The sequence below is a fragment of the Limanda limanda genome, chromosome 3 (assembly GCF_963576545.1).
Source record: "Limanda limanda chromosome 3, fLimLim1.1, whole genome shotgun sequence".
NCBI lineage: Eukaryota > Metazoa > Chordata > Actinopteri > Pleuronectiformes > Pleuronectidae > Limanda > Limanda limanda.
The window spans coordinates 16,050,247-16,122,335 of NC_083638.1; the positions used below are offsets into that span (position 1 = coordinate 16,050,247).

The 72,089-nt window shown below is 42.7% G+C and overlaps 1 protein-coding gene across 1 annotated transcript; it reads right to left on the reverse strand.

Moving 5' to 3' along the window:
* Positions 1-8,348: 8,348 nt before the first annotated feature.
* LOC132998496 (semaphorin-4B-like) lies at positions 8,349-56,639 on the reverse strand. Its single transcript, XM_061068176.1, has 15 exons — positions 56,348-56,639; positions 43,114-43,560; positions 28,786-28,946; positions 28,126-28,188; positions 27,441-27,539; positions 24,362-24,473; positions 23,810-23,926; positions 22,720-22,877; positions 18,188-18,369; positions 17,540-17,690; positions 16,868-17,078; positions 16,541-16,656; positions 15,535-15,692; positions 14,377-14,468; positions 8,349-13,563 (listed from the first exon to the last, which is right to left on the reverse strand). The coding sequence occupies exons 2-15, from the start codon at positions 43,232-43,234 to the stop codon at positions 12,791-12,793; spliced, it is 2,514 nt and encodes an 837-aa protein (XP_060924159.1). The 5' UTR covers positions 43,235-43,560; positions 56,348-56,639; the 3' UTR covers positions 8,349-12,790.
* Between the last annotated feature and the right edge of the window lie 15,450 nt (positions 56,640-72,089).

Sequence of the window (72,089 nt, forward strand, 5' to 3'; positions counted from 1 at the left end):
ACAATAATTACATCTAAAAACATTGCATTATTTTATAGTGTTTGCCAGACAGACAGCCTGCATACCACAAAACCTGTATAGATGTATTAACTCATCCACTCAAACTGTTCTTGCTAGAATTGGATCAGTGAAACTGTCCCATGAACAAAGAGGATGTTTCTGTGAATTTAGTCAAATGATCACTAGATCCATTAAACAATCAACTGACAAATACACAATTTAACTGTGTTCTGTTTTAAACAAGCCAGTGGAGTTAGACAAATTAAACGTTTTGTAAATCTAAAGAAATAGGGGTAACTGCCTCTCCTGCTCAACCTCCATCAACATGATGCAGTCACAAGATAAATGATTATTTCTGTCAAGCCAAACTTCTCAAGTAACAAACCATTTGTACTTTTTAGAATGTTGTTGATATGTTAACATCTTCTCATCTATCATGCAGGACTCTGAAAGACATTTATTATAAGGGAATCCCTCAGTGTTTTAATTTAGCAGAATATCTGTAAATGCAAGATCTTCCTTCCATTAATAACATAATATATCATCCTGCCAACACAACTTGTTGATACGTCTGTGTTGCATAACACTGGAGTCTGGCGGATTCACAGTAAATAAAACAACCATGCCAGCAACAATAAAAGGCTGCAGTAACGTAGTGACCACTAGGTGGAAGCACAACTCCATCTATTTTAAATTCTGAACGTTGGGTCCATTTAGAAGGATAATGAGTAGAAATTGTGTTTGCTGATGGTTATGTTGTATTGTGTGCTCTCTCTCTAGTCTTGAGTCAATAGCACACAGTGTGAGGGATTAGGATTCAGTCTGAAGGCTTTGGACGAACGTTTGATTCTGCTGAAATGAAGCTAGAACACACAGACACACATGTACCCTGCAGCAGACCATTTTGTATTATGACTGTCATCTGCCAGCGTGAGCCCAAATGCATACTGCTGATGTTTCACTGAGCCAGTAGGCCACACCTCAGCCTATTTATAGTCAATAAGCTGTGTGTCTACTTACTGAGATCCAGTGGGTTTGTGTCCTCCGATTTACAGAGCGTATAATTAAGTCACCAGTTTAGCTTTCTTCCATCTCAGATATCGGGAGTGTGGCCGAGGAGCTGAATAGTGATGAGGGGCAAATGCAGAATCAGCAGGTTTCTAAAAGCTGAGAAAATTCAGACCTTATCCGCCATCATTTTTCTTGAAACAGAACCCAGAGAAGAGCTAAGTGGTGATGAGTGATCAGCATTTAGAGAAAAGGAATTTGTTAACCTTGTTAAATTCACACCAGCTCCATCTCTTTATGCCTTCTTTCCTGAATTTGTTGAGAAATGGGAGCCCCGAAAAAACAGAGTGTAGTAGCAGAGATTAGAAACAACTCACAAATCGAATGGTTACATGCATACCTCATCCGAGGCGCAACAAGCTGCTTCCTGAAGGTGCCTGATTTTCTCTCATCGAGATCCAACACTGATCCCCAAGGAAATCAGTGAAAATGTAAAACAAAAAATAAAGCCATATCTTGTAATGTTAAAGCAAGTGAAAAAAAGAGTACATATTTTTCTCACAAAAATTGAATGGACTCTGTAACACCCTACATTTAACTGACTTCATGGAGCATACAACTCTTAAAACCCCTTACCACCACTGAGCACAATCAACGACAGAAATCTTTAAACAACTCAAACCATGGGATACATGTTAATTAACATTAAAAGACAACATAAGCAATGTTAATATCCCAGGCAGGAGCTTCTCAGGGCCTCAGACCCCAGAGCACATGCACCTCATTGATGACTGATTGGCAGAATCAGGGTGGGACCACATCGGAGATAAGAGAGGAAGCAGGGACAAAGCAGAAACACAGTAATCTGTCCAGGAGTTTTTGCTTAATCCTGCTAACTAACAGATAAACAAACCATCAAACAAACAAACACACACAGATGAAAATATAATCTCCTTGGCGGAGGTAATGATGGGGCAGGAGGAGCAGACATCGACCAATACGTTCTCAGCATCAGGCAGCATGACAGAATTTTAATATGTCTGTAAATATTTGTTAATACAATTATAATTTTTATCACAGCACCATAACATTTACCAACCTACAACACAGAATTTACTCTTCCTGTTCTGCTTCAGTGATTTTTAATGGTCTTGCACATGACTGCTTGTTATGATGGAGATTCAGATGCTGAAGATCATTATATTTTAAAACTGTTGCCTTTTCTCTGATCCAGAGACACCTGAGCTCCAGGAAAACATGTGTGTGAGGGAATTTGTCCACATGCAAAGTGTCGTTGGCGCTCGATGTTTGGAGAGAAATGATTGGCCTCTGGTTGCCTGTGAGATGGTTGGAAATACAGTCCATATACAGTCCGTAGCATATTCAACTCAACATTTTCAGGAGTTTTGGGTGAAAAAAAGCCCTCATCAGTATAACAAGTATTTTAAAGGAACCGTCTGACATTTTGTGGAAATGTGCCATGTAATTTATTGGCCTCCTGAGAGCCTGAATACTGCAGGCAGTTAATCCAGCTCATAATCCCTCTGTGAGTTTATAGGGTGCTGGTTGGTCTTGTTACCTCTGGACAGAGCAGGGGCCGCTGCCGCTGTTTCCAGTTTCCAGTCTTTGTGCTAAGCTAACCGTCTGATGGCTGCAGCTTCAAGTTTGTTTCCCAAAATATCAAACTGAGTCTAATCTGCTGTACAAGGAGCACGGAAGGACGAGGAATTTGAACCACAGTTGATATACAAGCATGGACTTGTGTCTAATTGCTTGTGCTTAAAACACAAGATTGTGCCTGTTTTGAAAAGAACCCCCCCCCCCTCTAAAGAGTGTCAGTCTATTTACTGTAATCAACACTAAACCAAACTTAATGGAACAAAACTGGCAGATTCTACTCTTTGTGGATCACTTCATGTTTCAGGTTTTTACCAGATGGGTTACAATCATCATCTATTCAACATGTAAACATTGAGGTTTGAAAAGCGACGAGACGGCGTGTGACCTGAAAAGTCGGGGCTGGACTAATTTCCGTTCGTCGACTGTGAAAAGTAAATCTGCTTTTCAATTTCACCATCAACGAAGCATCACCATGAAATATGCAACGCAATCACCGCTGAAAGGCAAGGTGACTGTAATCGTTATCGAGGCTGCGGCAAACAAAAGGCACTTTTCACAGTGCACTGATTTGTTAATAATGAATGGCAAATTGCCGTCTTTGCTCCTCATCAAATGTTCGGTGACAGCAGACGAGCGGCTGGTGTTGAAAGCAAATGGGATCTGTCACAGGGTGTCAGAGGAGGGAGAGTACACTGAGATTCAGAACAAGAGACAGGAAGACAGACAAGGGCAGATAGCGTGAGAACAAATGGTTTGAGAACGGTCAGGCTTCTTTCTGTTGTTGTCAACCCTGAGTCACTCTTGACGAATGGCTCTGGTTACTGATCCACTCCATCGCTTTCACCTGCATGTGCAGTCTGTGAGGGAACCGGCCTCTGATTCCTGCCGAGAGTCAGGACTTCAATAAGCTGAGCTTTATTCACAGCCCACTGTCCAGTATGAGCAGAATTCCCTGCAGAATATTTTGCACACGTTGGGGCAGACTTTGGGACCGAGGCTCAGCAGCAAACTGACTGGGGTCAGTTTATGCATGTCCATGAAAACACACTCCCATATTAGTACGTTTAGTGAATTGATCTGTAATTTCATATCGTGATGCAGGCACTGACTCGGGCCCTGACTGTTCCATGGAGCAGCCTCAGTGGACCTAATCTCTGCGGTTGTCTCATTATTTCTCAGGCTTGGCAATAGATTTAAGGTTACGATTGCATCCTTACTTTATTGATGCTATACTTGATGTGATCAGGTCGACTTTATTTTAGAAAACAAGGGTCCTCAAATAAATCTTTGTGGTGCACCACATAAAACGACCTACTAGAAGCCCAACCATTTGTTATTACAAACTGTATTGCCTCCTCTCACTCACATAGCTAATATTCATGTGTTTTCCGTTGTTCTATTTGATATTCACACAATTTCAAACCCTCTCATATGTAATTTAAGTTGGTGGTGGGATGTAACAATGTACATATACTCCATTAATATAGTTATATATATAGTTTGTATGTACTGGTACTTTACTTCAGTATATTTATTTTCAGCAACTTGTCACTTTTACTGTTATATATTAGCAAATATCTGTACTACATTTTAACCATGGACCGTGTTAAATGTTCACATTGCTTTTATGTATATTGAAAAGTAATCAGTATTGAGTTGGGAATTAATCCACTGATTAGATATTAATTCATATGACAATGCAAGCGTGTTTTCAGTAGCATCATCCGCAGCATTTGTTATATGACAGTCTGTATTATTCTTGTATTAGACAGAATATACACTAGGCACAATGAAAGAAAACCCCTTGCAGTAGGGAATAGGCTACAATGTGCATGCACTTGGTACATTTTATATTTATAACTTTACTTTATTAGAAATGGTAATGTGCTTTTACTTTTACTTCAGTACATTTATTTCAATAAAATGTTTGACTACTTCTGCCATCACGGGTATTAGGTCGAGCTCTGTTATACTCATATTGCAAAAGAGTCTAATGAGTTGCATTTGACAGACATGTAAATATATGTGACTTAGTAATGAAGCTGGTTTTGATATTCTCATAAATTAAAATAAATCATGTTCCACTGAGTCTGCTTGTTGTTTATGAGGCCAGATGGTCAAAATCTACATTCACAGCCTGCACGCACTCGGATTTCTTTTAAGCACTTAACCATCGGCTGCAGATGATCGAATGGTCAGATAACATCTGTCATAACACAGCAATGACAGACGATGCATTTTTCTCTCTCTCTCACATCTGTCACGTGGTCTTAATATAATAAATTGTGAGCCATCCCAACAGGCTGGATGTTTGCAGATGTGTTATGCAAAAGATGGTCAGAGATATGCTGTGCACAGTTGTCAGAGGAGGTGGGGTGTTGCCTAATGTTTGCAACAGCTGTGGTCGGGAATAGAAATGCGAAAAACTGAATACATAAAAACCCCCAGAAAATCCAGGTGAAGATTCTCATATTTGTTGATGACTGCCAAAGCCGAGTGAATCACAGGAAGACGAGCATCTGCAGGGGCGTCAGAGTGCAACAGTAAAACGGCAGAGGAATAATAACAGAGACAGATCTCATGCATTTGATGAGCCTGTGCTGAGGGCAAAGTCCACATCTGACTGACAAACTGGAGAGAAAACAGAACCCAGTCTTTACCTGAGCTGTAACCCGATCAGACAGAAGAGCAGTGTGTCATCATCCGTCAGTCCAGGGCCTCGGCTACACACATGCAGCACAAAAATAACTTTGTATTGATTCAGGGCCGGCCCTGGCAATGTTGGTGCCCTAGGCGAGATTTCAAATTGGCGAAACCCCAACATACACACGCAAACTGTCATGCATCCACTATAACTTTTGGACAGTATACAGATGCACACACAGGCAGACAAAATTGTAAGCTATAAAAAACATTAAAAATATATAACAAAAAATATAAAGTCTGAAATAGAGTCTGAAATCAGCTGTACTGATAGCATATCATGTCATGTCGATAAAAATAAACATTAATGATGTCCACAATCGAGGTGATTCTTACCTCTATATTGTTCTTTCTTCTCCTCCTTTACTTTGCGGTGCTTTCTGAATTGTGCACCTGATAATTTAATCTTTTTTTGATACATCTTTGACTCTAACCGCAGTCTGTCACCGCAGCGTGTCTGTTCACACAGGGAGCCCATCCAGGATGCCTGTCCACGGAGCCACGGATGGTGACATCAGCAAATGTCCCCACTATGCTGCCAAAATGAGTAGGTTTTTATACCTATCTTTGTATGCATCATGCTGCTATGAGGAACTGTTGTGAGGTTGTTGTTGTCAAGGTTTGTTTTTCTCTTTTTGTGCATCCAGCGGCGTCGAGTGGAACGGCATATGCCAGTCAACTCTCCATGGCCGACCTCTGACACCCAACGGGACAGGTTCTGTTTGCGACTTGGATTGCTGCTCTGGCTGGATTCGCTGCATGGTATCTGATGTGATCCCGCCTCCAGCCTGTCATTTTGCTGCTGAGAGAGGGAGAGGGAGAGAGGGAGAGGGAGGAGAAACATTGAAGGAAGGCGAATAAGGAGATTGAGACCATTTCATAGTTTAATACAAACATTCTTTAGGGATCCAAGCTTATTCAATATTGCACCTAAAAACTGTAACTGGCTATACAGCTGACAATGATGCACCTATATACAATACACTGTTACACAAGTACAGTTCTTTTTTTAAAATCCATTCTCACATTTCGTAATTCATACTTGGCCTCCAGAAAGTTGGCAAGTGATAGGAATCCGAAGCTGTTTTTCAAGACATAGCACACCTACACTTTGACAAGTGCATGTTTTATTAAAACTATTTCAGATAATTGAATGTCTACTGATGCATATTGAAATGATTTAATTCTTTGCTTTGGGTTTTTAAGCTATATTATGATTAAGGTGTAAACAGAGAAGTCTGAGAAGGAAATTTTCTTATTCTAATATTAATGGTTTATCAGCAGGCGGTTTGGCCTAGTGGGTAGAGTGGTCGTTCTTCAACACGAACGTCGCAGGTTATTCCCACTCTTTCTTATCTTCATGCCGGCAATACACTGAACTCTTAAAATTGGCAGGATTTCAATCACCTATTAATTGCAAAATATATGACACTATGTAAATTTAAATTAATTAAATATAAAAAAATAAAAAATAAAAAATAAAAATTAAATAAAATAAATAAAAAATAAAAAAAAACCTGCGCGCGCAATTCGTGCGCAATGGGCTTCTGCGCAGGATGTGCGCGCGCAGTTTTTTTTTTCAAAATTTTATTTTATTTAATTTTTTTATTTAATTTTATTTAATTTTTTTTTTCATATTTAATTTGAAATTGTTATGGTTCATTTTTGTTTTTAAATTTACATATTATTAGATATTGTGCAATGAATAGGTGGTTGAGGTCCTGCCAACAGACAGTCTGCCAAACTTACCCATGAGTTCAGACCCAGCTCCTGTGTCCACTGGTGTCCTGGTTCCACCCATGGCAGCGTAGTAGAGTTGGGCTGGCTCATCTCTGAGGCCCAGGGAGCGCATTTCTCCGCACTGGTTCAGGGGTAAATGATGCTGGTCTTCACAGGTGACTGACCTACGCAAGCCTGTAGCCGTCCCCCACCCCCCACAGGAGATTATGTGCTTGTGTGTGGCCGCGGCGCTTCCTGGTTCTTCCCGACATTACGCTGCCGGTGCGAACATGGGTGAGGAAATGAGGCGGACCACTTTTCGCGGCGCTTCTACCTCCGGTGCGTCCCAGGGTTAGAGGATGATGGTGTGACGTTAATATATTGTTTTACATTGCATGTGTCACATCATGATATTTCAGTCTCTTGTGCCGCCCTCTCGGCATTTTTCATGTCTGGGAGTCCATGACTAGGTGGGTTGGAGACGCTCAGACATCTTCCTCAGAGTGGACAATCAGAGCCTCAATTTTCAGTGTGGTGCTAAAATAGAATGTGGATATTTCTAAGGAGATAAGATTGACTGGTCAGTTGTACTACAGCAGACAAATACACTAGTAAAGTGACAAAATCCTAAATGCTTTAATGGACTAGTGGGACAGCTATTTGCCACATTTACTGATTTAGGAATGCATGAATTAACTTCGAGGATTGCAGGGGGAGCTGGAGTCAAACCCAGCTGACATTAGGCGATGGACAGATGGACAGATGGAATTAGCTTTTTGAGTATTATTAAGTAAATGTAAATTATCAATAAAGATAATTTATTAAATTAACCTGTATTTAAAAGTGGTGACACTCCAGACACACTTATCAACAAGTTACATTGAGTGTCAAAAATCAGTTTAGTACGGTGTCTCAGATGAATGTCTTCATTAATTTAACGACACATGCGCTGCAAAGTCACAACACATATAAATACAGAAAAATAAAATACTTCTTAATCTATTTGTACACTCTTCTTATATATTCCGATGTAAAAAGCAGGAAGTTGATTTGATCATCATAATAATCAGTAATTCAAGTTTTCTTTAAAATCTATTGAACTTTGACCACCAGATTTAACATGTTTGTTTTTTATGGCCTGAGTCCGTTTTAACACCTACATGCAAATGCAAATTTGCTATTAAAGTCTTTCTCTCAAAAAACTGTTTTTTGCAATAGCCCCAGACTGAACACAGAAATTTACAACATAAAGTAGACTAAGACGTGCATGTGACAAAACATGTATTTTATTCATTTATCTTAAAAAATTAAAATAAAGTGCTTTTTATGTACAATATAATAAAAACAACAGTCACAAATCTCAATGATACAAAAAATACAGTTGACAATGTTATTTGTACACAACAGATAAAAAAAAAAAAAAAAAAATCATGCAGGCAAGACCACATTTGTCTAATAGTAATTCAGTCAACTAAGCTTATGTTGTTCAGTATGCTGAGGCCAAGCTGTGGCTGTGTCTCACGGCTGAGCCCATGTGGAGAGTTTGGAGCTGCAGTACAACATGGAGCAGCACAAACAGTTACTACTTCTCTTGTGCTGTGTTTCTGTTGTACGGCCGTTTCTACTAAACCCTAAACAGATGTCACAATGGATGGCCTACTTACGCCAGTTTAGGAAAATAGATTGCTGAAAATAAAATATACTTGGCTACATTCATGTCCAGTACAGTATGTTGCATTACAGAGGAGCCACTCAAAATGAAGCATCAGTCACCGGTGGATGATCTGCTTTTTGAAATTAATAAATATGCACAACCTTTACCACACAGTATTTACCCTTTGGGCATTATTGACTATGACGGTAAAATTATTTTATTACAATTACAATACAAGACCAAAAGTTTGATTATTGTTAAATACTGAACTGTTCAGATAAGTTTTATTAATATGTGCATTCACATGACTTTTGACGCAAGCAAAGACAGGGTGGTACAAGATTTTGAGCAGCTCCCAGGTAAAGTTAATGATGGCTTGAGTGAAACTGTAAATCTATAGTAGACCCGCGTTGTGGAGTTAAGAGCGCCCACGGAGGATTACAATCACGCCATTCACCACATTTCAGTTGGTGAGGTCACTGCTGGGTAGTACACAGTGTAGCACATGGCTAAAGGCAGAACTACGTGACGTCTAAAGGCATTTTATTCAAATCTTTGTGAGGTTATCCATCAAGCATATCAAAGCAGGTTCTCAGAGACTTTCCATACATCTATTATCCATTCCACTCATCCTTTAAGGGTCGTCGGGTGGGCTAGAGACAATCCCAGCTGACATTGGGCGAGAGGCAGGGTATTACTGGACAGGTCACTGGTTTCCAGAGACGTATACAATTTATTAGTCTTATCAGTTTTGATGAACAATGCTTTTAGAATCTGATTATTCGTTATACATCCATTGGCGTATGACACTCATTTTTAGCCATACCATGTTTCAGTGGTGAAACTTTGCCCCCCGGTTCACGCCGAATTAAAAATTTGCTTCCTGTGGTGCGGCAAATCAGAGCGTGCCTTCACGTGAAGTTCAACTTTGGTGAACTTTCACCCGTGATATTCGTGCCACATTTGGGTGTGTGTGACCAGGTCTTAATGTTAAAATAAATAATGTAGCTGGAGCCAGCAACTGGTTAGCTTAGCATAGAGATTGAAATCCGGAAGAAACAGCTGAGTTCACTAGGTTATGTCCTTTTTTTTTACTATGTACAAAAGCCTACTGCTGTTTTACACGCAGCCCTGTGCCAAACCATTTTTGGCTGAGGACACTGACTTCGATGTTTTTGAGTTTCAACTTGAACGTGACACAACTCCAGGAAGGCACAGTGAAAATTCTGTTCAACTGTTACATTCAGACCAGTTGTTTCTCTCGGTTTCCTGTCTTTGTGCTAAGCTAAACTAAGCTAAGCTAACCAAAGTAGCTTCTAGCGCTAGCTTTATATTATGCATATGTGAGTGGTATCTATCTTCTCATCTAACTCCCAACAATATGGTGATTAAACCAATTTCCAACAGAATCATACTACTTTAATTCAGTATGACATAAAAATCTAAACAGACATTACGGTAGTAGGCCACCAACTGATGAGCCGAGCACAAATACTTGAAATGGAGGAAATAGCTAACCTGGCTCTGTCCAATGCTAACAATAATAAATAATACAAATGCTGTATTTTGTTTTTAAAACCCCAAATTTTCACAACCTTTTTTTTATATGACTTTTTAAGATTTTTAATCTGCTTTGATGTACTGGATGAAAATCCGTCCAGGTGCTGAACAGACAGCGTGGTCAGACATGTGCTGCGTTCTGTGCAAGAGTTGAAATGTTCGCTGGAGTAGGCAGTAAAGCATCATTATGAGAAAAAGAAATATCAGCAGTGTTCACTCTCTGTTTTCAAGACTATCTCTACAACACATCTTGCACAAGTCCCTTAAAAACACACAATATTACGCACATACACTTTATATACACAACAGAAACTAAAGAAAAAAGAAACACTGACCACTGTTGCACAGTTTACTGTGCGATTACTTTGTCAATTTGTAGCACTTGAAGCATTACATAGTGTCTCGTCGTCTGCTCAGTGTGGAAATAGTAAAAATGCTGACTCTGCGTGATACTGGAGTATATACTGTAGGATTATTGACCGCGAACCTGGTGATGTGTTCTAAGACATGTGGGGCCATAATGTCCCTATGGCCACGCTAATGTTTTTCATTCAAATTTACACAACACTAACCGCCGTCTAGATCTTTGGAAAATTCTGCTTGATAAGTCTCAGAAGTCTAAGCGATGTGGGAGTAAGAGTGTTTGCAATGGCTGCACTGGTCCCTGCGATAACTGATTTCTACGAAAAACCTTTTCCTTAGCAGCCGCTGTGTCTTTCGGTCTTTCAGTAGTTGCATTTATTAGAACGTGGTCTGAATTTTTACTGAAATGTGCAAACCTGTAAGAATTCAACACCCTGATTACTTGTGCTTTCACATTTATAACGTATTGACACTGGACTGTCGTGGATGGCGTGTGTATGAAATGTAAGCTGCTGCGGTGGAGGTTATACTGCGTCAACTCTGTGCATCTACATCACTACACAGCGCAGCTACAGTTTGTATAAGCAACCTCTTGATGTTGTCTCTGCACTACAGCAACTCTTAGTGGGTTTAACTACATGGATTTCATTGTTAGTGCTCATCAAGCTCAGTCTAGTCTGAAACTAGTTTCACCTGTTTGTTTCAGTGTGAACACTAAGAAGGCAGATAAATCCTCTACGTACTAGCTGAAGGAAAAGTGGCCACCACACGGCAGGTAATCTCCACGCCATAGTCCTTATGCCCCAGTCCTGATATTACATGAAGGCCAATTATTATTCCCCAACACAGTTCAAAAATGAGCTAACAGTCTTAGATTTCAACTTGCACTTCACATTTCACACAGTCTTGGTGCCTTTTAACCTTCGTGAAACCCAACTTCGGTTCCATCGTCTCTCCGACAGTGATCAACGCTAACACATGAGATGGGAGTGGTCATAACAGAATGGCACTATTGTGTCGAGATAAGACAATCAAGTTATTTTTGTTGTTTTTTTTGGCACAGTGCACATGATGATTTTGGTGCTGCCCTGAACATGGTAGAGGTCTGGATGCCCCCTCCCGGCTTTTTTTTAGTTTTTTTTAACTTGGCTCTTTGTGTTTGAAATGTCAAGTCTCTTTTCCATATTCACCTCAAGAACAGGATATCTGTGTCTCTTATTTACTCATCGTTGGTACCTGCAGGTCAATACTGAAGAACAGGGCTGTCTCGCATGAGCAGAGATGGTCCATGGGGCAGTTTTGTGGAGGCGAGACAGGCAGCGTACATCCAGGAGGCACACGTCCCTATTTAGGCCTCGGAGCATCACATCTGCTCACATTTGTTTGATGATCTTTCTGAAAAGTCCTCGTTTTTTTCAAGGTGCTGTAGTTTTCTCCTCGTCCGCCTCATCTTCATCGCCTCGTACAGTCGTGACATTTATTCAAGGGGAACAAATGTATGTCTGACTTGCTTCCATAGGGTTTGGATCAGAACGAGTATGCTCTCCTCTCCTGAACCTGACCTCTCGGACTCCGTGTAGCTGTAGCGTGGTTCGATTGTGTATAATAACAGTGTGTTAGGCAGCTGTGTGCAGTTATACATACTTGTAAAGAGCTGGACAACATATCGATAGTTATAATTTATTGTCTGTTGTTTTTATTACAGCATAGTGATGGACGTTAACTAGATAATGTATTGATGGATCTTGCATATCTAAAGAGATACTATGATAAATATTGATGTGGAGAGAAGTTTGTTTCATTATGTCTTCCCTAATATTGCCCAGCCCTACACTCGCACACACGCTCTTAGTGGCCATGACATGGACTAAAAATAAAGCCTGTTATTTGAACTATTCTTAGCAGCTGCCATGTTTCTTGATCCTGGTTGAAACCAGATTGTTGCGCTGCTTCCTTCGCCGGCTTGTGCAGCAAACCCTCTCTGGTTTCAAGAGTGGAAATGATGAAATGAAATGACCTCCGCGCATTATCACAGAACAAAGATGGCTAAAATAAAAAGATGTGCTGTGATGGGGGAGGGTGTCAGCATCTCCTATCCTTCGCTCAGTGGCCCGCATCCTTCACGGAGATACAGGGCGGCCTCTTTCAGCTGGTTCTGTGCTCTCATACGATCGAGTCTTTAATCTCTGAGCCGAGCCTCACTCTGGGCCGGGGGCAGGTCGGGGAGTATTCCACGTGGCTCTCCTTCAGGTTGAGCGGCCGCCGGTCGGAGGATTCAGAGAAGCTCTTGCTGTTGTCTGGTGAGGACTCGTGTGTGGGCGTGCTGCAGATGTAGTTGTCATTTAACGTCTGGTAGCCCTTGTGATCTGAGGTGGAAACGGGGATGGGGTTACCGTTGAGCGGTAAGCTCTCCGCAGGCTTCCCCACTATCCTCGGCTTCTTCTGCTGCATGTTGGGACACTCCCCTTGCTTCAGCATGGACTTCATGTGATCGCGGTTCCGGTAGATGATGAACAAGGAAAAGACCACCAGGGAGAACGCCAGCAGGGCGCACACCACAATCAGCTCGTTCCAGTACGTCTTCATGTGGACTTGCTCAGAGCGAGACTCTCCAGGCAGGATCATGGGCTCCTCCGGCCTAATGTGCGGTGTGCGAGAGTGACCAATCAGAGTGGTGCTCTCCAGACGGGGCTCGGCCCTCACACAGTAGTTAGCCAGCAGCTGACGGAATCCCTCCTCCTCTGACCAGCACTCGTAGGTCTCTATCCTGTCGCCCTGAGCCACCACGACCAGGTTTCCCTCGGGAGTGGCATAGACGAACTGGCTGGCGCTGTCACTGTAGCTCCACCTCCTCTGTGCCAGGTTGGAGCGCAGCTTACAGGGGAGGACTCTGAACGTGTTGGTTGGGATCGTAATGAGCTGGCAATGGGAGCCACCTATAAATAAATATCAATAAAAAGAGAAAAATTTAGCTCAAAAACACATTGAACGAATATTATACACTGAGCCTAACTTAGAGGAATAGTTCAAAATTATGTGAGGACGTATCCTGGCTGTAACTTAGTTAAGTAAAGCCGTTTTATGACATGAACTCAAGACAATGTCTGCACAGTGGGATCTGGTCTTTCCCCGGTGTTTGTCTCCCAATATGCACAATGCAGCAGGAGATTTTCCACCAAGACACATACACGACAATGTCTTAATTCTGCTGACGAGATTCCAGGGTCCGCCCTAATCACCAAAAGCTCGAGACTCGTTTGATTTCATTCTGAGAAATTTGTATTCCTTTTTATTGTTTTCAGTTTCATATCCGTTGCGCATTAGGGATGTGATCAATAATGTAAATCAGTAATAGAATCTCCTGCTGTGTTCTCCCTCTGACACACTGGAGTTTTTACTAAGCTGCTGGCAGGAGAAACTCCCGATATTGCCAGACTATGCAGTCCAGGTCTGAAAACAGCTATATACAGTGAGGAGTATGATGAGTGGTGTTGACCTTCTCATCCACTGGAACTCTTTAAATCTTCTGTAAATTTTCCCAAAATGCTGAACTATTCCTTTAAAAGTTTTGTTCAATAAGTCACTTGTGATGGATGAATGTATAATTCACATTGAATGGTAACAGCACTGAGCAGCTCAACATTATTTTCCAGAGAATCTGGTGCATCAGACAAATCAGCTGTGGCGTTGATGGGGTGACAAACAGCATGTGATTAAATGACGGCTTCACACAGAGAACACACACTCACGTGTGGCTGATGGTCGGGCATTTCTGGGGCTGGGGAAGGTCTTGTTACAAATGGCTGAGGTGTCGGCCTCCTCCACATCCTGCTGCCAGTGGCTGAGGTGACCGGAAAGGAAAACAACAGGGTGAGGGTTAGCAGCTGTAATGAGAGGAGCGGTGTGTGGATGCTCTCGTTGAACTCTCTCTCAGTGTGTGACTATGAGTCCAACTTCATCGCTATGACAAAGAAAACAGTCTACTTGTTGAAGCACATGACTATGAGCACCGCATGTTTACTGTTTGTGTTTGTTTGTGGGCTTGTTCACAGAAAAACACATTTCATAAAAAATGCTCAACATATTTTTCTTTTATTTTCATTGTGTTTGTTCTTATATATTTCCCTCTAATTGTCGTGTTTTCGAGTTTGTTCTGTTTTTAGCCATGTTAGCAGGTTTGCTCTTTTATTGTCGGTTGGTTGGTTAACCGCTTTCCTCCAGAATGAAATATCTCAATATCCATTGGATGGATTTCCTTAAGATTTGCTGCTCATTTTCATTTATAATGTTTTGAATTTTAATCTAGTGCCAGAGGTTGACTCTAAACTTTAGGACCCGTGTTTATGTGCATTTCAAAAATGTCTTTCTGTATTTAAAGATATTTGTGCTACTCAGAATTCGGAGTTAAGTATGGTCAGATTTCTTTTTTTGACTTACCAAGTGGTTTTAAAATGCAGTATTTTGTGAGGGAAAATGAAGCTAAAAAAGATTTAATAAAAATGTAAAGACTTGACCATGGCCTTTGTTAGATTTTAAATAAAGTGCACAAGAAAAAATCTCCTGCCAGCCGCTTTTTCTTCTTCTATTGTTTATTACCATCTTAAGTTCCTACAATTTGTCCAAAGGTCCAAATATTAAAAAAAACAGCAAACAATCATAATGATAGTTTGTTTCATCCTCTTTATGTCTGACTACATTTTGGTCTCAAGGTCTGAGGCACCTGTCACACCTGTTATTTTGGTTCAGACTCTCTGATAGTCCAGACCAAACAAGGCACCGTAAAAAGTGCCGTAAAGGAACAAATACAGATGTAAGAACAGAGCTGTTTCAGACGAACAAATCATAAGTGGTCCTTTTAAAATTAGGGTTTCAAACGTTTTTCAGGTTATTTGAATGTGAGCTTGTACCTGTCAGGTGGAGCCATCCTGACGTCCCGACACAGCCGCCCAGTCCAGGCGCAGTACGGGTCTCTGGACAGCACGCACTCTCCACAGCTCACGTAGTTGGAGCAGTTGGCCACAGGAACCTCCACCAGCCCAGAATAGGAGGAAACAAACAACAGACCCTGCGGATGAGAAAACACCACGTGTGAGACGATGAGCGAGTCAAACTTATCTTCAGAAAGGTGAAAGCAGCACGGAAGAGATGCTCTGTTTTCAGTTTGGGGTTTTTGTTTCCAAGAAGAGAGGCCATGCTTAAACAATTACTGAAGATGAACAGAGCAATATAACCCAAACAAAGGACTAACTCTTACCAGCTGAGTAATTGGACTGTGGGATTGTGGTCAGAACACATGGCAACCATGATAGTGGCTGCAAAGCTCAGTCCTAAATATATTGAATTTAGTTTTTGTTGTTTTTAACACTTTTTAGATCTTCCTGCATCACATCCATACACTTACAGCATGACTGTAACGTTATTATAACCGACACGCTGTGTGCACCCACAAGTTCCCACAAGCGCAGTCTATTTTTAGCCCGTCTTATTTTCCCAGTATTAGATGGACATGATGTGGATTCTGTCTCAGTCCTCCACATCCCTATTTGGAGCGAGGAATATACTCACAGAAAGTATCTTGGACTTTATTAGAATTACATAATCTTAGATAAGATTGTAGTTTGGCCCGGGGAGTGGCTATTATGTAATAAAGAGTGAAAAGGTAATGAAATTTAGCTCTGTGTAAAATGCCAGGGACGACAATAAACCCAGTTCCAGGCGGTGCTGTAACTCACGGGGAAAACTCGGTGGAACGACCCCAGAGGAAAGAAAATGTGTGGAGCCACTTTGTGCTCTGGTTTTTTAAACTTGAATTTGATCACAAACACAAACTAGTAGGACATTCATTATAGATGTGTGTTTAGTTGTATTTGACCTAGATTGTATTCATGAAGTGGTGATAAAATGGTAATTCACCCTCTGAGGATCGAGTTCGATGTGTTGCACCGGCTGAGGCTCAGGAAACAGAATCAGCTCCTCGATGATGTGCATCTTATCGTTGGCGTTGATGGCCTTATGGAGCTTTCCATCATCTGGAAGGCAGAGAAAATAAGAGTAAGTGACTTAAATTGAAGCCAGGGGACAGTTTATAAAGGAAAGAAGCAACGTGTGCTGTTTTTACATCGCAACTCAAACCCACAAAGTGTCGTAGAAGGAAAATACTATATCTTTGCTTTTTAAATATTTACTTAAAGACATAGAAAATTTTACATTATGATAAACCTGTTGTGTAATGATCTGTACCTGTTCCAATGAAGAGCACGTCGTAAGCCCTCTCCATGCCCTGGATCTTGTGCACGGCGATCTGCGTGTAGCGCACGCTGCGTTTCAGCAGCAAGGGGGCGCTGCGGATCACGCTGTCCATCAGGAAGTGGTCCTTGACAAAGTTGAGCACTTTATCGGGCATGTGCAAAGACGACTGGATGCCCATTTGCCTGGCGTGGTTCGTCACACACTGTATGGGGAAAACAAATATTCATGAGGTGATATAAGGTGACGACCTATGACCTAGTGCTCAGCTGTTACTGAACAAGTTTGGGGTCAGAACATCACAATCCTGTTTGGCTGGCTGATATTAAAAGGTTTAAATGGTGGTTTGAATAAATATCTACCAGTTCATTTGTTTTGCTCCATGTAATTTCAAAGAGTTTCTATTGTTAATGTTCTGTTTAAACTGGCAAAGGAACTTAAAGAGGAGCATCTGCTTCCCATGAAGCTCCAGTCTACAGCTTCACCTGGATGTTTTGTTGCAGCCTATGTTTGTGATAATAAAGTAGATATCAGGGATAGTAATCTTTCACAACTTGTTGTTACCTTATCTGTTACATAAACGTCTATCTATGCCAATGAACAGCTGTGCAGATTTTAAAGCCGGAGCAAGGAGTAATGTCACAGGATATTGCCTGTAGTACTCACCGCCCCGGGCCGTGGCTCTGGCACAGGGTGGTTGTAGGTGTACCACTGCTGTGTCTCCCTGTTGACCTCTCGGTAGCGCCCGCTGAACGCTCGCTCCACTTGAGCCATGGTGAAGGCGCACACCGCCGAGCTGCCCGAGGCTCCTTTATACCTGTGAACAAAGGAAATATTTATATAATTTCTTTTGTTTAAGATTGTGTGAATAGTGCAGATTTCTTCTTTTGAAAATAAAACGTGACACAATACTGTAGACGACAAAACTGCATGTTGTGACTCTGAGGGTTTTAGTCTCACATTTAGAAACACTTCCTCAGAGTAGCGTACAGTTCTCTCAGTCCATCCTCTCCGCAATTGTTATTATTCTCAATGGAAAACATCTGCGGTGTGTACTCAAATGATTTCCACATAAAAGCCTTATCTTGTTGATACATTAATTAGACATTGGGGTTGCACAAGCTCGTGTTGGTGTTTAAGCTCATTACAGCTGCTCTAAATTCAGACGAGCAGAGACACAAACGGCAGCGTGCCAACTTTGAGACCAGATATTAAATAAAAACTGCACTGGTGCGTAAACACAAACTCTACAAGTGCCATAAATCAGGCGGATTCAAGTGGCTGTATGTCCCCGTCCCTCCGTTTGTCTCGTACCACTGTGAGGTGAAGACGCCGTAGAAGACGGTGCTCTCCCAGCTGTCGCCAACAGGCTTCAGGACGAACATGTCCTGGATGATGTTGAAGGGGAAGCCGTCGTCGGGGAGGGAACACAGGAGCTGGGCCTTCAGGAACGTGGTCCACTTCTTCTGCAGCACCCGCTCGCCACCCACATCACCCTGTAAACAACATGTTAGAAAGGTTACAGGTGATTCATTTAGCTGCCTTATTATGACAAGTACTCCCAGTGGTTCTGTTCAGCTGAGGGCATTCAGGCTGATGAATGTTAACGATCCACTGATAGAGGTGGAAGGAGGGTGCAGAGGAGGTGTCAGACTTCCAGGCAGGAGCTGCCACGGCGAGAAGGTTGAGCAACAGGAGAAATTCAATTTTTATTCCACTTTGGCTGCAATGTGTTTTTCATGTGGTTGTGTTTGGGCTTATGAGAGCTGGACTTACTCAGCTAAAGTTCAGGTTTTTAATTGAAACGTCTGCTCTCAGATTGCTGGGTGAGGGTACAACCAGTCTGACTGAGCTTAAATATGATTGTTACACTGGACTCTGTCTCCTCTCTCTCCTCTCTCCTCTTTACCACCCGACTCTCCTCTTCCCCATTTTCTGCTCACCCCAACCAGTCGAAGCAGATGGCTGCCCACACCGGGTCTGGTTCTGTTAGAGGTTTCTTCCAGTAAATTAGGGCATTTTTTGCTGCTCATTGTGGGAACTGTTGGGTTTCTCTATCATTTTGTTTGTCATTTTTTCATCATTTTATGATTTGGTGCTTGAAATATAATTAATTTTATTCATTAGTTATTTTGCAATGAATTTTTTAAGCACTTTGTAACATTGTTTAGATACGTGCTATACAAATAAAGTAATCATTTCTATTTATTATTATTATAAGTAAGAGCCCCACTGTATTTCAAATTAAGCCGCTAGAATGAAAAGCTAGGGGCAAGCTAACCAGAAATGCTCCTGACTTTAGAACGCTAAATTTATAAAACATCCCATAAAAAGTTAGGGTTAGGGTTAAAAAATTTCCCAAAATTGCATCATATCAGGGCCATGTGCACTGAAGAAGGCTTCTAGTTTCCACATGACACTTGTGCATCATTTGGGACAGTGAAGGTCAAACATCCAATAAAGTAACAATAAGCAAAACACACTTTGAGTTGAAGTGTTGCAATCTAGTAACGGTTAGAAAGACCTGCGGCACTCTGAGTGGTTGTGTTGTATCACAGCTGGGATCCCTCCCTTTTATCCAGAGGGAGGTCAAACAAGGGAATCTAAAAGAGGTCACTGCAACTGTCAGGACCTCTTCTTTCTTTCTTTTTTGAGAATTAAAAGCCAACTGGACTTTGTGCTGAAATACTGTCCTGTGATGTAGCATATGTGTGGTACATTTATACTGAATGACGAAGGATATTTCGATAATAATATGTTAAGGCCAAAAGGGCTCCCCACATAATAAAAAAGCCTTAGAACAAAATGTCAGTTTGTCTTTGAAGGCGAGGGAGGTGGTGAAATGGAAAACAAACAGAGCAGGCACTTTAAGCAGTCACAAGATGCTCACATAAACAGTTATCAGAGGATTCGGCTTTGACTGGCAATTATCAAAATGCTGGTGAGCACACAGCAGAAGTAACTCCTCCCAAAAGCTGCAGCAGCTGGACAAGGAGGAGGAGGATGAAGGATGAAGAGCAGGACCAAAACAAGTGGCCTCGCCCAATCTCGAGACAGTTCTCCTGCCTCATATCCAAACTCTCCCACCGGCCCTCGGAGCGACTCCTACACTGCAGCACAGAGGAGTGAATCAGCCTTGAGGAGATAATAAAATGCAAAACTCTAACTACCTCTGTCTCCTCCTCTGTCGTACCACACAAACAATCAGCTCGCTCTCTGTCGAGGTGAACCCCCGAGGGACTGATGTGGGGCCCAGGAGCCAATTACTTGGCTGTGGTGTGGTAGTAGCATGTCCTCATAATGAGGAGACCACATTCCTGCTCTCTCAGCTGTCCACCGCCATCGTAGTTGTGCTCTGCTGCTCAGCTTCTACTTTCAATCGTATCGGGCCACTCCCCCACTTTTAGTTGCCCCCTCAAAAAATATGCCCGATCCTTTTTTTTTTGCTGTCGCACATTGCTCTCTAAGATCTTTATCTTTTCAGATTCCTCACATTTGTCAACCTGACAACATGAAGAAGAAGAAGTTAAGAAGGTTGCGCTACTCAATGCTCATAATCCGCCGGCTTTCCCCAGTCGCTCAGAGTGCACACACCTGAATAAACAAAAGAAAGAGGGAGTGGAGCGAGCGAGGGCGAGCAGATAGGAAAGAGGGGAGAAAAACAACAACTGGGAAGCAGCGTTACTTGGCAAACACAAGTAAAACAGTAGTTAGAACACCAGGAAAACCCGGACGAGACTTTCATCTTATCTCATCTTACGAGAAATATGCAGTCTTTTTGTGGTGGCATCATGTCTGCGAAGATCAACCAAAGATGTTTAAAATGTTAAAATCGGATGGGGAGCGGCCTCCACACCTCTGTGTGACTGAACTGGAGTTCACAGGGAGTGGAGTCCGAGGATAGAGAGTAAGTATGGAGATCAGAGGCTGGTTTAACACAGATATTTGAGACTCGTCTGATGGGGCCAGTTATAATGATGCTAATGGATTATAGTCTAATGCAGAGGTGGTGCCGGGACAGTGAGGTGAGGCACAGACGTCATGAGGTGACAGGGACATGCAGGTGTTCTGAAAACAGTAGTAAGTTTATTATTGTAGTTTGAGCCACTGATGTGGTCCCGAACAAACACGGTATAAGCAGCAGTGACTGTGAGATGCATCTTAAAACCCTCTGATTGCTGGAATTAGCTTCAAAATCATGTTTATAAGTGTGAGCACACAAACATAGAAAAAAAATACTATTTAGATTTTGTTTTTATTTGTTTTATTTTGTATTACAGACACAAAAATAAAGACTGGCTTGTTTTAAGCCTGTAATTTTTTTCAAACATCCATCCTTTCCCCAGACTAACTCTGAACTAAAATCAATGTTTCCACACCTGATTTAAATGTTTTCATTTCAAGTTTTTTGTATTATGCCTAAATTTGGTCCCAAAAAAAATTGGGGGAACTATAAATGTTGTTCTATTTAAATATGTGTGTCTTGACGTGGTTGCTTATTCAACAAAAAAATGTTTACCCAGAATTCATGGCAAGTCCTACTTTGAGATGTCGCTAATTGTCGAACTTGACCTCTTTGTCCATCAGAGGAATTTAGGATTTATCAATCTAAAGTTTGAGTCTTAGAACTACATCAGTTGTTCATCCTTAACAAAGCAACGAGGGTTCAGCAGGGAGAGTTTTGTGAGATTTTATATCAAGGACGCTAGTTTGCAACAAGTTAAAAACAACAAAAGTATTTTTTAGGTTTTTGGACAGACGGTGGAATTCCTCTGTGTCATCTTCACAAAAAGGTTTGTTCATGTTCTTGAGTGTTTACCCAGTGAACTGGAGAATGAACCACCTGCAGCACAACTGTACTGACACAGAGCAGCATGGGAAAAGACAAGAAACAGTGCAGCTGCATTCCAGGGAAATAAAGGCGCTTTTCTAAAGCTGAGCAAACCATTCTTCTGTCTCTGTTGCACAGCTCATCTGCAGCAGGTTGCCACAGACCGGGGGCCTTTCTGTCACTGATTTCCATATATAGAACGCCGGCTGCGAGAGGTGTCACAGCACTGAGTGCCAGAGCCGAGCAGGACCAAGTCATTAAGGTGTCACTTAAGATTACATGCTGTCCCCACGATTACTCGCATTACTGCCTCCATGAACAAGAGGCATAAGTCGGGGAGGGAGGCTGAGTGCATGTATATCAGGCTGCTTCATAGCCGTTTAATTGATCTGATGACAGGTGAGAAAAGATAGAGTCTGCACTTGATTATTCAGGGTTATTGACCAAACTAAATTCTTGGAGGAGGACGCGGAGAAAGAATGACGTCAACAGTTTCATTTTTCGAGTGCCTTCCACAGCTTGCGCGCTTCACCTGAAGCAGAAAGTAGAAGAGCGGGGGACGCATTTCTTATTGCTGCCAAGCGCCCTTGAATACTAATAAAGCTCAAAGCGCTGCTCGAGAAAAGGCGCAGAGCTGGAGGGACGGACGAGTGCAGCTGACATTGTGAGGGAGATGGAGGGAGAGGGGGAGATGACACTGCGGAGAAGAGGGAGGGAGGGAGGGGGGGATGGTGATTCAGGCGAGGGGGAAACCAAATCTGCTGAAAACATGTTTGTACAGTCAAACAGGGAAAAGAAGGCTTTCATGAACCAGTGACAGATTCCCAATGCGTCTCCACAGAGGTGATGTACAGTTGGACGTTACCAGACGTGCTCCGACACGGCAGCACCCAGCCTTCTTTTGAGGTAACTGTATCAGGATTAGTGAGAGAGAGGACTTGAGCCCTGTGCTTGGCCTCCTTCTTTTCCGTGACCGTCTTGCGTAACATACCCGCCCCAGTCCCGGGTGACTAACCTTACACACGCGAGCGATCCTCGACACAATGGTGTTGTCAAAGAAGTCAAATTCTTTGCCCGCCTCGCTGAAGAAGAAGTAAATTTTGTCGTCGTCGCCCACAGGGTTTCCGGCTGGCTGGCTCTCCTCGATGTAAGCTGACCCCACAAAGTTGGGATCTGTCATGAATAGAAAAACACAAAAGGAAACATGTTGGACTCTTATCATTGATGGATGTTTGTATTCAGTCATCATCACACATTGTACAACAGTCTTAATGATGTATAAGGACTGAAAAGGCAGAACACACACACGGCCTCCTGGTGAATCCTGCGGAGGATCTCCAGCTGTGATCTAAAACGGGCTCCTCCAGACATTCTGCCGACTGAAACCAGGAGGCAGGTCGGAGGAACTCAGCAGAAAGTCCACAGGCTCTTACTCATTACCTTCTCACAGGGAGTTCAGTGTATGGTTGTAAAGCATCTTTGATTTCCAAAAAACTTCAAACTAATTTTCTTGATGTTAAGGAACAGTTTCCTCACATTAAACCAAGTTTTAAGATTTTTCTGCTATTTCACAACAGCGCACAGACGTTCCTTTAAATTTTCCCCAGAGCAAAATACATTTGTGTGGTCCCCAAAAATGGGAATTTGCCAGGAAACATTTCCTCCATCATCTCCATCACTTTTCCTCAGTCACTGAACAGAATTTTGAAAAGAAACTGTCTGGGTTTCTGCAGGAGAGCTGGGTCATGCAGCCCTGGCAGAGAAGAGGAGGCAGCGTCCTCTGTATAATTGTACTCAGATGTCTCATCAGCAGCACTCTGCTTGAATTACAGATATCAAAAAGACAAGAGAGGTCCTAATTGTGCGCAACGTGCATCTTACTCTGGCAAAACCGGTGGCAGCCGGCTGAGGCCGTTTTGATGTGCATGTGCAGCGAGTGATAGGACCGAGCTCACGCAACCTCGGAGCGCTCGTCTCTCGGGCAGCATGTGTTAGCGACTGTGCCGTGCTAATAACCCCTCTGTTGGAGCTTATCTGCTCTGTAGGACATGATGGAGGATGTGTAGAAGGGAAAAAAAAGATCTCATGGGATAAAGGACGTTTACCTTGCAGCCATTTTAAAGAGTTTTCAGTCTTCAGTGCCGTTCCCTGACCCAGACTCTTGTAAATGACTGGCTCATTCCCTTGGAAGTTGCTGACAGTACCAGTGTACAATTCACCATCTGTCAGAAAACAAAAGGGGAAGACGAAGAGTTTTAATTATGAACTTGATTTGTCCTTAATTAAACACAATACATTATGAAGAAATCATGAGCTGGGAGACTGTTTGACTAAGTCAGTGTTAGCTCTGAGGGAGAGGGATCTGCAAATCATCTCCTTAGCTCATATCCAGCTCCACTATTTACTAATTGCTTGTTAAGGAAGTTGAAAACAAACAAGAGTCTGTTGGTGCTTGGCTACTTATCAGACGTCAGCATTAGCAGGCAGCTCACGACTCATTACTGAATCAAAGACGCAGGAAGCGTCAGAGCAGCTTCACAACGAGCTGAGCCTGTTCTCAGAGTCCCCTCCCAGACGGAAACCAGTCACAACAAGATAATGTTTTATTTTTCACAAGTGACATAAAGGAAGAAGCAAGTTCATATATGACAACATACCAACGATGATGGCAGTGGATTTGTACTCTGGATTAAAGGGGCAGCGACTGCGCCCATCTTCCATCATGACCTCGCCCACTTGGTCTCTCTCCAGCGTGAATGTTGACGTGTTCTGGAGAAAGACACAAATAGCAAACGTCCCTCAGGCACAGACCAATAAAATTCTGCTTATGGTAAAGAGTGAGCTAAGGTGAGCTCAGTGGCGTCGAGCTCAATCTGTCATTTACAGATTGCACACTGAGACTTTCTGAGCTCAGTAATTTTCCACTGTGTGTCTGTGTGATAAATAAACATTGTTATGCAGTATAGACAATTCAGTTATTTCTTTAAAAAACAAATCCCACAAAAGGAGAACAATCAACAAATCTGAAATAGAGCTTCTACTATTAACCTGCTAAGGTGGTTTATCTGTTGTTTTGTTGTCATGAATGTTCATAAATGTGCATTAATCTCGTCCTCAAAATAGTCCTTGAATATTCACTGCTGTTGGTTTTATTCTTGTCATGGCATTCGTTGGCAAGTAGAACAATGATAGAATAAGGGCACGTTCACTCATACACAAATGTGGTTGGTCAAAGTTAACCAACTTTGAACTCCACACGAAGCCCGGCTGAGGATTTGCTTCGTCACAGTAAGTGAACGTTATATTCGCTCGTACAGATTGAACCAGACTCTGAACAGACTAACCCATTCAATTCAGTTTCTCTTCACTAGGTCTCCCTTCTGGAGGATTGTATGGTTTTCTGAAAGAGTCATTCATAGTACTTCATTGATAATAAAAACTCTGATATGGTTTCAGACCATTAAACACATGTTAGGTATTTTAGTATGCATGGATCATCCATATGTATCTGGTATATTGTTTTCCGGTGTGTCTACACTAGGCAGGACTACAGTAGGTGTGTCAGTCAACAGTTTATTGTGTCTGTGTAGCTCCGATAGACTTTTTCAAATCTGAGAGAAAAACACCTCATAGTGACATTAGTTGTGTAATTTCAGGGTTGGGCTTTTTAACAGAAATCCTGCGTCACAAACAATGGAGAGAGTTTGTCATATGTTTGTATCTAACGGGCAGGGAGGGGAAGGAAAGTCGGGATGACGTCTTTGTTTGACCAACTGCCCAAAACCAAAATGCATTCAATTGGCTAAAATATAAAAACAGAGAAAAACAACATAACCACAGATTTGAGAAATTGAAATAAGCAGGTGTTTGGCAATTTTGCTAAACTAACTCAAATAAAAAGCAGTAGGTCAGGATCAAATTTCATGGAACTAGACACATTCATTGTAAACGTTTGTCTCCTGCAGTTTAGTGGAAGGCATTGGAATGAAAATCAAAGAGCAAAACACTACATAACCCCCCCAAATTCTACGGAAGATAATAGGACTTCTTTTCCCCACAATTATTAAACCCTGCAAGAGCCTCAAATCAGCTGCAGCTGAACGTTAGAAGATATTTTTACACAGAACAAGGACAATAGCTTTGTCCCTTCAGGCCTTTGTTAAAAGTGCTTCTGACTTATAACACTAAAGAATAGATCTTCTTCTTTCAGTATGAACAGATGAACAGAGGGAACAACCACAGTGACCAATGGCTGTCATTAGAGTGCATACCTCTGCCAAGGCCAACAATCCTGCACATGATTGTCTAGTTCTTATTGGAGAGACATAACATTATTATACAATATAAGTCAGATAATATAATTGAAAAAAGTAAAAAGAAATTTGTGCCTAAATACGCATTTGCACCAAAATGTGATGCTTAATGTTGAATACATGTAAGGAAATGGACGGACATTCTCTCAGCTGTATTTGTTCACGTCCTCTGCAGCAGTTCCACCAAAAAGCATATGGAGGCGGTGCAGCCAATAATTCAAGCATGACGACCATAAGTCAGGAAGAACATTATGTGGAGAGACTTTGGGAGTTGGTAAGTTGGACAACCACCGTTTACAAAACGGTCCCTTTTTGTCGCTTTCAAAAACTCTCAACTTTGCGCTGCCCTCTGGTGGATGTTTTGCATATCAACATCGCCAGTGTCAACGTGGGTAGTGATGGTTACGTCCTTTGAGTCAGATTCATCTCTGTTTGTACATAGAGGCAGCACAAATAAACCTTGACTAGATTCTGATTGAAAACTTTACCTCCTTGATGGAGGTGATGAAGCATTTCCGTCTACCAAATGGAAATATGAGTACTGAATTAAGATGAGCATGAAAAAATATATGTGGGCAATTTGCAGTAATAGCAATTCTTTTTCCTAATAATCAAATCAGTAAAAGTGCCTCCGGTGCCTGGAGAATCTTCCCATGCTTTGTCATTGTAAGATGTTGTTTGACTCAGAGCTTGTTTTAACTTGTGTCTGTCGCTCTGATTGTTTAGTGGATCCTCTCTGCTTCAGCGCATTGTTAAACACTGTTTTGAGAAAGGCTATTAAAAATAAAACATTTGTTAAAGTTAAGTATCTCTGAGAGTGTCTGGCAAGGAGATCGCGGCGGGTGACACGCACGCACGCACGCACGCACGCACGCACGCACACACACACACACACACACAGGGTCCTGGGCTCTGTCACCATGATGAGTGTTGATCCGACTGGGCTCTGACTTGCTTGGAATCTGGGTTCAGGGCCTAAAGTTCCTGCCAAGTCATCTTCAGTGTGAGATGTCCCAGTTTTTCTTTCCCTCTGACGTCAAACAGGAGAGTTTACTGCCCTGCTTGAAGAGCTGAGCTGTCACCAGGTTCCACTGCCCCCCCCCCCCTCTCTATCACTGAAATCCATGTCATCCTGCTGCCGGTTTGCACTCGCTCCACATGTACTCCTCCGCTAGATAAACGGATCTACTGCTTCCCGCCTTGCTGGAAACCACACATCTCATGTACCCCCTGCTGACTTGTCCGGCTAAAGTGTCTCAGCAGGGTTCGGTTACGCTCGGATAACAACAGATCCAATACGGACTTGGTGGATAAAAGAGTTTGGTTCATACATAAATAAATAAAAAACGTAATTCCCTTATGGAGTGAAGATTAGTATCTTTACTGGCAGGGAGAAAAGAGAGAATGAGAGGCCTTTACTTACTATGTAGGTGCAGAGCGGACTGAAAGCAAAGGTGCCACACACATAGAGATGAGTGCTGTTCAGCCGAAGAAGAATTTTGATGTAATTGAAGCAATCAGTCTGGATGGGGAACAAATGGAGAAAGAGAGAGTGAGTTCTTTGAATCTACAAAATTCTTTATAACTGAATGAGTTTAATTTTTGTTGAAGAGCTCCTTAAAATCTCCTCCTGAAATACTGAGCAAACCTCTGAGAGCACAAATACTTCAGAAACTGTTACGTTAGAAATAAAAATATTCTCTTTCCTCCAACACTGCTGGGTAAACCTCCCAGTTTCACACAGCGGTTGCCTGGTGAGCTCTCAGTAATGCACAGATCGAGCGGTACACTGCAGAACACAGATTACCGAGGCTTGTCGCCCAGGGATACAACAGCTGGCATGACAACAAGGCAACAGAGAGAAAGTCTTGCAACAAAAAAAAGAGCAATTCCCTGGCGAGGCTGTACACACTCTACAAATCTATTTGTAACTGGTGTAAAAGGTTTGTTAACATTAAACTCGATGCCCATTTATCCTCCCACAGTCAGTTACAGGAGAATACAAGGAAAGAGCAAACACGCTCAACATGGAAATCCAGGCTTTTCTTTAAGAACTGTGCTTTGAAAAGTTACTTTCAAAAAGTTGTTTTGGAGTAGAAGCCACTCACCTCCAGGTTCTTCCCTTTGAAGCTGCACTCCTCTCTCTTTCCTGCAGGAGTGCCCCACGTCAGCTGAAGATGAAACAGAAACGCTGAATAAGTCATGTGAAAATCAGGGAACCATACTGACTCGGCAGTTCTTCAAGAAGACTGACAGCCGTTTCATTAAAAATTGAAGTGTAAACAATGAAGTCATGTATGGAGCAGATCAAAAACTCAAAACTCTTAATTAGTTTAATGGCCAAACAACAAAGATTCATGCAACCTGTTGAGATTTAACGCAGAATATTTCTATGTACAAACCACATCATTAAAGCTAGGGTTGGTAATCCTAGGAAATCTCCCCCAGCTTGTGAAGACTGTGTTCATTTGCAGTGAGACATCAGGCAGGTCGGTTAGTGACAGACAGGCCCGCCAACCATCATTTCATCGGTCCAAAGGTCATGTTTCTTATAGTCCTGCAAACTTCATCTACTGAAATGAATCAGGACAAAGAGGCTTTTAACAAATAATATAAAAAGTGTATCAGAAATCACCAACCCAACCTTTAACTCCAACTGTTGCTTAAATGAGTCTCATAGCGTCTGTTGCAATCATGATCCCAGTGAGACTAAATCCTCATGTTCCTAAACAAAAGCTCATTGCTCTCCTGACTGTTGACATGCTCACGTTCTTCTGCAGCTTGGTCTTGCTAATGTCCGAGAGGCTGAGGGCGAACAGCGCCTCCCTGGCTCCGACGTACAGCATGTCGTCCTCCTGGCTGAGCAGCAGAGACGTGTAATTGAAGACGCCGTCCGCAGAGAATCTCTTGGCCGACCTTTCCTTGGCATCTGGGAAGGAGCAGAAAAATAAACACGAAGGGAAGATTATCACCGTGTAGCAGGACGGACACAGACAGGAACAGACTGGTGTACAACACATGAACATGCTCACAAGCTGATAGATTTTGCATTCCTCAAACTATAAATGATTTCCTCTTCCACAGTAGGAAGGATTTCAAGTAGCGCCTGTTCACCTCTTTCCTAGGACTGAATAACTAACAAAACGGTTTAACTGTGATGTAACACATGCAGTCTGCAAAACAAACTTTGAGATGAGTTCTTCACATCCAACGAGAAAACAAACACTCACGCTTAAAGTGCTAAAGCTAAATGATAAAAGCTAATTTAATGATATACATAGAGTTGTTTACTAGAAGTTGACAACAATTGTGCTGCAATTTATTTTGGGACATAACCTGCAACAAAAACAAATTCTCAAACTTCTACCAAAGTATCTATAGCAGCCCAGAATGATGCATTATCTTTGTTTTCTCCCTCAACCAATGATTTTGAGAGAAAAGTGAAGAAAAGTTTGTATATAATATACATTTAAAAATAAAAATGAATGCAGAGGAATCTTCCCTCTGGTAAAGGAAAAGAACTGTGATCTATTCTAATCAAGAATATTATTCCTCATTTTCAGGCTTGCACAAATGGGAAATCCAGACAAAAAGCTCTTTAAATAGTATTTATTATTTATTTTCTTTTTATAGTTGTTTTAATATTTCCTGCGGCGATAAGTTCTTTTCATTGCTGTTTGACTGTCAGCAGGATTGCGTGAGATGGTCAAAGGAAGAGCCTTTTTCATTTAGGAGTGGATATGATACAGGAGGTGGATCCAGGAATTCTTCCCTTTCTTTCACATTGCAAGGTGCAGCGTTTCTTGTGACTCTTATGTGAACGTCTCAAGAGATAATGCAGAGATTAAAGTCTTATTTAAAGGACTGCTATCTATTGTGTCTGTGTAATTTGGTGTGGCTCGACTGAATTTGGGCCTTGGTGGAGGTATGTACTCTACTGAGAGTCATTCTAGTTCACACTTGTTTCTCCTACATTCGTCTTCATTCAGAAAGTTAGTAATCATCCTATCAGTGGAACCGCGAAGGACAAGTTTAATTTATCAAGTTACGTGATCTAATCCCTCCCAAAGTTTTTGGAGATGGAGAAAAGTGTATGATTCAACCTCAAAACCACCAAACGACTGATAATAATACATTTATTTGAATAGCACTTATCTCTACAAAAACCCATGGCAAAACATGAATGAACTAAAATAAAAGTTATTGTAAGAATGACACAAATCTCCACAAGATGACCTCTGTCCTTTAGGCCTCTCAAAGTCTCTGTCAAAGCTTCTGTCAAAGCTGGATGAGGGAGCCTCATCCAGCAGGACACAGTACAAGTGGACATGACACTACACCCCACCCCTGCACATCCCAACACACAGTGCTGCGCTTCTGTCAAACACGTTTATGATACAAAGCTCTCGCTGAGCATGTTGTCATGTCTGTATCCCTCACTCCTGTCCAGCAGCTACAGTAGCACCATGAGAACATGTCACATGACCACGTCCACACCTTCCTGCACTGGCCCGCTTTCTCTTTGCTCTGCTCAGCACCTGCAGGAGCATAAGAGCTTTATTGACATGACCTCTTCACATGGATCTTTTTAGCGCTGGGCTTTAAGTCCAGTGAGTCACTTTCCCCTCTCATCGCTCTTTCCCTTGCAGCCTCTACGAAGCACAGATTCACTGTATACATTCCTCTTTTTATAACATTTCCTTCAGCTTTGCAATCTACTCCACAGCTTTTTTGCAGCTTGCCACTGTGAAAGTGAAGTTTGTGAGTGGTTGGACTTGATGTTTGGAGCCTGTTTTTCTAAGCAGCATGAAGTCTGACAGCTGGTCACTTTTTAGTTTGACTCACTGGATAAACTGCTTAAAAACAGCTCATTTAAAAAGGCCCACACCAGCTCTAAGAAATCCTGGGAAACGGTTTATATACTGTAGGACCATCAAACTTTGTGACCGAGCCGCATCGAGCCCAGGCCGAGGGGGACGTTATCACTTGGTTCTGCTGACTAAAGACACAGGATACAGTTCATGCAATCAAATACTTGTGAATCCTTTTTTTTTGTATGTGCTTCAAACTCTGTTGTTTTTCTGACCATATTTGTAAATGTTTATCAGTGGTCTCCCATTCCAAGCATATTAAACAAACTCCATGTTCCCCCCCGAGCCAAAATGCTGGGGGTCACGTCTCCATTTGCTTGTCCAAATAAGTGGCTTGTATCTGGGGTTGTAAACACTAATATTTGCTGCAGTTAAAACCATTTACAGCCTGTCTCCGCCTCCAGCCCTCTGTGCATAACCAGAAAACTGAATTTTAGACACTTTTGATAGCAAGAGAGACCAGCAGTGCATTTATCTCCGGCACTCCAGGTGGTGCGTTGGGCCGTATTGCAAATGGAACAGCAATAAATGTTTACAACCCACAACTTAAACTTTTCAATATGCTTGCAAACAAATGGCTCATCTAACGCTCGAGGCACTTTGGCAGGATGCTCGTCCTCGCCTCGTGGGAGCGAGAGCCAGCTGCGCGAGCTCCATTTTGTCCAAAAATCACTTCTTAGCCTCTCTCCAGATCAACAGCCCTCATTCAGCTCAAAACGTGGTGACATCTGGAGTCAATGAAGAGAGGGGCCTGTCATTAAATTCAAGGAGAGGGGTGCACGAAACAGAAAGAGACTTCCTATTGTCATCCTCGGCTCGTTCAGTACAGGAGGGAGAAATACGCGTTTTCCCAATGTGGAGGAAAACTGGTTTAATTTCAAGGTAATTTAAGTCTGTTAAAATTGTCCTAAATGCTCATAAAGAGAGATGCTCTCGGTCCCGGTGGACCCTGCAGTTGCCAGACAAAGGAAAGCCATCTCGCTGCTCAACAGGGGGACATATCATAGCTGTCACGGCTCCCCTGGGCTTAGGCTATTCACTGGAACCAAAAACAGCCTTCCCTCGGCATATTAAAACTCTCTGACATAAATCACAGTGACATCCTATTAGACAGACAATGAAATAACGAGCAGAGGCGAGCCGAGCCATGGAACTTTAAGTTCGGGAACAGGCTGCTAAGCTGAAGGGGTGGGAGTGTTGACCGGAGAGAGGGGGCTTCAGGTCGGGTTGTTGTAATCAGGAAGACAGGCTTGAGATGTTGACCTATGTAGAAACATGGAGACATGGTCGGGGGAAGAAGATTTATTTTCAAACTACTCTGCGATGTTGTTTTGATAAGAGCGGAGAGTCGAGCGGGAACAAATGTCAGCGCTGTGTCAAGATGCAGCGATTTCAAAACAGACACTCAAAGCTCTCTCCTCTTTTTCCATCTATGTAATGGATCTTCAAAAGGCTTCAATTTTCTGTACTTTCAGACAAGCTCTCTATAACTGCTGCATCAGGCTCCATATTTTGAGGTTTCTTGTCCAGGTTCTCTCTCTGACCCTGTTCAGGCCTGGTATTAACATCTGTCCAGAATGTTTCTCCTGTGATTGGATTTCACTTTCTACGACCAAAAGATGATTCGAAAGAGCAAATAATATTGTTTTTTCCTGGTTTGATCTTACAATGTGTCCGATGGCAATGTTTGAGTGTGATGGTGTCTGGGTGTTGGTGCGAGCCAGAGAGGGAGAGAGAGAGAATGAGTAGCGAGTCAGAAGGGACTAAGGGACTGAAGGGGAGTTGGAAAGTGATGATATTGTGGCAGTGGATACAAACAAGTCACTGGAGCCACAAGGAAATTTAAAAATATGTTTGATCCTCGGTGAAACTGTAACAGGTCAGAGGACGTCAGCTGAGTCCTTCATATGTGGCCCAGAACACATTTGTGTTCACAAAACTAAAAGAATGTGGCCACAGGCGTTCCAGTCCACCTCTCAGTGTGGTTGAGTGATCAGATCTCAGGAAGCTTTTGGCTGCGCTCAGACCTGAACTTCGCTCTGACCACTTGTAATTGGATCACTGAGCACGGATGGTAATACCAGGTCTGACGGACGTCTCTGATGCAGCAGGTCACTTGAGCGTTTTGACACCCGGGAAGCAGAATGCCAGGCAGCCAGAGAGAGCGCCAGCAAACCGCCCTCCCCTTTAACAGTCAGGCCCAAGGTCCATTCATCACCCCCGCTGTTTAATCAGCTGGCTGTCACCAAGCTGAGACCCTCAACCCCTGCTAATGCTCATCACATCACACCTAAACCGTCAGAATGGCTTCTTTATTGTTGCTGCTAACATTCTGAATTAGCACGAGAGTCAACTGAGTACATTTGCCTGTGGTTATAACAGACTGCACACTGCAGGAGAGGCTGAAAAAGAAATTGGTGCAAATCTGGAATAGTTAAATAAAGCCCCATTTAAAGACTGCATGAACAGAGAGACGCCAGACCGGCAACATTCAACTGAATATCTTTTTTCCACCGGCAGATAAAAACCTCTCAGTAATTAATTAGGTGAAATTAAATGTTGGCAGTGTGTTCATTGTATTCAATGATTCTCTCCCTCTTTCTCTTTTTTAATCAGTGGAGGTAATGACGGCAGAAACAAATTACATCAGGGTTTGAGAGCAGCTGCTCTGTGATCACAGAAACTTTTTTTCACTTTACAGAGAGAGAATATGACTCACACACAACATGCAGCTACAAACGTATTGGAACCAAACTGATACACACAAGGTGAGGTGTTTCATCTGTGCCAGAAAATGGTGGAATTTTTCTGTTATTGTCAGAATCACCTTCCATACGTAAAATATACCTCTACATGTTCTAGTGCCACCTGTCATTTCTTGATAGTGTGAAACAGGGACAGAATATGGGGACGACATGCAGTGAGGTTCGGCCCATAAGCCGAACCTTTGGCCCCTACAGGATCCATATGAGGTGACCACTCTCTCAGCCGGTCCAGCTATTATTATTTGAGGCTGCATCACCTCAAATGGGTGGCTTCCTTCTGTCAGATGAGGTATTCTGCAAGACTTAAATATTATGTCTGAATAGATGCATAAATAATACATAAAAACTGTTTCTTATGCTCTTATCAGAACAAGGTTACAAAGTGCTTTACAAAATTGATGAGTACAAAACGCTGCAGAACAAAGCAAGACAAAAGAAAATATTAAAACAAAAACCATCTGTTCAAATCAGGCACTAAAAGGATTTTTTTTTTATAAAAACAATATGTTGTATGAAGGGGGCCGAGTGCTGGTCTAATCTACCCAGGCAAGGAGTTCCACAGTCTCGGGCCCTGATGGCAAAAGTCTGGTCTGCCTAAGTTACCCCCCCCTTGACTGAAACCCCTTTTCCATTGATTAGAGCATTTGTCTACAGTAGAAATGAATACAATCAGCATTCACCACAGGGTAAAAAACTGATTATTTATCATGTTTGGCTCAGATCACAGTGATGAAAACATGACAAACAGGTGAACGCCCAAATTTGACAAAAGGGCAGGCAGAGAGAGCTCCTCTGTTCTGGGAGCGTTTGTGACGTTGAACATGTTGCACCAGGGAAACTTGTTTACTGGCAATGGGAGAGGAGCCAGCAAGTTCACCCAAACGTTTACCAGATCATTTTGTAAGAGAGGTATGAGGTGCTACCAGCAAGTGTTGGTTGCAGGATCCTGTGTAGACAGTGAAGGAGGACTGACACTGCTGCTCTGTCGATGCACAATGTTTCCTTTAACAGAACGGTCTTTTAACAGAACGACCTTGAGATAAGTCACATAAGAGTGGCTGTAATGCAGTAGACGTGTTCAAGTATAAATGATTTCTTGTAAATCCTCACATCTTCTTGAATGTTAGAATAAAGTGTGTAACTAGCATGGCAGAAAGACCAGACCATCAAATTGTTCCTCTGAGTCACAGCGGAGTGTGTTCAGCTCCTTCACCGCTGAGCTATAAACTGAGATATCACCACAGGGTGCCAGCTCGCCGACATAATGTTTCTGAGAAATCAAATACATGCCGGCACTTTGGCATGCATCATGTTTCGGAGAAAATAGAGCAAGGTCAAGTGATTTTTTTTTTTCTAAAGGTTTAATAGCACTCCATCGGCGGGGGCGATTGATTGGCTGCTTTGTAGACATCCGCCGCCCAAGACATGCCCCAGATTTGCTGAAGCAGCCTGAGCCAAGTCACAAGGCAACGGGGGCAACGGGGGCAAAGGGGTTCACCGGCCGGGTGGAGAGGATCCAGAGGAGAGGAGTGTGTAGCGCAGCTGATATTAATCTCACTGCGGGCTCTGCTTATCTCATATGCAAGACACAAATGTATAAAATAAAAAAAACGATCTGTCTCTGCTCTGTCAGCGGAAGCTACACTACAGCGAACAGCTCACCGTCGTGATTTGACAATGGGCCTGATAGCGGCGCTGGAGCTCCTGACAGAAGTCACATCAAGGTCACTGCAGCACTGCTCCCGCTGATGTTTGGGCGAAGTGATGGTTATTTCATCGACGCAGACAACTGGCAGCTGAACGCAGCCTTGTTTCTCTGCTGCTGTGCTGGAGCGTGCCAGACATGAGGGCACAGAGACAGAGATGAGAGGGCAGACTGGACAGAAGAGATGGGTCAAACTCTTTCCACACGTTTTCGTGCCATTTTAAACCCAATTTTAATTGAACCTAGGTGAATTTTGTCGTACTAGTTCACTGCCTGTTTGGAATGGACTGGTAGTTTGGCCTGTGGTGATGCTGGTTGCAGTATTCTTTCTGAAACTGCAGTTGACCTGGAGCAGTTTAGCCACACCAAGTAAAGATCAGCTGCACGACTCAGTCCATACAACCCTGGAGCTGCTGCACAAAGACCTGTTTACATGTTTATTCAAAGTTCTGTGAAGCTGGAATCGGTCACTGAACTTCAGACTGGACTGTCAGTTGTCTTTTTCCTGAACGAGCTGTTCTCATGATCAGCATCAGCCGCTACAGAGCGCTGGTTGTCTGTTTATTCAAATATTATTAACATGAAACGTATTGCACCCAAATCAAACCAAATTCTACACCGCACTTACTTGGACAACATACATGCCAAGTGTAAGGTTGATAAAATGAATGGTTCTCAAGATATGCACGCCAAAGACAGGGATTTCTGAAATTAGCAGAAAGACTTAAAAAGGGAACATTTACAAATGTATATATTATCTTAATATATAATATAATACATGCAATTATTGGAAATGTGATAGAGACAAAACCTGAGGGGAGATGGAGCAGAGAAAAGAAGACTTAGCACTGGACCTTGAGACGTATCTACAGTATATCTATAATATCTATAACACCAAGCCGTCTCATATGCGTTATCACTGGAACCAACAGTGTCAGTTTGCTGCTATTTTGTGTGTTATGTTGTGTATTGTGTTTAAAAACATACTGAGAGACAGCTGCCTCTTGCAGATAATAACCAGAGCCTAGCAGTGTGTAAATCCTGTGTTCACTGTGTGTGTGTGTGTGTGTGAGTAGTACGCAGTTACATGTGTTAATGGTACCACATGATTACATGTGCAGGGACACAACATTGTGACAACAGACCAGCAACAAAATGACAGAGTATTTGTTGGAAAAGTGGGACAGTCGTGCGAAGATGAACTGAGGAATGCTGGTTCTCTGAAGAAAAAACAACACGCACACATGCCAGGGATGAGGTCAGTGCCTGAAACACAGCATCTCTTTAAAAGCAGATAACAAAAGAGCCTGACACAGTAGAGGCGTTCTGCTCTGTAATTATTGGCTCTCAGGTGTCGTCTTGATGCACAGTGGATTGGCACACCCACCTACCCACCACTCAGAGGAGCAGTGGATGGAGGGCAGCGGTCTATCAAAGCTGAAAGCTTTCGAATGCCGAGCTCGCTGAGATGTGGTAGATGAGAGGGAGAGACAGAGAGTTGGTATAATTTCCTCACTCAGTATTCAAAACAGACGTGCCCGTGCTTGTCATGTGTGGGATGACTCTTCAGCCGCTCTCTCTATCATACTCCTACGCTCTAGAGCGAGAGACAGTACATGTCACTGGTATCTGACACACAAACACACGCACACACACACGCCTCACTGGTCGTTTTGTACTCTCACAATTTTGGCGACAAAACAGGAGCTGAGAGGAAGCGACATTAAGTTTCGAATGGAATTTACTCATGTAATTGGTGAAGTTAACTATATGACTATGAATTTGAGATTTTAAAAAGCAAAAATGCTCAATCAATTAATCAATGTATCAATCAAATTGTATTTGTAACAGTCTGCTATAAAAGGATGTTTTGAAAATGTAATTTTTCACTTCTGAAATAAGAAATAATCATTTAAATTCTGACCATTTTTAAAGAAAGTTGCATTCCGCCCATAAACACTGCACGTGTCAAAGTTACTGCTAATGGTAGCTTGATGTAAATGTAATGTCTTTTTCCACTGAGGTAAACATTGATTTGTCTCTGTGAGAACACCACATGCTGTTCAGTTGTCTGGTTGAAGCTGCTGCTCCAGGACGATCTGCTGCTGCATTCAACCTGTTGCTCACTACAGAAACTACAGGTGGAGAATTCAACCAGAACAGAAATCTGCAGAACAACCACTCTTATAATCTAATATTGGGCAGCTCCTGACGATCCATATCCTAATCCACTGTCCACTACATCAAACGTTTTCTGTATTACTGTAGTTACTTCTGTCCTACTTGCACACAGAGAAAGATCGGCTTGATAAATAACCTGGTATCTATGGTTCAGCCAAGTGGACTTGAGGAGAAAAAAAAACATCTTTTGTGTCAGCACTGCAAATATCCAGATCCAGCTGGCGTGCACATGGCTGCAGATGGTTTCTGCTGCAGCTAGAATCCCATCAAAGCACACGGCCACACAACTCTGCTGCCGTTCCTCAGTCTGCCCACTTGTTGATTCTTAAGACACCAGTGGAGCAGGCTATAGTTTACTGAGGGCTTTGACTCTGGACTGAGGCTTTTTGGAAAATCTTACAGTTCTACCAAAGCATACACACAACCCTCTACACTGTGTTTGTGTGCTTGCGTGCGTGAAAGAGATTGTTTTTGTATAACAGTAAGGAATTTGTGAGACTCTTCTTATCGTGGAGAAAATAATTTTTGTCAGAACAGGTAGACTGCTTTCTCTCCTCAGGTAGTTTGTGCTACACACGCATGCACACTGTCACTATGATTTCCCAACATTATTGATAGCAAAGCAAGGAACTTGAGGATGCACAGGACACAGCACATTGTTTCCTTCTAACTTCCCCCCCTGCTTATTTGTCCTGTCACTTCTCATGGTAAAATGAAGCATCCCAAACTTTATTGTGCTGTGCTGTGCTCTGTCTGTCTCACACACACATTGACCTGTCTGTCATAGTTGGACCAGCCCTCTGCCCAGATGGCACCAATATCCCTGGGCTGTGCAGAGGCAGTGACTCATTACAGTGGCCAAGAGTGTGGGGAAATAGGTCCGATCAATATATTCTACTATTTGACTTATTGACATTATTAAGCAGAACATGCCACTATCAGGAGCCTGATGAGTGTGATCTCTTCATCTGCTGCATTAGCTTTCATATGTCTTTGATCATACGGGTCACTCTGCCCTGACACGGTTTATGGTGGACAGGTCTCACTCGTATAAATTAGAACAAACCTTGCTTTCCTGCGTCTGTGAGCATCACAGGCACAGCTGACTGTCACTTACTGTTATGTAAAAAAAAACATGAATCAGACAAGACTCCTATAAAATCAGAAACTGTAACTGAATCCCTCAGCTCAGTGCTCACAGACAACCAACCAGGCCTCACAGGGACACACACACACCTCACTCTCTCTTTTCACACACACCCACCAGCAGGACCACAAGGCATGTGGAGTCTATTAACATACTGGAACTGAATCAGGAAAGATCTGAATTTTAAAGATACATGAGACGGCAGATTGTAACCCTTTCACTTCTGCCTCCACTCTAAGGGTGGAACTGGAAAATATATTAGGACACACTTAATCTTCAAAGTGTGGTTTTATAATGAGACTATTACGATGGTAACAGTGATATTTTTTTAAAGGAATACAAATTTTATACTGTCATTTATTCTATGTACTGGTTTTTAAACACAACGATGCATTAGTGGAGAAAAATGCACATGAATGAATCTTCCATGATAACAATGGGAGCCCAAAGTACCACCTTGTCATATTCTTTACCAGCAAACAAAATGAGTTTCCACAGAACAACCCTGGGAGTGTGTGTTTCCGGTTCTACCCTCAGACTCACAGTGGGAGCGGTGGAGGCTGCAGTGCGACAGTGACAGCGAGTGAGTAATTCATGTTAAACCAGCTAAACATGATAAAAAAATGTTTAGGTGTGTAAAACGTGAGCAGAATACCAAGTAAGTCAGATATTGATTCCGCTCTTAGAGGAAAATAAAGTGCACAGTGATACATTTATTCAACAGCATTTTAAATCCTGAATGTTTTGTGGAAAAAGCAAAAAGTCACTTTGCTGCAAAAAGACTATTTCAGATGATGTTTTCTGTGTCGCAGCAACTATGCTCATTTTTGTTTTGGACTGATCCGCCTGATCACAGGAATCCTAAAGAAAACGCACACTGACACTGTTTAACCTCACATTCCTCTCCGTCCATCTCAATTACCAGCTACACCGTTACTCCTCGCCACTCGCCATTTACTTCAAATCAAACGCTCCTGGTCGAGATCGGCGAGGACTGAACTTTTCTGTCCGTTCCCTGGAGCGTGCAGGCGACGAAGCCATTAGAACGTCTGCAACACGCGGAGTTGATGTGCTGTGATTACGCCCCATTGTTGCAGCTGCTGTGGCGTTACATGCGGGCACTTGTGAGTGCCACCTCTGCTGGAAGCCGCCGACCGGCTCCTCTTTTGGGATCAGTGGGCGTGCCGGGTTTTAGGTGAGCACCGGAGCATGTCTAAAACCTCACGAGTATTTGGCCTGACCCCCCTCCCCCCCTCTCTCTCTCCCTCCCTCACTGCCCCTCCTCCGTTCCTGCACTGCGATCCACACACTGCCAAGGTCACCGGATTAGCATGCATGAGGGAAAGTGCACAATATTCGGCGAACATAAACCAAACGTAAACGGGAAAGGACACTGTGTACACTGAGCATCAGCAGCGTGCTCAACAGCTCGGCTTAAATGGGCATTTTGCTTCATGCTGCACAGACACACACGAGACAGACGTCCCTTCTCACGTTAAACTCTCTGCAGGACAGCAAATGTAATGCAGCCTTATTCCCAGTGACAGCATAATGCAGTTGATGCACCTGAGTCACAGCTTTAAACAGGAGAAACAACAGTGAGCTTGCCAAACACTCTCACCAGGTCATTAAGGTAAACGGTTTTTATTAAGTGCTGCAGCTGAATTACTTCCTCGCTTGTTCCACGTGAGAGAAAACCAAAGTAAAACAAATCACCTCCTCAGCACCGAGCGGAGTTTGTGATAACCAGCAGTGTTACATGCAGCACGCCGAACCGATGCTCGCTGCTTCCAGTCCCATGATCCTTTGTGCTGCCTCTCTGCACAAGAGCCATAATGAGAAACAGACAAGCTCTCCCACTGCAGCGACCACAAAAACCTCCACTCATTGCACACGAGAGATTAGCCCGCTCATTAGCAGAGAAGGAAGGAGCGAGAGGAGAGAAGATGGACAAAAAGAAAAGAGTCCTCACTCGAGAAAAACAGCCCAGGTCGCCTTTTCCTACAGAGCAGAGACATTTTAAGTGGTGAGCAGCTTCGCATGTGTGCCTTAAACTGTAGCTAAAGGGTTGTTTATTGGCAAGGACATAGATGGTTTGTATATATCGCATTAAATCACGTTATAATACAATTCAACACATATTGCCATGTATAAAATTAGAGCCTAAAATACAACTTACTGTCTACCACCCTGATGTACATTACATAGTATTGATAACTCTGCTATTATCTTACTGCAACGTTGTCGGTCACAAAGCACTGCGGCTTTGGAACTTATTCCATGCTTACACATCCGTTTCTCCTCACTGCAACACAACAAATCCACATCTGTTTATATCAGTGCACATTTTCCACAGCGACACCAACGATGGTTCCCAGTGGGAGGCCACTCTGCAACGCTGTACTCACATTTATGTTTATTTAAAACTATTGATAAGAGGCAGGACTAATCCTACTCTATCGAGAAAAAAAGATGTTGCCATCATTAGCTGTACCGATATACTTTTGCACAGACCTATGGTTGTGTATGTGGAATTTACAGTTTATAATGTGAGCAATGCTGCAGACCCTGTTTATGTAAAGCTGTATCCTTAATGAAAACAGGTTACTCTCAATGTCAGTGATGTTTTAAAAGGATGTTCTTACACCAAATCATCAGCTGAAAAGCGTGTCGTCTCACACTACTACTTATGCTCTCAAGCCGCAATGATCTCAATCATGAATTTTAGATTAGCAACGCTCAATGGAGTTAAGCAAAGTGAGGGAGGGGAGAGAGAAACATCAGCGGTTTGCTTAACACTTAGCTGCTGGGAACCAGCTTTGGGCCAATTTAATCCATTTAGTTCTTTGAGAAACAAGTTAAATGGCTCAAGCATGTGAAAGGTTGTTCTCGGGTTATGAGCGATGCCAAAGTGGGAGACGCTGCGTGTGGATTACGACATGATGCCTTGCTGAGTTGGCCGAGGAGTGAAGAAAACATCAGAGTGCTGTTTTCGGAGGGAGGGAACTTCAAACTCAGAAAGGCAGTGTTTATCGGAGCCAAAACACCCCTGCATCCACATAGACCTGTACTTTGGTTGTTGCTGGATCGGCATATTTGCCTGTGAGAGTACTTCTGACAGCACAGACATAAAAATACAGGAACCAGAGAGCCAATTTAAAGAAACATGATGATGAACAGTCCTTTTTTACAGCTACAACACAGGATGTTAAAAAAATAAGTGTTGGGTGACACTTCCCTGAAAAGCAATTTCCCCAGTCTGCCAAACAACAACCTGATTCCCCGACGCCCTCCTGCATTTGTCATAAGCTCCCATAATGCATCAATCAATTACCCAAAAAGCTGTCAGCTTAACAAATAGAGAGAAACAGCAACATGTTTTTTAGAATCATGAAAGCTTAATCCCCAGCTATTATAATGAGGAGTGCTGCAGTGTGTGTGGGACTAATCACATGCAGTGGTGAAGTCAGGTGGAAAAAGGGTCCTCTACTCACTCAGCGGGTTCACCAGGAGACACGCAAGGTTTATGTTTGTGAGGTCGACTGTGAACATTATCAAAAAGTGGAATGAGACTCAAAAAGGGAGGAAGAGCCTGGTGAGCCGAGTAATGCACCATGTCAGACAATATGTGTAGTGCAACAGTTTGTAGGCCCCAAACTGTCACACTTTGTTTGTGCGTCAGTCTGAGAAGTTGCATGTTATTTTCCAAGCACACTTCTCCCCGTCGAGCCTCAGGGTGTAAAAACAACAAAAACAGCAAATTTTGTGACATCTAATCTTGAAATAATTGCCTTCACTTTACAGAGGTGGTGTTTGTAGTGCAAGTAACTTCAAACTGGCCTCTGTGTGTGTGTGTGTGTGTGTGTGTGTGTGTGTGTGTGTGTGTGTGTGTGTGTTGCACACATCAGGGGCCAACAGGCACTTGTACTCTATGTATACACTGTTGCAATGGCTGCTTCACTATACATCACTAACGCGCGGCTGTGTTTGGTGTGTTGCTTCACCACTTACCCAAATTGTGTTTTTAGTGTGGTATTTCACTCAGATCAGTTCACTTTGATTGTTGTTACAATTGTCAAGCTTCCCAATGTTGTACGGCATATTACAAAGAAAACTGTGGAGGATTTATCCCTCAAAACTATTAGGAATTTTTTACTCGAACCGACATCGCTCTCACTCGCAAAAGATTTTCGAGTGACATGTACACAGACTTAAGAGTTAAAGACACGTTCTTGCATGGGATAACTACATTGCTAGTCACTTATGGGTAAGCTCCCGACTGCAGAATAAATTAGGAGGTCAGACAGTTTGCATGGACAGTAAAAACTTTATGGACGATAGCACGAGCACAGCTATACAATGCACCAATTGAGCAAAACACCAAGTTCTATTGATAACAAGTTTGTGAGGTATTCATTTAGACTTACTGTATGCAAAACTGATGCGTGGTGTGACATCCTCCTCCGTGGCCATCCCTGATTGGAAGTAGGCGGCCAATAACAGCATAGCAGCGAGGAGAGAGTGGACAGTCACAGCTAGCGTCCACATGGTTACAGGATCCTCTCACACAGACATAAACAAATGCACGCTGCTTGCTAAGATTCCTTGGTTTTCATTAAGCTCCGGGACTGCAGAGCTTTATATTTTCACTCTCATCTTCCCGCAGGCAGAGGGGAGGAGGGGTGAGGGAACGTGTCCTTGACTTGATTATTGTACTCCCAGTGGTCCTTACACACGGTTAGCAGACTCTTATCACAGAGAAGAGGAATCCTTTCTGGATTAAAAGCTGCTTGTTTTCATCCACTCGTAGTAGCTGTGCGATGGATCAGCGCTAAGCTCAGACCAGTGGCCACTTAGTACAAGTCATGTTGGATCTGCGGAGAGAAGAGAGAGAAGCGGCTTCTTTAGGTTTGATCCAAAAACAAGTTTAAAAGCAAAAAATATGAAACACGAGCGTGAATAACAGATCTTTTTCCAAACTTCTAACGCAACAACAAACAACTATAAAAGCAAAAAGAGTTGATAGATGTGGTGATGGGTTAATCTGGAGGATGGTGAGGAGCAGTTACACAACAGTTGACTTATCTGTTCTGACAGGAGATGTTGGCATCACCCAAAGATGACCTGCCTCATCTCTCAGAGACAACACTTTAATATTTAAGAGTAGCACACTGGTGACTCCAGCTTAAGCCGCGAAGACTAAAACAACTATCTGTGCTTTCAGCATTTACTGTCATCGCTCTGCCAGAGAAGTAAAACTCAGCTAAAGGGGTCACATAGACCACCAGCCAGCAACGTAAACACACGCATCACATTGTAGCTGGGAGGGTTTAGGAAACTTTATAATTTAAGTGAATGTCTTGATTTGCCGTTTGCACTGCAGCCCACACAGTTTCTCTGTGAGATAAAGCGTCCGTTTGATTTTGTTTTAGTCTCAATATTTAATTAAGCTATCATAAACAATTGGTAAGAGATAATGGAGAAGATCCTGTGGGAGCTTGGCTCTAATTTTGTGGTATGTGGAGAAATAAATTAAAGAACAGCGGCTCCCAAGACCACTCTGTAATTTGTTTCAAAGAGGCGCAGTGAACATGACTTTTATTGGCTTCAGTGTGAGTGTGCAGAGAAGGTGCACGTTTTGTAGCTATATATGCTGAGATTGTATTTAGTAGGAGGTCAGCTTTCTTGGAAGAAACCTTCCATCTGTTTCTTTCTTTTTTGTTTAAAAGAAATACAGAAGATAAATCTGTGTACCTCTTTTGAAACTTTATTATTAAAACTAAAGTGGTGCATAGCTTCGCCAAGGCCCAACAGTCTCCCTATGAAAACACATTTTAATTCAAAAGCCTGATTATTTATCATCAAGATCTATAAATCCCTGGGAAAACAACAAACTATCTCGAAAGTGAAAAAAGATTCCTGGATCCAGCCCCTTAAATGTAATCCTCCCCAAATTTAAGGAGTTATTTTTTGGCCCACATGTCCCATCCTCCCACTACGTTTCGTGGTAATTTGTCCATAAACGTTTGTGTATTGATGCTACCTAATAAACAAACCATTTGCAAAATGAAAACTCCTTGCGGGAGGTGATAAATTGTGAAATCATCTCTTGGTAGTTCTTAGACCTGCTATGAGTTTTTGATACTCAGAGACAGTAGCAACAAAGTGTAAACACAACACTGACCTGAAGTTGTTCCCAAACAGCTGCATATGTCCACATCCTAACCATGTTAGCATGCATTTAGAGTGTGGAGATTGTTTAAGACCACCTGATGAATTTGTATCAATATTCATTCTTCTAAGAAATATTTGAATAATGCCAGTTTTGCATCCACCACATGATCGACAAGTCATTCACGTGCTCACTTGTAAATCCGCTGTGAATTTTCCTAAAATGTTTTCTAGGGTGTTGCCAAGATAAGTTCCAGAAAATGTCCGGAGACCCTGAGTCAGACAGTTGCGTTCTCAGATACAGCTTCTCAACAAAATTTCAGGAAGACATGCAAACTTCAGCGCATGCAAAGTAGTGACAAATGTTTTCTATAATAGCCACCCCCGCAAGAAACACAGACACTCACATGGTACAAAGTTAACAGTAAACCAGGAGAAGCAGAGACACCTTAGTTCAGTGAGCATACAACTCTGCTCCTGGGATGCAAAACAACTCACTACTCCTTATTTGGCTGAGAAAACTGGATGTCTCCCCCGAGCTCCCACATACATGGTGACGTTTACAAAGTAAACACTGGAGAGCACATGGCGTCTCTGCTTGAGAGCTTGCATCACTGCAACAACTCCCTAAAGACCTCTCTCAAATATTTACGGTCTCTAATAAATCCAACAACAGCGCAAGACAAGCGGGGGTCAGCGAGTGGCCCCTGCTTGTCTGGTGAGATGGAGCCCTGCTGAGAGGGACCTTCTCAAAGTTCTGGTAAACCTGGTTAAACAACAATTATGCACAGTATAAACAGATTTACAACCACATTTCTAACAGGGAAGCTGGCTGAGACTAGCAGCTCACTGACTGAATGACCTGTTGACATTGTGGCTGCTAGCAGGCAGATTGTAGTTGACTGACAGGCAGTGCTCCTCGCAAAATCACTGAAGAACAGATATTTTTGAAGGGCAGGTGGAAGGTTGTTTGTCTCACCTTTTCCATGGCAACACCGATCGCACAAGTTTTACTGAATAAAACACCCTTTTCCTCTTAACTCTGCATCCGTGTCTCGCTGTCACACCCTTGTCTCTCACTATTCCCAGGTTCTTGAGCAATGAACCCATGTGTCACTCCTCGCTTCACTAGCAACTGCTCCAGTTGAGTCACGGGAGGCTTAAAACCCCAGCCATGTTCCTGTAACCTCTCCCTCCTCCTCCTCCTCCTCTGCTGGTCCCACTCATGCCTGCAGAGACTGCAACAACAAGCATGGCAGCCCAGGGCATATCCTTATGTAACTCCAGAGGCCTTTAAAATTTTAATGAAAAGAGACGGGTGCTGCTGGAGAGGGTTTTCTGTCTCTCTGAGGAGTTGGGAATGATGAACTCTTTTGGGGTAATTCTCTATGGCTGTATTGCGTAAAGGACCTCAACACTCCTGCATTGACCTTTCAGTGTCTGAAAAAGTTGTTATTCCAACAACTTACTTTGGGTCATGACGCACAGTTCTGATGTCCAGGTATTAGTGTTCAACTTAAGAGAGTTTAAAGGCCTGAATAAATGCCATCCACCACATATGTTATTCTCATTGATTATTTCCAGATGGCCATATTAATCACCACCCTAACCACTTTTGTAATTGTTCTCCATCAATGTACCAAAACAAAAACATACCTACAGATGTCAAGGACACCTAAAACAGTTTTTATCTAAAAGTTTGATAAAAATTCCAATTTCTGTTCTTGCGTTTACGCCTGCTGGTATTTTTCTATCTGAACACTTTCCTCAGCCACCTCCTCGCAGAGACATTTAATTACAAAACAAAAAGTTAGTGTGCCCAGTCGAAAATAAGTGATGTCAATATAAAGAGGCCCATGCAGCAGTGTGTGAAATTGAAGGTATCTGGGGAATTCAAAGCACAGGATGACTCATGGGTGTGATGCCTAGAATGTTCATCTAACTGAGGCCAGCACCTGAGGAGGACAAGACGGATGTTCCAGACCCCAGAGGCAGATCCATGGAGGCTTAGCAAGGGCACAAAGGGCATGTAAACTTGTGTAATACTGCACTTGTTCTGTTTTCTTTTACATATTTTTGGCTTGACAACCGTGTCCCAAGTACATGCATTATAGTCAAATTAATCTTGTAGAGTCCTAATCCATTCTGAGGACCAATGAAGCCCGGAACTGAAGAGAAAAAGTATTAAATATTAATAAGTATTAAATCATGATTGACAGAAAGTACTTGAGCAAAGAAAGTGATCTTCTTAGAAACAACAGTTGTGGGATTTATGGGACTAGAGCTATTTTCTGCTGCTACAGAGAACCCAGTATGGCCAGTGCCACAGGACCCATCTGCTTGCCTAGGGGAGGGTCTGCTGCTACATGTGTCCATGCAGAGGGGATCTGGTGCCATATTGCTTCAGGCTACCGATTCATTAACCTTTCCAACCGCCCACAACCCAGAGGATCCCTATTAATACCTGCATCTGTTCAGACAGAAACAGGATGTGACAGATACATTGGACGACGCACTCTGTGCCAGGTCATAGCAAGTTCACTAGAGGGGGAGCAGAAAGACTCCTAACCACTTGGCGAGCTTGGAGTGAACGACTTGGCTTTGCGTTCCACCCCTGTCTCCCAATAACTCATCTCTGAGAAGTGACTTGTCTCTCATTTAGTCTTTGGCACAGGCCGATGCACTTATGGAGATGATCAGCAGCAGCCAGGCACGACCCTGTGATGAGAGTACTATCACAGATCTTGACATGAGGCTACATTATGTTGCAGTCAAATCCATTAACAGTATTGTTAAACACCAAAGTCATGGGGAACTATGAATGCATCTTACGTTTTGCCAGGTTTAAAGGTGATGTTGTGAGAACATATCCAAAAAGGTAATTGTTTTAGTTAAGGCAGGATTTAAAAGTATATTTTTTCCACATTTGACCTTAAAAACAACATAGCCCCTTTGGTCTAAATGACTGTTCAGGATTTATGGAGCCATTATGTTGGGCAAAATGAGACCTCAGGAGGTGACTGACAAGGCAGAGACTCCTTGCTGTGTCTGTCATTATAACTCACACTTATTGCTTAGCTGAGTGGGGCAGTGCATGATTGCTTTCAAAGCAGGGAGATGGGAGGAGGGTTAAAACCTCCCCACCTCAATAAAAGAAAAATCAATGGTTGACCATCATACGACTATAGCTCTTTTCAGACATGACCTGCGAGTAAAATCCAGAGAATTGGCTGCGGAGTTTACCCGCAGTTTGCTTTCCACACATGTACAACACAGCGGGAGGCTCACAGACACGTTCACAGCAGCAACCAATCCTTTACATTATTCAGGGGAGAAAGTGAAGCCATCGGATGCAGCAGGCAGAGGCAGGAAGTGACGGAAAAAAAATCGATGATGTAGGCCCAATACAGGCACTCCAAGGTAAGTAAACTAATTTGAAACATTTTGAATCCTAAATGGAGTCTGAGTCCGGGTTGGAGGCCACTTATTAGGTACGGCACTGTGCATAATACATTGTGTGAACATGGGGTACCACATGTACTCTCGTCCAGCCCGTAGACGTAAGGGGAAGTAAAGATGCAGGTTTCAGCTGAGCAGACTGTTCCCAGCACCATGAAATAAGTCTCCTAAATAAATCACGACCGGGTTAAAAATAAACTGTGAAAAACCCTCCCGATAGCAGTCGAGGCAGCAGCAATTGTTTCCTGAGTTGGCAGAGCCCATAGTAAATTCATCATCACAGTGACTCAGGATTTACACAAAGTCTATGTATGAATCAGCATGTCTGGGTGAGGGAGCTCAGTGATAAAGAAGATGTTTGTTAAAAGATGAGCAATGATGACGTCACCAACAGTAAACTAAAGAACCCAAACAAATCAGGAGGCGTGATTTCTCACATGATTTTCATAGAGAATACATGAGAAAACTAACATTTAGTTGAGCGTTATTGCTTTCTAAGGAATGTATAGGAGCTTCTGGGTAATACATCTATCAAAGACAAATCTCCAGGATATCCTCTCACAGCAGCTTTCTACTTGTTTTTAATATGGATGCACCACATCGACATTACTCATAAGCTGCACACAATGCATGTCCTGGAAAAATATCTTTTCATCAAGATACTGTTTTGTTTTTGCTTCTAAAAGGAAATTACCGCAGAGCAGGAGGTTGAATGCTGATTAAATGTAAACATATTAAAGAAATTTTTAAATGGCAACAGAAGAAAAGGAATAAACAACTATCAAGACTGAGAGCAAAAGTGGCTTGATTTTTGTTTACACACACAAACACATACACAGGAAAATTACTTCATATCATGTCTTCAAAATAATTTCTACCCTGCAGGTAACATGATTTTCTTTTGGCTCTGAAACTGAGGCCTCAGTGTCACTGCACAACAGAAGAGATTTGACCTACGGATAAAATAAAACTTTTATGCAAGCTCCAACTTTTAGGTCTATAATATGGAACAGATGTTCGCTGAAGAGTCGGGATCTTTATGCCTGAAGGCAAACTTCCTCTGAAAGAAGCAAATTTGTACAAATGGCACAAGAAGGAAAGAAAAAACGATCTGACTGCTAATCAGTCACCATTGATTCAACATATCTCTCTCTCCACTTCCTCTATGCAAATTATTTCTCTTAATGAGAGCAAGACGACATAAGTTGCCAGAGAGTAGATCGATTTACCGCTTTCCCCTGGGTCACAAAGACTGTGAAGATTTTATTAATTAATCAGCAGATCTCAAAAGCTACCGAGAGATTTTGAAACTTTGTATTTTGATGCTAATAAAACTAAAACGTGTTTCTGAACATTTTAAGCAATCAACCCCTGAATGCACTTCTGAAAACTTTTTAGTCTTATCTCTGAATTAATTATTCACATGATCCCAGAGTGATAAGAGACTTTTCCCGACATATATTATTAATTATTCACAGAATCATGTTCCTATTGATGACAGCATCCTGCAGTGGTTTGTCGCTGAAGCATTGATGATGATTTCAAAGATAATTGTAAAAAAAAAAAAAAAAAATTTAAATGGAGAGCTGATAGCAGAGACAATGGGGTCAGCAACGCTTGTATTTGATTATCCGTGTTGAGGTCTATGCTGGTAGCCGAGGCTAATGCTTGTTTTCTTCAGGAAGGGTTTTTTGTGATCTGCTGACGAATCAGCGAAGGCTATGTCATCGCATCCGGCCGGACTAAAAGCTCTGCGTGGACACCAGGCCTATCCATATCAGAGTAGATGCATTTTTAAAAACAAAGCAGTATTGATGTAGCCTGGCTCGTATGTGGTTCACGTTGTCATTGAATAAATAAATCCTTTAGCTAACAGACCCTCATATGAGAAAACGATCTGGGTTTGTTGACCCATGACAATAATCACACCATTTTAATGAAGTTATAAAAGTGCATATAAACACACTCGCTGACTAATCCCCCTCTTTGCATCAAGTCATCTTCTCACATGTAAATCAGGTATAAGGCCCTGAATATTCCTTAATTGGATTTGCATGACCCTAAGCATCCAGACAGATCTGTGTTAATTGTTTGACTACAGTACGTGCACTGTTTCCGTGATCCCGTCATGTCCTTGCCTCGCAGTCTAAAGGTGTTCATTAAAATGCAGCCATGACCTCAGACTTTCCTCTGCGGTGCGTCTTAGGTTAGCAAAGAGGGCTGGATTTTCCGTGGCATCTATCCCAACGTGCTAAATCTACACTGTGTTGAAATGAAGGGCAAAGACTGAGATGTGACACTTTTCTGCTCCATCTTATGAGCTCACATGGGATCTGAAGAACTTTCAAACTTCCTTCTTACATTGGTGTACATTCTGCTCAGTTCTGCCGCGCAGGAAAGAGCAATTATCATTTCAAACGAGCGAGTGAAGCACAACTGGCAGAGGAGATAAGTGCTTAAAGGAGAGTTGGGGTCACCCTATTCCCTCTGATACAGACTTGCCCTTGCCTCAAATTATTCTACCCCGACGGGGGAACAGTGGAAGAGAGCTTCTTGAAAGATTTGCAAAGCATCAATTATGAATTGTCCATGTCAATCAGAGTGCAGTGTGATAGGAGGCATAATATCCCAGACTTCCACTAGATCATAGTCCGGCTAGAGAAACCATGGCCGTTTTCAGATATGGACTCCGGTACAATTGGCTCCAAAGATTCTACAGACTTTACCTTTCACATTTGAACAATGCAGCCCAAGATGTTTGAGTCAACAGGAAAATGTCCAGAACATTCAGGTGAGGGTGAGGGCCTGGGTAGAGCATGCAGGAGGCAGGATATGACGTATAAGTTCCACTGCAGAAATCCAATCTATTTGTTCACAGCACATCAACACAGGCGTTAGCCCTTATTGCCAAAAGCTCTCGAATTTGCTCTCTATTTTCAACACCGTCTTGTTCATTCATGAAAATTATTTTTTCATCGTGATATATTTGTTTTCTTCTACTTGTTTTTTTTAGTTTTTGCATCTTTCACATGTTAGAAACATCAACACCCCCACTCGCTCACAGTGAATCCTGTGGACATAATCCAGCTGTATTCTCACATGGGCTCAGTCGGACGTTTACCAGGGTGTTGGTAGGAAACATTCTAAAGATTCTCTGAAATAACTAAGTTGGACATTTGCATCCTCACATACAGCCCCTGATAATTTCAGAAGAAAGTCTGATGTTCATACAAGTATGTAAACTGTACTTTGAAACCTTAGGAGATGTGTGAGCCACTCCTGAGGAAATCCCTTCTCTGGATTAAAAGTAATTGCTATTAGACTATAAACTCACTGGAAAACAGATTACACTAATCTCTTTTTGTTTAAAATGTGCTTCTGGCTTTAACTACGTACTTTTATCCACTTAGACTAATGATGAAGTGCGCTGACCGATCAGGAAATGATCTTGATTAGAGGCGAACATTTTTCCTCGGGCTGGAACACCACAACAAAAAGAGACAAAGGAGTTTAAATGTCCAGTTGCTTGCGGCTCTACAGCATGACAGAATGCAATTTAATGATTGTTCAAGCCATCAGTGGTGAAGCAATAAAAATAAAAAAAAAGGCATTTCATTATTTCCCTGCCACTCTGGTGTCGTTGTGACTGATAGAGGAACACTGTTCCTATCAAAGCTACAAATGGCCACAACACACAGCGTCTCATTCATGGGCCGTGCTGATGATGAAGTCAGGGGAGACCGTGGACAAACACTGTGGCGTGACAAAGGAGAGTTGAAGATTTACAGTCTTGTAAACACACAATAGAGGCCTTTGTGAGGTCTGGACCACGCCGTGTTAGCATCACAGTTCATCCTCTAATTATGCCATCAAATCAACAGACTTGGCTATCCGTAGCAGGTTATTCATCTCATGACTTAAACATGGAGTTGGAGGGGAGCACGATTAATCCCCGCAGTTAAACCGATGTGAGGACTCATTCCCTTACAGGTTTTGACAAGCGGGGAAACAGGATTTAAAAGCGAATCAGATGACGATATTCTGGCTTCACCTTGTCAGGCCCACGCTGCAGCCACAAGTGCGAATGTCGACGGCCGCAACCACGAGCAACGACCACAGGACCGGTCACCACACTTATCCAGAGCGGGAACATGACACAGTTTGTGCGAGTCGTTTGTCTGGCTTGTCGGTTGAAGGCAGGTGGCTGTTTACTCCCCGCAAACATGTCGACTTCAAAGAGAACAGCTGTAGCACTTCTGCTTTGTTTACCGTCAGGTAGGCGATCGGTCTTTGTCTTCCCAAGCAGTTGCCGCCAATAAAGGAAGTAATAAGTCTCCCCTGGCAACTATCCCACTGATAACAGCTGATACATGGTGCAGACGAGGAATAGGGTCTTAATGAATTTGTTCAACTATAACAGTTAAGTGGGGAAGTAATTGGAAATGATTATTAAGACTTCCAACATTACGATGAAATGATTTCCACTTTAACTGCAATAGAAGACAAAATTAACCTATTTTTCATAAGCAAGGGGCTGTTTATTTGGCCCGGGAGGACACAGAACATTTTCTTTCTCACTAAAAACAAAGGGTAACACAAAAAAGTAATGTTCTCCAGAACAGACTACTCCCTTCAGTCTTTAGACAAAAATACAATACTCCTTTCAACCCTCAATGATTTCCATACAGTCTCTAATGTCACTGGGGTTCTCTGCACTGGAGCATACTTAAATCGATTTATACATATGGCTTGTATTGACACACAAAGTGAATTAAAATGTAATATTAACAGCAGCATCTTTATTCTGTTCAAAACAATGAAGAACAGTTTTTCTTTTGCAAATTACCGATAACGTTCCCCCTTCTGCCACATCTAAGAAGACCCACTTTTTGTTTTTAAAGTTAAATAATCAAATATGGACTTTCAAGACAATCTTAGAGGCAAATAAAAAAACAATAACTGTATCCACACCAGCCCAGAGCTCTGAAATATGAGCCTGTGGTTATCGGTGTAATTCACCAGGAAAAACACATCTGACGCGTCTGAAAAGTCTGCTTTCCATTACAGAGTCACAGTTTATCTTTTTCCTCTTCATTTCTTTCAAAACACGAGAAGGAAAAGGGAGAAGACGTTTTGTTTCTCTCTGCGGACAAAACGCGTTACATAATACATTCTCATACCAGGTCAGCCACCTCAGATCAAGTCCACACACAGGACACTTGAAAAACTGACTTCACACATACATGAAAATGATCCGACTGAAAACAAAATATATTGAGTAGAAATGCTGGAAGTAGAAAAGAGGTTCAGTCTCCAGCAGGAACACTGCAAAATCCACATTAAAGTCATAAAGACTGTGTTAATATCAAAACTGCATTTTCCTATAAGAGCTAAGCAAAGATACAGTGTCTCTATCAGCACTGGGGTAATTCTGTAATTTAGTTACAGATTAAGGTCCAGAATGAAACCATGACCAGGAACTCTGATATTAAAAAAAAGTCCCACATGTTTTTCCGTGCTAAAACAAATTTGTTTGTGATGGGAATGCTAGCGTGGGGATCAGCAGGATATAAAGTTGTAGAAAGGTCCAATTAGGAAAATGAATTTACAGGCTAATTAGCATGGCCTGAAAGGAACCTGCCTGCAGAGATCTCCTTTGGCCCGACACCTCCTCCCCTGCAGGGCCTGGCCAGAGTTTCTACAGGACCTGCAGGTCATTCTCAATATGAATGGCCTGGTAACTGGCACACAAAGCTGTGCACAGACACAGCAGAGACAGACAGCAAACAGGGCCGCAGCCAGGCTTGAGTGAATGCAAATGTGAACCATTAAACCTCATCGCCCATGTGTAAAAGGCGACGTGTGACTTTTCACAGTTGAGGCTACAAGAACTTTCACAGGTTTCCTTAAACGGAAGCTGCCAAATATTCCAGCAGCTCCAGTAACATTTGCATTGGATCTTAAAACACAATTGGGGTTCATCCCAAATAATAACCCATTTTGAGCTCATGTGCACAAACTCGACTGAGCTAGCTCCATGCCTGCACCGTCCCTGGGTACAGTCTGGCTTCAGCCCAACCAAACGACCGTTTCCCACGTCTCAGCACAATACGCAAAGCCGCCCGGGGACCCTGGATGTGCGAGTCCCATCAGTTTGCACTGATCTCCTCCGGTCCCTGTGGACACTATGTGGGATATCACTAACTTCCAGGGAGTTTAAAAGCACCAGGTTCTCCCCTCCCTGGTTTCCACTTCCCCTCCAGCTCTTTTACCACAACCTCCGCACATGCTGACCATTCCTCTGAAGTTGTTACAGTGGGTGGAGTGTTGGGTGGAGTCTGCGTGTTTGTTTTGAGTGTTTGAATGTGTGGGTGGGGGTCTCCATGTGTGCACATTGGGTCTGTGTGTGTTTGTGTGTGTGTGTTTCAGAGAAAAAAGACAGGGAGGACTATGGGGAGAGGGTGTCAACATGCTTTTGTAAAGTGCTTCTGCTTTCTGCACATTTGTTTACAGCAACAAAGCCCAACTATCAGTGTCATTAGTGTTATTGATACACTATCACACACTGGAGAGGGGAGGAGAAGAACAGCAGAGGCCTGGAGGGGGAGGACTGCTCCACTGGTCATTTACAGTCTGACTCCAGCTAAGCATACCAGCACCATGTAAACACTGAACGATGCTCGGCTCTCTCCGGAGCCCCCCGAAGGTTCACGGCGAGAATTTGTTTGAGGATTACTTTTGCGTTCCCTTGCAATATGTTATGTCTTACTGAGGGAACAGGAGGCTCAACATATTCTGGAATATCAATAAAACTCACAACACTGCAGCAAACTGTGGGATTGGACTCTGGTTGACATATTTACAATTACCCCAATGCTTTTCTTCTTCTGTTCTTTCGGAGACATATGCAGAGACTTTGGCTCAGTCTGTATTTTCTGTCTAAACCCATCCAAGCACAACCCGACAGGAACTACAAAAGGTTATGTCAGTACATGTGCAGTGTTAAAAGCTAACAATCAAATTAAAAAAAAAAAAAGACTTAAAATGTTTACTTTTTAGCCCAAACCCGGCCCAGGCTCGGCTAAAACTTTGAACTGGGCATGAAGTATGATGATAAAGTGCTACTTCTCAACAGACATGTTAACTATATAGTTAGTGACCTTAAAGTGAAACATGGTCTATAGCTCCAGAGTTCTTACTGTGTATATTGTTGTTTTATGTCCGATTGTTGTTTTATGTCCAATGCACCAATCACAGCAAGGCAATTTCCTGTATGTGTAAATATACTTGGCAATTAAAATAATTATGATTCAGATTCTGAGAAGCAGGCAGTTCAGTGATCAGAACTGGAACCAGTAACTGTTCTCAAGACAGATGGATTCACATTTGTGCATCAACGATGAACTATGATGTTGCATGATGTCAATAGGAAGCTGTTGCAAGAAAAACACAAAACTATCACAAGGAAACTTAAAGGTAACACAACAGTTTTCCTCTAAAAGAATTCCCAGTGAGACCCTTCATGGACTCTGGTGGTCTCAGTCTGTGGATCCTCCAGATTTGCTCCATCAGCTCAGAATAAACCACACATTGTCTTCTCTCTCTTCTTGAGCCTGGACATAAACACAGTTGCTTCATCCAGGATCAAACCGTGTGTGTATAAATGCAGATGGACACGGGAGGTCACCAGAGATAAACAGTGTTTGCAGGAGAATAACATTAAAAGTTCCAGAAAAACACATGGACTAGTGTTTCTGTAGGTGTGGGGACAATAAAGCACAGAGCCAGGGCTGGATGGAAGCAGCAGCTGTTTGCCCACATGGGTGAGACTGGAACCCGAGGGTCAGTCCATCAGCCTTCACAACAAACCTGCATCACACTTTCAGTTTTCACTTGACACAAGCAGCCCCACGAACTACACACAGGAGTCACATCACCGCGAAGTATCGACACATGCAAAGATAAAACACCACCCATCAAATCAACCCATCAGGAATACACCTGGGAATAAAACCTCAGTGCAAGACTTACATGTGTGTGGAAGCAGAGAGTGAGTCCCTCTTTTAACAACAAGATCAATGCGCCGATTCCAAATGTGAGTCCGCTTCTCGTGTGTCCTGCTGGTAAAAAGGTGTGAAACCTGGAAACCGGAGCACGGAGCTGGAGCCTCGGAGCCGACACCCACACACCCCGACCCGCTGTGAACACGTCCCTGGAGCCGGGTGGAACCCCGTGGAACCGAGAGAAACAAGTTCAGAAGAAGAGTTAAATCCGTAAAGTGCACCCGAGCAGCTTCGTAGATCCGAATGTGAGCGTGGAGACCATCCTCCTCCTCCTGCTCCGTACGTGTGAAGAGCAGACCTGACTCCTCCTTCTCCTAAAACCTCCAAACTTTAGCTCCTCCCACTGCACACGCTGCTGAACCCACACACCGAGGAGGCCCCTGTCTGTCACACTGGGATCCAAGCTGTGAGTGTTCCCTTTCCTCGTTTGAGAGAACGGTTCTAAACGAGCCTGCAGGTGTTCATGAATCATGCAAAAATTTAATTTTTAGTCATTAAAATGTTTCAGGAACTCCTCTGTACTAAAGCAAAGGCCCATACACTCTTTTAGGTCTCAGTCAGACTTTTAGGAGCTCTTAGAAAACTGTTTTTTGATAGTTTTTGTTATTCATCTTTTTATGGTAGTATTGATGTTGAGGGTTAGTGCTGTGAGCGAAAGAGCTCAACGCCCTGCAAATTAAACAAATACATGCAAATAGAAAAAACTCTTGAAAATTAAGGAAACAACTTCATCGATTTGTCTAGATACACGCTGCAAAAAGTCACAACAAATTCAAATACAGAAAAGCAAAAACAAAACACCGGAAATATTTCCAGGGGACCCGAAAAAAGTGACATTCTGTGACGTTATTAAAGTCTGCTACTCGTTAGTGGTGATGGAACTTCACAAAGCATCAAGATTAAGACCTTGTTATCTTAATTTCACTTGTTGTTTCTATTTACATGTGTTTTTTTTATTTTATTGCAGAGCGCTGAGTTCTCTTGGCCTTGGTACTGAAGTGCCAAATAAGAAAACACAACAACATTCGCTCATTGCTGATTTGATGGAAACATTGGCCACTTATTTGCCATTGTATTTGTTCTTTTTCTTCTTCTTCTGTTGTTTTCTGATTTGCCGTCGTTTTCTTTTTTGCAATTGTATTTTCTTTTGCTGCTCTTTTGTATTTGCTGTTCTTTTTCTTATTTGCTGTTGTGTTATGTGATTTCATGTTGTGGTCTGCCTTTCAAGGCCCCATTAGGGTTAAGAATAGACCATGCAAGAGTATAAAGTAAATAGAGTGTAGTCAAGTCCAAGCAGTAGAGTATAAGAGAAGAGAAGGGATACAGTGTGGTACAGTGGTTCCTCTCTTCCCCTCCAGCCGTCACGATGACAACTGACAGCGTCCACCACAAAGAGAATTAGAGGGGATTATGTAGAACGGGCAACGACCTGAACACAACCAGACTCAACCATTCATGTAATCTCTTTTTAGCCCTGGAAGAGAATAAAAAGTACTGTGGGCTTTTGTCATCTCATTCCTCCAGTCTGTCAGTGTGCAGGACGCACAAACCAAATCATCATGATCTTCTCTTGACGAGGAAGGACACACACAATCAGACTCTTACGCATCACACAAAACTTCACACCTGCAGGGCAGCAGATAACGTTAATAATTAGTCTGCAGCTTTTGCTCTCACCCAATGTGTGAATATGTCAGATGTGACTGTTAGTGCTGAGCAGTGTGATGACAAGTCACCGAAACAGGCGCACAAGGCTTGAGGCTACATCCTGAGATGTATATGCTGACGCATTATTCTGGAAATGTTTTCATCGTCTGACTGGTTCTTTATGACTCTACAGCAGATAAAGGCCAACGCCGCCCCCCCCCCCCCCCCTCCACCCCCTTACAGATAATTGCGTGATGTAGGGGTTAAACTCATGACTCTAATTCTGACTGTATGCATTACGCCATATTCTCTCGTAGACAGATGCCAAATCTTAGTTGCTTCCCATTATCTGCCGAAACCCCAAGTAATCCCCCAAATTAAATGAAGGATTTCTTTTGAGAAGATTAAAATCATCCAACTTATCCAAAAAGTCCGGCTTGGAACAGCAGGGGGTGGGCGGACCACTCAGCAGCAACGATCCCTCTAAAGATGGAAGAATACACGTCTATTCTTTCTGATATGGCAAGAAATCATACAAATCAAAAGTGTAACTGAGTTCTTTAAAACAAATGGATTAAAAAAATTATTAATGATATTTAGCCTGTGCGTCACGAAAAAACTAAATTTAAGCCCTTATTTTCTTCAGGCGTATAACTGAAGATGCAACAACAAAATGGTAAGTGACTCTGCAGGTCTGGGTGAAGCACGTCTCTAAGAATCAAAAGACCCCATGTAATGAACATGACAGGTTTATTTATTGAAATTATTCATGTCTTAAAAAGAAAAAAATTCCTCAGTTTGAAAAGATTGCGTTTCACGATTGCTCAGTCATCTACAGCATCAACCTTAATCTGCCGCTGCACTTAAATAATGTCCGTCTGCCGTGGCACGCCATCGCACCAGGGAGCACACGGCAGCCATTCATATTAAGGTCACAGCCACCCAAGGGGCTTTTATTGGGGTTAAGTGTATGACGGGCCCTTTCAGTGATACACAACACCAGATTAAGAGACCCGCCTAAATGTTTTGTGGAGTTACCCAACAAAAGCTGCAAAGTAGCGGCTCAAAGCAGAGGCAATATGTCGATGATATCAACCAACTGTTTTTCTCAACCCTCACAGTGTGGAAGGTGAATTGCTGAGTGGTACTATCAAGTACATTCAGAAGTAAGAAGACAGATAATGCCAGTTACCATTAGGAGGTTTGTTGATTTAGTTAGTTTTGGGTTAAGGTTTAGGGTTTGGTGTAGAGCGAGATGGTAGGGAAAGAGTGACACTCTAAAGGGGGGGGGGGGGGTTAACTCCACATTGGACAACTGAACACACCTGAGGCTCTTCAGAGCACAACGGTTGCTATTGGTGGATGGTGACCCATCTGAGCCAGGCATTGTTGGAGGGGAGAATCAACGGACTTAGTCGTGGGTTTACTGCTGGAAGATGTTGTGATGTTCAACGGAACAATCTGAACAATCAATGACCTCCCCAGTCCAATAGTCTGCCTGGACATTAGGAGAGGCGGTGGACTAGTGGCAGAAACTTGGACTATGGGCAGAAAAGGTCTGTGGTTCGTCTCTGGTTCGACTCCACGGAGAAACAACAAAAAGACGAACCTGGATGGATCTGTCCAAAAATCCAAGAGGATTCTCCCTACCCTGTCTAGTGCCCCTGAGCAAGGCACCTTACTCCCCCAACATCTGCTCCCCGGGCGTCAGGCGCCGGGCTGCCCACTGCTCTGTGTGTCCTGCACCAGATGGGTTAAAAGCAGAGGTTAAATTTCCCTCCTTGCATGAGTGTGCTTGTGCATGTCTGTGCATGTGTTTGGGACAAACAAATGTATCTTAATCTTATCTTATCTTAGAGATTAGAGATCTTAGATTGATGTAAACTGTATACAGCGCAGGGCCTGACTAAAGTGTTACCAGGTAAACATGCAGGAGCCATAGCCATGAGAATAGGTTGAGGATTTAATAGTAGCGAGCCAGGTACTTTGGATCAGTGGGTAGGTCTACGAGTTTAGTCCTGATTGAAACATCTCAACAACTATTCCTTCTCTCCAGAGGATGAATCCTGCTGACCTAACAAATCCTGTGAATTTTCCTCCAGAGCCTCAGTCATGTCAAAATTTGCCCAGTACTGTGGTTTATGGCCACATGCCGACCTAATGGCCTTTGTCTTTAGTGCTGCACAAATAGTCCCTGCTGGAAAGTAAGAGATGTTGACATGCAACAAGGTCGAACTCATGACTCGTGCGAGGTGTGCTCCCCCCCGACCAGGAGACTCCGCCCCAGCATGCTGCGATGAAGTCAGAACAGCCCGCTGCCGCTGCCTCACGCACGGCTAACAGCACCGTGACTTATGTCTGTGTCCTCACCTTGTCCTGCTCCGCCAGTTTCGAAAAGCTGTGTCCCCACATCTCACTCACCCTCTCCCTCCCCCCCACCGGAGACCTTCTCTCTTCACATCTATGATTCATGACCGACTGATGCAGAGCTCCAATCGGAAAGTTTCCCCTATAAATATCCAGAGTTTTGCTTGTTTTGACAAGTTGGTCACATATCATAGACGGGAGTGACTTGCTGTTTTGATACCTTTAAATCAAGCTGTAAGCCCCCTGCCCCCCCCAGCATGTCTCCCACACAAACTGACTTAAACTTCTCGCACCAGATCGTAATCAGGATAAATGTATTAGTATCTTTTATGTTCATCATCATATATTATTGCGGCTCCGTTGCTGGAATTTCAAGGTAAAACATTTAATCTCTCTTGCAAACTTGTGTTGTCAAACCTGCCACAACTCCGCCAGAGAAATACTTTGGACCTTGATACAGTTTACAGTCAGCTCCTCCAAATGAAAAAGAGTAATATCTTCTCACTCACTCCTGGTGTTACAGTGATGCTGTTGTCAGACATGCACTGAACTGGGGACATATTCCTGAAATGTTGCGAACGGCCTTCATGTGAGAACACAAAAGTCCAACTCAAATGTCTGGAGAATGTCTGAAGCCGTTTTTAGAAATGAACTCGACCAAAATGTTCAGACAATCGGCTCAGAGCTTTCACTAGATGTTGCCTTTCACAAATGGAGAACGCAGCAGGAGATTTTTCGGGTCGAATCCGTTCAAACATAAGGGAAATGTCTGGAAAATTCAGGTGAGGGGTGGAGTCTGGGTAGAGCATGTTGTAAATAACAAAGAGCATTCATTACTTATAAATTCCACTGCAGCAATCACATGTTCATGTTTGCAGCGCATCGACACTGGTGTCTGCCCTCATCGCCAAAAGCTTTCGAATCCTGCTTTTCAAGATGTTTATATTCTTTTTTTTCCTACAGTTTTGAATCTGTTGCATGTTAGAGAAGCCATCAGCGCTCACACTAACCTGCTGGATCTCAGGATGAAAAAGAGGTGTGACACATGTGGAGGAAGATGTCAACTTGGAAAAGAACCGATGCCCTTTTCAATGTATAGTAAACAAAAAATATGTGATTTCTGCAGCAGAATGAAACAATATGCCCCGCCTCCTGCTCTACCAAGACTCCACCCCTCTTCTGAACGCATCAACATTTTCCTGTTGTTATGAACGTGTCTGACCCGGACCATCTCCTGCTGCGTTCACCATATGTGAAGAGCAAAGTCAAGAGAATGTCCAAACATTTACCAGAGTTCATGTCAGTAAACAGCTTCACAGGCAGAATGAAAGAATAGAATACAGAACAGAATAACATAGATAGAAAATGATGAACTGTTTAATCTGTTTAATCTCGTTCTACTAAATGAATAGTTCCTACATTTAACAACGGTGTTGTGTAATTAGATACCACTTTTCTTTTAATTTTGTTGGTAACAGCAACAGTGTGGAGGAATGAAATCTATCTTTCTCTCTTTTTTTATCTAACAGCACATGGCAGCTCATGTCCATATCAAAGAAAAGAGAGGTGGTTTCTATTCTTCCCTGCTGCTTCACAGCCCGCGCTCCCCCTCTCTCTATCCCTCAAGCTCACACATGTCAGAAGTATGCCTGTGTTTTTATGGTGTCAGAGAAAATAATTAAACAGCAGACGCAAATCATGTCACAGACTTTAATTGACTCTAACTTTAATTCCTGACATATTCAATCACCTCAGTGAGTTTTTTTCCTGCTCGTAATTAAAGCTCAGAGGTTTTATCAATACAGTTTATCATAGAAACTAAAGGAGCTGAGGACTGGATGAGCCAAAGTATGAATGAGCCGAGCTGATTTCCTCTTCATGGTTCTGCAGTGAGTGAGGTCGTGTTGTGACCAGGTTTTACTGTCTTTGATTTGTCTTTGGAGTTGCCTGCTTGGAAAAAACCCTCCACAAAAGGAAAGAATGTGAAGAAATGTGAAGATGCTGAGGGAAAGAACGATGAGAGCGGTCTGTCTGCGGATCAGCTTTGTGGCATGTCCGCGCCACGGGATGGTAAACTGTGAGGCTGCAGAAAAAAAGGAATAAAGAGACTCATGATGAGATTCTGACAATAAATGGACTCGAACCCTCAACGCCATGTGCACACGCCAGGGTCAGCTGAACTCGTTTGGACGTCTATTTATCTTCTGTAATGAATTAGAGCCAATATCTGCAGTCTGGACCGCCTCTGTGCACACACTGGGGGAAGGGCATGTGGTGTTAATAAGAATTCTATAGGACGTCACTATAGGACGCTATGAAATGAATGCACCTTAATGTGGTTTGCTTTTCCCCGGAGAGCTTCCTGCTGAGGGAAATGACATCAGTGAGGACCAGTTCAGTGTAAAGGCAGACGCTGGTGTGTGTGGGTGTGTGTGTTTGCTTGGTACATAGATTTTCTTTGTCTGGCTCGTTTCTTAAGGGTTTTGAAGCTGGGAGGCTGTGGATGCAGCAGGGAGAGGGCAGAGGTGAAGGTCCAGCACAGCTGCACAGTGAGAGGAGGAGGAGGAGGATGAAGAGGAGGAGGGCTGTGGAAGACAGCCTCCAGGCACTGAGAGTGAATTAATGAGTTTTTTTAAAGAAATCTTCAGTGAAAATAACTGTATTCCTCTCAACATTAAATACATGCACAGGGTTAAAGGGGAATACCATTAACTGTAGGAAATTGTCCTTGTGTTTATGAGGTCTGATGGCAGGTTTATCCATTAAGGTTTTTGTGATTCTTTCCTGAAATTAAAGACCAGAAAATCACAACTTGGAGCGGCTCAGCTTTCAGTCAAAGCTCTGTGGAGGTTTGTGGAATGTAAAGATAAACAGTTCGTTGAAAACAGAATGAATTTTCCATCAGCTGCTCAGGCAGCAAAGCAAGATATTAATGAACTTGTGTGGTTTTCATCAAATATGAACTCCATAAAGACCATTAAGGATGATAATAATACCAATGATTAATAAAGATGGTATGAACTAACTACATTTTCTTATGGGCAAGAATCATTCTCCATTCTTTCATTGTTTTCTCTCCTACTTCACTGTCCAGTGCCTGGTTTCCTTGTGCCTGTGGTTCCCAAACTAGGGGTCAGGACCTCCTGATGGGTTGTGATACACAGAAGGACAGTCACAAGACGATTTCCAGAAATCAAACACAATTCCTAAAATCATACTTTAGCCATAAGTATTCCAAAAGCTAAAAAATACGAGTTACATTTCAAATAAAACCTCTGTAAAAGTCTCTATAGCTGTTTTCAGACATGAACTGAATTCAGCTAATCTCCTGAAATTACCCCGAGGAGCTGCATGTGAGAACGCAGACATTCTCTGGACTTTTTCCTGCCAGCCCTCTGGTAAAAACTCAGGATAATGTCTGAGTAGCTAATGTGAGAATACAGCAGGAGATTCTTCAGAACCTTTGTAAGTGAAAGACCAAGTCCAGAGAAAGTCAGAAAATGGCCTAGGTGACTCCTGAGGTGATAACTACAGATTAGCTACACCGTCAGTTGAAGCAGGTCAGTTTACAGCACCACAGGAAACATAACAACATGGTTTCGGTGATTTTTCGTAATTAGCTCAAATAAATATCCTTTTGGAAAATGGAGGCCGCATGTGTCATGATACGGTTACTTTGGGGGTCAGGGACTAAGAAGTCTGGGAACTAAGCTGTAATCTGTGTCAATTTGCAGACACACAGGCCTGCATTTTGCAAGAGGGACTGGTGCTCTCAATGCAATTAACACTTTAACATAAAGAAAATATTTAGATGCTAGAAAATATTTGAGTCAGAAGGTAGAGGGCATGATATTTGCAGGATGCAATGTGCATCGTGTTATAATAGAACAGGATGAAATAACCAGAGCTGCTGTCATGGGTCTTTTTTTTTCTTCCCATAAGCAGGCCTCACATCTTCACATGTTTTATTCTCAGGAGTACTTGTGGTTTCTCTGTTGAAAGCAAAAAAAAACAAAAACAACCCTATCAAACAATCCCAACCTTTGATTAAAAAAGAGACAACAGCAGCTGGTGGTGTTCATGTAGAGGCCTGCGTACGAGCGGCTCCGAGTCTACAGAGGAACACATCTGAGGGAGGTGGCGTGAGCGCTTTACAGGAAGCAGATCGCTTATACAGTTGGCAGAGTCAGTACGGTATTGATTGAATTGATCCTTTTTTGGGTTTTCCAATCTTTCACAGTTCAACCTCGAGTGATTTCGTGCCCTCGTATCCAGCTCAGCTGACGCCAGTGCACCCACTGAGGGAAGATCAGTGTGAGATTGTACCAACTACTTTTCTTCAAAGCTCCAAAGTCAGAATTTATATCAAAATAGATGAAAAGAAAAGAGACTTCTCACGATCGGGGAACGATCAAAGAACTGAAGAAATGGCTGTGACGACAACATTAGCTCCTGGTTTGACTCTGAAAGGTCTTTGAGCCAGTGGAGAGACACAGTGTCTGTTGTCGGCCATAATGGGTTTCAAACAGTAAGAGATCAATAAACTATCTCAGTATGACCACATACTAACCTTTTAAGGACCCAAATAATGCATTAACAGCCAACGGGGAAGTGTGCAGCACTTCCTCATGCTTGTTGGTTTATTCGTTTGTAGTTGGACCATCATCCTAATTACTTCCCATTTATGTCGACAGAGGGGATGTCAAACAGCCTCGAGCCAGAGCTGTTTCATGCACTAATCGCCGATTTAAACGTCCACCAACATATTTGCACACATTGCTCCACAAGAGGCTTTGGAGAATTTGAATAAGGCCAGCTGACTTCCAAAATATCTTTCTCTCCCTTTCTGTGTGTGGTTCGAGCTGCAATCATGGATAATAATGAGCGGGTTGAAAGGCACAGCAAAGCTAATTTGTTTGTTGGTTAATTCGAGAGCGACATGCTGATTATCTAGCGTGGAGAATATATTGTTTGGTTTGCTGCCAGTGAGCTGGTATCATCTGATGGATTACACTGTCCTCCAGACTTATTTGCTTAAATAATGGATCCCACCAATGTGCTTATCAAGTCAACAGGGTAGAAATACTTTAAAATTAACAGTTTTCTGGCATTTATGCTGAAATAGAAGAGCAGAGAAATCATGTCTGGGTCTCTGTGATATAGAGGTGCAAAAACATCTGGATGAATTAGTTATAAGAGTGTTCAAATGTGAAGTAGACAGCCACATGAAATATTAACATTTGAACACACTGGATTAATACAAAGGTTAGTTTGCAATGCAATTCTTCCCAAAGTGGAAAAGTGGTCAACCTAGTCTACAGCCAAACATCCTAGTAAACAGTGTCTTCAAATTTAAACAAGCTCTGTCCACACGAGCTTTGGCTCCGTGTCTGTTTTAGCGCAGATTGCTCAAGTAAATTCTTGTCTCCTTCACATTTGAATTTGTATCATTTTAAAAGGCAGATTTTCTCTTGTAATTGATTATACATGTTGTGTTCTACACTGGTGCAGAGGCTTATATCAGTCGTTTTCTTCTGAGAGGGACATGTGATAGAAGCCGGACCAATCAGCGAACGCTGCGTCATAACCAAAAGGACCCAATCATGTTTTCAAAAATCTCCGTTTCAGCCCATCCGGACTAAAACGCAGCACAGGCGTTTTCAAACTGAAACTCAAAGTATTGTGTCTCTAAAACTACAGTGGTGTGGACGGGAGGCGGATCCTTAGCAGAGTTGATGCATTTTCAAAGGAAAACGTAGCAATCAGGCCCTACAGCCTAACTTCACCCACTTCTATTATCATGCATATTTTATTTAGCATTCAAAAGCCGTGGCAATAACAGAATTACTTTTCTTTTTAGACCCAATGACGTTGAAGCTTAGAGTGAAAGAGCTCAGTGCACATAATGAAGAAGGCGAGGACCAGAGAGAGCGTCGCAATTGTCCAAATGTCACAGTTCACACCTTGTGCACACACCCAGTTTTGTTAGTGACACAGCGTGGACAATCCATACGTACATAATGAGACTGTCAGGGCTTTATTGTAGCCAATTTATCCTCCCTGTCCAGCTGGAAGGATTCGGAACTAACTCAACTGTCACAGGAACTTAATGCAGGAGCAGCAGCAGCAGCTTTGCTTTCTACATTCATGTGATTCAGCTTTTTTCCTTCCCAGTGTTATCTCAAAGCAAGGCGACTGACATCTTTCAAAGAGGAAACCAGATAAGACACAACACCCTGGAGCATATTTAGATGTCCTAAATTAGGCTGCTCCTGCATATAAATATATATAAGTAAATTTTGCATCTCATTGAAGACACACACACACACACACATGCACAAACAAACACACACACACACACACACACACACACACACACACACACACCATGAGGCGTACTGGTACTTGATAAGGTCAGTGTTAAAGCTGGAAAAGGTGCTAAAGAGACCCAGAAACACACACACACACACGTGCCGCCCTCAACACATCTCCCAGCACCTCACTGAGGATGCAGAAACACAATGAGCCAAGACCCTGACCGCATGCATCTATTGCCATGGCACCCATCCCCAAGATGACCGGTATCTGTAGTAACGGAGCAACCCTCACACCTCCTTCCCATCACTCCACCAGCACAACTCAGCTGTCAGCCTCTCCTCTCCTCCCAGGCTGCAGCAGAGCAGTGATGCCTCCTTGGTGTTCTGCTCGCCACGCGTAATGCCCTTTCATCCTTTTGTCTTATTGAGAACCACAATCGCCTGCTGTCATACGAGAAGAAGGGAGGGACTCACCGTGCTCTTCCCCCCACGGCTGAAGACGGGAGCCAAGGTGGTGTGAGCGGAAGCTGCAGTGGCGGAGGAATCCCCCTGGTAGTGTATGTGTAAGAGTGTGTGAGAGGGAGCGTGCCTGTGTGAGTGTGTGCATGCAAGTATGTGTGTGTGTGTGTGTGTGTGAGTGAATGAGTGAGTGAGTGAGTGTGTATGGGTGTGTGTGAGTGTGTGTGGGTGTGTGTGTGTGTGTGTGCAGGGAGTCAGAGCTGATCTAGCAGATGCAGGCGGCAGCCACCAATAGAATGAGGCGAAGGAGAGAGAGGAGTGTGTGAGAGACCAACGGAGGGAGAGACGGCAGAGGAGGGGTGTGATAGCATTACATCATGGACAAGGGAATGGTACGTTTGCAGGGGGTGGGCTACGGGTGGGGGACGGTGTGTGTGCACGAGTGTGTGTGTTTGTGTCTGCAACACCAGTACTGTACATTCTCCCTCTACAGCAGAGCACCGGATGATTAAAGATTGTGTCCATGCTGCATACAGAGCAGTGTCGTCATGGTGGCTGCACCTGTGTGTGTGTGTGTGTGTGTGTGTGTGTGTGTGTGTGTGTGTGTGTGTGTGTGATGTGTGTGTGTGTGATGTGTGTCAGTGGTTGTGTACATATGAGCAGAACCTAAACAACAGCTATGATCAAGAAGGTATAATTGTCACACCACATTTCATAGATCATGTTCCCAAACCTCTTGGTAACCATAAATAAGTATTTTCACAGCTTTCATGTTAAGATGAATTCCAGATGTTGACTTTCCTTTCTTTTTTTTCCCTCTCGCAGTCCGTCACAGACGGGCATTTATAAATAAAATTGCGATCTGCCCCTTTTTTCAACACTCAGAGCTACTGGCTAATGGCTCCCTTGTCAGTTTGAAAAAAGGCACTGATGGACGCCACTGACATTTCAGGTGAGTGATTCCAAACACTTTCTCCTGGCTGTGACATAGCACATCTCTAAATTGAACCGTAACACACACACACACACACTTTTTTTTTAACTTATAGCAACTGCAGCCATCTCCTGACTTTTTGGAGGCTGCCATCACCGAAAGGGGACAGAGAGAGATAGATAAGAAGGAGGGAGTGAGAAAGGAAGAAGAGTGGCAAAACAATGACAGCTCAGGGTCATCCTCACACCTCTCCTCTCTCTGAACACGACACGACACAGAAACACGATAGAAGCAGCGCAGGTGGCAGAAACGCAGTGATAAATAAGATCCCAGCTCTCTTCATTGATTTTCATAAGTTTTGTGTTCAGCCCTGCAGGCCTTCTGTGACCTACAGCGTGTGGTTTGAGTTGAGCTCTCGATCAGGACGGAGCGAAGCCGAACCCCGCTAGCAGCCGACCCTTGTACTGAACTGACTTGGCCTGGAGTGTCCAGACGTGTAGAGCTTTCTGACAAAAGACAGGTTCATTGTGTGTGAGACTACAGGAAATAGCAGCAGAGCTATATTTGAAAGATAACAGCCGCAATGATTCAGCAGCAGCGTGGATTAATGCAGCACTCCGGCAGATATCATACCTCAAAGTACAGAGGCAGTGATTGATGATACTGTTTACAATATTTCTGGCATGCTTGCCATCACGCCGGCAGTCAGAAGTGCTGCCACTCGAGCTAACTCCTGCCAATACCATTTTATGAGATGGTGGATATTTTATACCCTCACCCAATTATTCTCGTTGCTGTTTCAAGTTGAGGCCTGTTTAAGCTGTTATCAGTAACAGGCTAAAGAGCGGCTTTATTGAAGCCCTCTGCTCTTTAACATGGGAAGCACCTTCTGTGAGGTGGGTTGTCAAAGATCATTTAAACTCATTTCAACATAAAAGCACATAAATAGGTTTTTTGTTAGCTGTAAACTTACAAAAAAACTTTTGTGCTCTGATGAAACACATTAGTCCTGGTCTCAATATCTCCTTATCAGCAAATATATATATTTAAACATTAATTGGTTGAATATGGCTCAAAACACCACCCAGTGTTTCAAACTTTCTTTGCTAACGTAGAGTCACCTCACTACGTCTTGACATCTTTATATATTTGTAAAGGTTAAGACCAAATCAAATCAAAGGTGGGCAACCCCTAGCGACCAGCACCCGCTCAGGAGTTGGAATCTGGAAAGCCGCATGCACTCATTTTCAAACATATGCTAAAACTAAACCCTTAAAGCACCACGTCGTCTACCACTCAGTGAGCTCCCGTCCTCTCCTGCCCCTCGGCCGTGTCTCTTACACACACTGGTTGAACTGTGTCAGCAGTTTGAGTGGCTTAGGGAAACTGTTCTCCCCAGACATGGTTTAGTCGAAGGTTCAAACGGTTCTACACGGCCGTGGTCTTGGTTGACGGTAAAAACGCAGGGAGCAAGAAGCCTCTACATCATTCAACATCTCTGTTGCAAAATTTGTGTGTGCTGCCACTTGAGTCGTCGCTAATTGGTATGTCGTTTGTTTCCAGGGAGGAGCACTTCAGCCAAAACTTAGTGGTGAAGTTACTTTGAAGGTACTTGATAGATGTAGTGTTTGAACTGAAGAGCTGTCATGACAAGTTCCTCTTCCTGTTACTGATGCAGTTTCTTCAATTACGCTCAATTAAAGCTATTTCCTTGGAAAGGTTAAGCAAAAGTGCAACAATTATTTTCTACATAGCTTACATCAACCTGTTGAAGAGTATGTGGGTTACTTATATTTTCTCAACTTCCTCTCTTTCTGTCTGATCTAAATGGGTTTGACCTTTTGTTTGACATGAGCCATTAAAGGTCGTCTTCACTCACCACATGAAACGTGACTAAGGCTAATGGCTCCGTGCCCACATGTGAGTGGATGTGAATCATTTAGGCTCCATGTGGTTCAAACACATGCACTTCCACTGGTTCCTGTTTGTTGTAGGGAACCACTGAGAGAGATTTTAATGCATGTTAACATTTATAAATGGAATCTAGATAAAATTAGGGGAGACAATGCAGTATAGTGCGAAGATCATGATGACAGAATATAGGCTCATTGCAAAATTCGGGCTTGGTTTACAAATAAGTAGCATTTCAGGTTTTAAGCACTTTAATCCAAAGATAAAACAGCACAGTTTATATGACTCAATAGAGTGACCATGTCCATTATGGTCCACTTGTTATGTGTAAGTTCCAGTGAAGCTGTATCTTCCTGGTCTTACAATAACAAAACCAGGCCCTGTTGGGAAGGGGCCACATCTAAAGTCAACATGGTGGCAGCGTTCCCAGGCTCTGGAAGCAGAGCACTTATTACGACCGCTGACATGAGAAGGACAAGTCGAGCTGCACTGAATGTTCTGTTAATACGGCAGCATGTGCACATCAGAGTGTCCCTCTGCCTGTTTCTTGTTTCTCAGATTTGTTGTTGGCTACAATACAAAGCTTGAATTTCAATTTTCTTAAAGAATTCGGACAGTCACTGTGTTGATAGATAAAGTCTTTTTCTCAGCAGACATGTTGATTTTTCATATCAGGAAAAGTACGAGTGTTGGCTCTGTTTCATTTAAGTGTCTAACCCAGTAAGACATGCTGGGCCAGAATGAACCCTGGAACGGAGGGAGCAGCTAAATATCCTACAGCCAAAATTAATATTATTATTTACTCCAGTGCTTTTTTCCGACTGGGCTAAAGTCTTAGACAGTAATGTAGATTCAAAATATATTTCATGAACACTGTCTTCCTCCTCCTCCTCCTACTCCACAAAGCTAATGGACATTTTGTTAACCCTCTACAGCAGAGATAGTTGTGAATATCCCTATGTCAAGATTTATACTGATCATTTACCAAACCAGCGAACAATGTGTTGTGGTTGGACCTGAAGAAATATATCAGTTGACAATGAGACACGGTCGGATCAATAACAAATAGCTGGGCACATATGCTTTACAAAAGGAATTGAGATTGAAGCTGTGTTTCTGGTGCATGAAAAGATGAGTGCCACCTCAAATGCTCACATCTAGCATGCATGTAGACTCTCATCCCATGGTCATGGCCATTTGTTGCTTTTATTCCCTATTTGAATGACAAATTTGTGGATGGAAAGTAAAGGAGAAGACACACAACAGGTGGCTGGTAACTGAACCAAAGATGAACCCATTTTAAATCTCGGGCCCACAAGGACGTCTGACACAAACAGCCTGGATAGAGCCTGCTGTTGGAAAAATGTAACAAACTTTTCAGAAATGGTTTACTCCTCTGAAAACAGGATTTATGGTCAAATTCAATCAATCAGATAATGATCGTTGGTGTCAGATCTATAGTTTGTATAAGAACCCATTGACCACATATTTCCATTATGACTTAATTTATTTCACACATTTTATGTAAATAATTTTCTATTCCTGCCCTAGAAAAAGAGAAAACACTGGTTGGTGTTTTTGAATGAATACAATGATGAGATAGCAGGAAGAATCCATGTTAAGGTTTGTAGGTTGGTCATGAATATCCTCAATTCTTATGGGATGTATTTTACTTTAATGATGTATAACTGAAAATAATTACAAGGGATGTACTTTCCAGTGAGCTGCATAGCATTTATATAATAAAGCAGACATGAGAAATATCAGTACCAATTCACCCCAGTCTGGAAAATGCTCTGTTCCGCCCTTGAGGTGCATTCCCTGATATTGGGGTCTTCATTTTCAGACGCAGCCAAACCAGAACTCTTAATAGTTTAATTTATTTGGCTTTAGAAAATAGTCTCTCCCTCCCTCCATCAAAAATGGAGAATGGAGTGTGGAGTATCTTAATGCACAAAGGTGTCCCCTGGCGTCCCCAGTTATCCCTATCAGCCCAGACCCCCTCTCTTCTCTCACCACCATGCCTGCACTGTTCCCTGTTGCCTTGGCAACCCTCCGGCCAGCCAGGCCTCTTT

Coding starts and splice junctions, on each gene's coding strand:
- LOC132998496 (XM_061068176.1), bottom strand. CDS start 43,234: ATGTGGACGCTAGCTGTGACTGTCCACTCTCTCCTCGCTGCTATGCTG. Junction 17,079..17,539: donor CAGAGCCACGGCCCGGGGCG/GTGAGTACTACA, acceptor TTCCCCATACAG/TGTGTGACGAACCACGCCAG. Junction 16,657..16,867: donor CGTGCTCTTCATTGGAACAG/GTACAGATCATT, acceptor TCTGCCTTCCAG/ATGATGGAAAGCTCCATAAG.